Raw genomic sequence first — 72,089 nt, 5'->3', positions numbered from 1 at the left:
GATGAGCACCTTCCAGTCACACAGCCTGACAACCCCAACCATCTTGGTCGCCTCTTACGACAGCTATAGTTTACAGGGTACCAATCTAACAAGTTATGGTTTGATTTTACGAACCCATTTTAGAAAATATTTTAGAAAATGTACTCCTTGTAATGAGAAGACATACATCTCTATTGATAAAAACTTCTGGTTTGTTGGGGGCGGTGACGTAGCCTAGTGGTTAAAGCTTTAGCTCGCGACGCCGAAGAACCGGGTTCGATTCCCCCCACATGTGTACAATTTTTAGGCCCATTTCTGGTGCCCCTTGCCGTGCTGGAATATTGCTAAATGCGGCGTAAAACCAAACCCACTCACACTCCCACTCTGGTTTATTGTTTTTAGCGACGTTTCGTTGTAGATTTGTTGCCAAACAAAAATATCTTCGAAATAAATTGTAAATCTTATACCTTTCAATCATAATTGTTTGGTTTGTTAATTTCTTAAATATTTTCTTAAATTTTAGTTTTGTTAATTTGTTATGGAATGGTATATATTGTAAGCTTAGTCTTGAATGATCCAGAATGTAATAATTTTAACAAAATGTACTGCTGAGGGGGTATCCTTTACTTTATAGTAAAGTCCCCTTGGCAGAGCCCTCTTACCGGTAGATGGCGCCAATATGTTGACAGAGCCAATCAGAGCTTGGGTAGTCTTCCCGAGAAACTGAAGCATCTGGTCTGAAAATCGGCTAAAAGTGTCACAGGAGTGATGGTAGCAGGCTTGCATATACCCTCGGAAGTAGAAATGTAGAAATTGGGCTTAACGTCGCGTTCAAGATTATTTCACTTATATAGCGACGTACATACACGTGTATGTTTGGCTGCTTGCTCTAGTCTGACTTATAGTGCGTATTAATAGTGCTAGCCCACTGAAAAATCTGACTCCGAGCCAACAGTCCTTATTGTATCCCCTTAATGCCGAGTGCCAGACAGGGTAAAACAAGCACCATTTTTAACGTATTTTGGTATGTCAGGGCCAGGGGATCGAACCCCGGACGTTCCGTTCTCCGCCCGAGTAGACATTCTTTCCAGTATATAAAAAACATCAACGCTGGAGACAAATAAGTCTTAGTTATCCGCTGAAACAGATCCCGATGGGCGTGAAAGGAAAAATAGAGGTGAAAATTATATGAATGGACAAATGAAAATAAGTAATGGCACCAAGTGTTCGCGAAAAGGGTAAGCATGTCCTACCCTGCCGGCAGCAGAAACCACGGTTCACCCCGATTATATTTCTAGGCTTGTCAGCACCAAAGTGGTAAACGTCTGAGACCTGCTTCACTTCAGGCTTTTCTCCCACCTTAAGCTGACACGCAGTGATATGACAGAAATACTGTTCATATCGGCGTTAAACCCAAACCAACCCAACACAACCCCAAACCAACCCAACCCAACCCCCAAACCCAAACCCAAAACCCCCAACCCGACCCAACACCCAACACCCAACCCCAAACCAACCCAACCCAACCCCAAACCCCAAACCCAAAACCCCAAACCCCGAACCAACCCAACCCAAAACCCCCAACCCCCAACCACCAACACAACCCAAAACCCCAAACCCAACCCAACCCAACCCAACCCAAACCCCAAACCCCAAATCAACCCAACCCAACCCCCAACCCCAAACCCAACCCCAAACCAACCCAACCCCCAACCCCAACCCCAAACCCAACCCCAAACCCACCCACCCCAACCCAACCCAACCCAAAACCCCCAACCCCCAACCCAACCCCAAACCCAAACCCAACCCAACCCAACCCAACCCAACCCAAACCAACCCAATCCAAAAACCCCAACCCAACCCAAAAACCCCAACCCAACCCAACACCCAACATCAAACACCCACCCCACCATACCCCACCCCACCCCACCCCACCCCACCCCACCCCACCCCACCCCACCCCACCCCACCCCACTCCACCCCACCCACCCACTCACTCACTCACTCAGCTGACAAAGATATGTTCATGATATGTGTCAGAATAATAAGCTCTGTCCCAGAAATCACAGTACCAGCTCACACACTTCATTCATTACAAGGGATAACGCACTCACAAAACAGCATCTGGTTAGGATTCAGTTTCGACAGGATAATAAATGAAAGCGACAAGACCTTCAATATTCATAACATAAACACATTAAATTAAACTAATGTTTAAACTAACTTCTTTTATGTTTCATGATGAATTATCTATACCTAGTTTAATACCCGAACAATAAAAATATATAAATGAACGAATAGAGACATTCACTGGAAAGCAATGTTTCCAAATACAGCCAACCACGGGTCTCTGTTTCAAATGGCTCGGACGCAGTTAATTCATTATCATTTGTACATATATATGCAATACAATCAACATCTAATATCAACACATTCTTTCAATTTTAATCTATCTAATTATTTTACAAACACTCCTTTGCAAATAATTACTCCTCAACCCAAAACGTTACCTGTGTCCGTTAGGAAGATTGCCCTCAAACCATTTAATCAGAAAGAATAATGATCACTCCTCATTAGTTCATGGAAGATCATGAATTGCTGCTGTGTAACTGTCGGGCCACTGAGAACGGTGATGTTTACCTTCTCAATCTCGAACTCAGGCAGACCCAAGGCGGTGTAAGAAGTGACGAAGGCTTCAAGGACGTCAGAGTCGTAGGGCCGACCAATCGCTGCGATGAAATCTCCCTTTTTGCCGTTAGAGTTATAGCCGCTCACACTACCCGGGACCATCTGGAGACAGATGCGGATTTGGCTTTATGGCACGTTAGAGCTCACCACAGGATAAACATTGTATTTGAGTAATGTTTCAAATTATTACTTTTTATACTTTATGTTGGCTTGTACAGTTAAGGTTATATGAGACGATATTTGCATGTTATCGTTAAAGAATCGCGATTGTACTTGCCCTTAGAGCACCATGCTTGTCACAAGAACTGACTAAAGCGGGGCCCGCTTGTATATAGCTGACGGTGTTTAATACAAGAAGCGTTATAATTTGAGAATACTACCAGCCCCACTTCACTACACTACACTAGACTACACTAGACTACACTACACTACACTACACCATGCTTGGGGAAGGGGTAAGACAGACAGACAGACAGACAGACAGACAGTTTATTCAATAAGAAGGCCATAGGCCCATAATACAGACAATGGTTGATTGCATGAACTACGCATCAAAATTTTCTGATGAAATAATTTCAGTAAAAGATTTTACAGTTTGAAACTTGATATACTGTTTAAGATACATATTTCTTAGGGCTGAATAACGCTCACATACAAGTAAAACATGAAATTCATCTTCAATAAAAGATATACCATTTTATATACAATATTTACATAATCGTTCAGTGTATGGGACATTTGTGTATCTCCCCAAGTCAATTGCAAGTTTAAACTTGCTACATCTGAAACGAGTCATACATATTCTCAGATGTACTGGTATGGGGAGTGTAAGATATTTTTCTACATTTAACAGGGATTTAAAAGGTATCAGATATACTATTGATAGAACTACACCATGATTGTTGAAGGTTATCAAATAATCTTTGCTTAAAAAGATGAATAAATATCTTCACATTGCCAACATCTTGTGTTAACCATACATATCCAAAACCTAATTTAACCAAAATATTCTAAATGTGAGTAGCCCATGTGGTGCGACCAGAATGGTCCAGTGATTTGAGCATTAAATAACATTGGCGAGGAAGGGGTAAGATGATAGTAGGGTTGCTTTGAAACGGTTGTTAAGATATGATTATGAATACCAATCAAAATTATTCCGACTGTTTTGATCAATGTCACTGAGAAAATTCAAACAATTGATGGTTTGATAAATGTCAGCCTCCACACATTCTCAAACATTATGATTGTTTTCACATAAAATGTTTCTTAATGTATGTGCTACACACAAGTATTCAGGAACTTCAGATCATAAGAGGATTGCAACCACCAATCATTTCTAAACATTACATTTCCTTTAAATAGTTGTACTACACACAGCAACTGCACTTATTTCTGAATTGTTTGATAGGCATTACTTAGAAGTTGACGGATGACAAAGTAGACAAAATATTATGGATAACAACTTCTTTGATATATAAAGGCGACGTTTCCATATAGATCCTTATACCGTTGTCAAACAAGGCGTTTTGATATAGATCCTTATACTTTGTGTCTTGCTTGACAACGGTATAACGATCTATACCGAAACGCCGCCTATGCAGTATTAAACAAGTTTTTATCCATAAAAATGTGTCTACTTTGTACTTATTCCTGTTTCCATCATGATTGCATTTTGGCCATCTTGTGACATTGGACTATCACAAAGGTTACCAACAGCCAATTCAACTTTTAATCATATGTATTCTATCATAAAGTCTCTAATTTGTTCTGTCATAAGCAGTTTGCAAGCTGCTACCATAAGTAGTATTAAGTTGTATTTTCCATTGAAACGCGATCGGCATTTTGAACATTTTAAAATGAAAACTCCATAGCTACTTTGACGTAAAGAACGTCATCTGTTCAGCATAGATGTTTTTCAGTACTTCAGATCACATTGACAAGGTAACAATATACGAACAAACAAACAAATCAAACGATTTGTCAATCGGAAAAGAATTTGCTGATTTTTTATATTTCACATAGATGTTGAAATAGGAATAGAAAAACCAAAGAAATTATTATCAAGACAACACTTTGCTGAAGGTTTTGAAGTTCCATGAGTATGCTTAGCATTTTCAAACGTATTGTCTCTCAATAATCGGAATGATATGTGTAAACTTAACCTACTTTCCTCCCATTCTTCAAAATCAAAGGCGACGAAGATCACGATGAAGTCTCTCACGAACCTTGCTAGATGTTTGGCAGTTTGCAGCATGGCAACGACAGCATCACCATTGTCATCAACGCCTGCATGAAGTGAATGTTTGTGCAAAGTTAGAGCTGCAGTCTGATCATTTAAAGACATTTGTGAAGAGTTGGGCACGCCAGAAACCTATGATTGTGGGTTCGAATCCACGTTCGCCCCAATTATGTTTCTAGGTTTGTCAGCACCATACCCGTGCTCGTGGGTTTCACCGAAGTGGTAAACGTCTGAGACCTGCTTCACTTCGGGCTTTCCTCCCACTGACACGCCGTGATATAACTGGAATGCTGTTAAAAGCGGCGTTAAACCCAACTCACCCACTCATTTAAAGACATTTTTTGCTTTCGGAATATTTGCTGCATTTGTACTCCAGCTGACTTTTCTCCTTAGAGATAACTGAAAAACATAGATTCTATACCCCACTTAAATTTGCATTCAATGCGTGCATTAGTCTCACTGGTCTTACCAAACAAGAATATGCAAAATAGATAACATAAGATTTGATACGTCAAAACAGCTATGCCATAGCGAGATGAAGTATGGGGTTAGACACCGAAAAGTGCAGTATCTGTTAAAATGCACATCACATACTTACTGTTTGGCAAAATTCATGTTAAGTGCACAAAAAGCCGAGAAATCGGCATAGCTTACCCTTTTCACTGGAGATGTTTGAACTGGATTGGAATTTTGCGAGCACATTTTCGAGGCACACATATACACATAAGTTCATTTTTTAGAAGTTTTAGATATGTTTACATAAATCCAGTAAAATAGGCATATGATGTTCTTCTGCATATCACATACATGTACGTATTGTAAATTATAGTGCAGGATGATAGCTGAGGTGAGGTGAAATGGGGTTTAACGTCGCGTCCAAGATTATTGCACTTATATAGCGACGTGCATGCACGTGTGTGTGTGTGGCTGCTTGTACTAGTCCGGACTGATGCCGATTTATAGTGCTAGCTCACTGAGATACCATGCCGCAGTTTAGCATGAATACCCCACTCAGACACAGTATACTGACTCCGAGCCGACCAGTCCTTGTTTTAGCCCCTTAATGCCGAGCGCCAGATAGGGTAACAACAAGTACCATCTTTTAACGTCTTTTTGGTATGACGCGGCCGGGGATCGAACTCCGGACCTTACGCTCGCCGGGCGGACGCTCTACCACTAGACCACGGAGGCGGTCATGCAGGATGATAGATGTTAAGTGCAGGGAAAAGGTTAATACGAGCAATGATACTGCAAAATGATACTGCTTTGGCTTGTTAGGCATGTGTGAGTTATTTATAGAAACATTTTTGGTGAGATTATTTTGGTGCGTGTGAAGGTTAAAGGGGAAAAATGTCAAATCAACATATATTATAGATGTATACTACTTATCTGATGTCACCCTTGCTGCATGCATTTTAGAATAACGATATGTGCAAAATGGGTAAATATGACTGCCATGACGACAATGGTTACATTTGGATCGGAATTTCAGAGACATCATAACTGGGATCTCCCACTCATAATGTCAGCATTATGGGTCTTGTGATTTGTCAGGAAATGTCGAAAATGGAAAAGTCTACGACGCAAGGACGACTGGATATCTTGAACATTTGGTTCAGGTGAGGATACATGAAAAGTAAGTGAATGACTGAGTGAGTGAGTGTTGCCGTGGTACCACGACTGTCAACAGTATTTTAACTATTATATCACGAAGGGATGTAAGCATTTGAGCATGGGGCATCATTAGCTGATCGTATTATCGACGTCTCTCAGAGCCCGGGAAATAATAATCTGTTATCGACAATCCTAGAAAACAAATAAATTGTCCGCAAGGTTTACAAAAAAATATGGAATAGTGCACGGGACATACTGGTTGTTCAGAAAAATAATCCCTTGGTTGGCCCAGGGTGACGTGTACCAAGTGCAATAAGATTCCCGTGTCAGTGGTGACCTTTCAATCATAAGCGTAATTTGTCTGAACTGTTATTTGTAGAATCGTGTAATTTTAATAAAAGCAAGCTCTTGCAGCCAATAGGAAAAGGTATATATTAAGAAAGTGAGTGAGTGAGTATGGTTTTACGCCGCTTTTAGCAATATTCCAGCATATATATGAAATTTGGCATTCAGATAATATGTCCCAACACAATTGGATTCAAGACTCGACCCTAACCATATTTGACCTCTGACGACCTTGGCGGCCATTTTGAACACTATTAAGTGAGTTATTGTGGACAAGTAGTTTGTGAGTCATTCACGACGAGAAGGTTCGTGTGAGCTGTGTTCAACTCCCCTCTAAGCAGTAATTAGTTATGTCAAGTCATGCGAGCTTATTGTTGAAGGACGCCCCAACGTCATGCAGGCTTTACACTTCTTGCCTCTTCACAAACCATGAATCACAATAAGGGGGAATATGGGATTCGAACCCACAATCGTTGAAGGGACGCAACAGCTAGAAAACAGAAACTTTACCGATGAGTTCATAAATAATATTGTTACTGGAGAACTGGAATTACATGTAAAAACAATTCCAGAAAAACAAAAGGTTAATACTTATTCTTCTATATATGCTGCAAAACCAATTGATTATAGAAATGGATACTCTTAATGAGGTAGATACTTTTATCTTAGATAAGGATACACTAATAGGAGAGAGAGAGAGAGAGAGAGAGAGAGAGAGAGAGAGAGAATGGTTTTACGCCATTTTCAGCAATATTCCAGCAATATTATAATTTACCCATATTGGGAATTGAACCCAGGGTTTCGGCGGAACGAACCAACGCCTTAGCCACTTGGTTACACCACCGTCCCAGAAATTATAGCAATATAATAGGAGCCCTGGCTCGGATGGTTTTCCTTTGACTTCTAAATGAATCTAGACAACAAAACAGACCAGGATTACTAAAATTATTGATTTTGAAGAACATCTACAACAGCGTGACCCCCGTACAACATCTACAACAGCGTGACCCCCGTACAACATCTACAACAGCGTGGCCCCTGTACAACATCTACAACAGCGTGGCCCCACTACAACATCTACAACAGCGTGACCCTTGTACAACATCTACAACAGCGTGGCCCCACTACAACATCTACAACAGCGTGGCCCCACTACAACATCTACAACAGCGTGGCCCCACTACAACATCTACAACAGCGTGGCCCCTGTACAACATCTACAACAGCGTGACCCCTGTACAACATCTACAACAGCGTGACCCCCGTACAACATCTACAACAGCGTGGCCCCACTACAACATCTACAACAGCGTGACCCCACTACAACATCTAGAACAGCGTGGCCCCACTACAACATCTACAACAGCGTGGCCCCACTACAACATCTACAACAGCGTGGCCCCACTACAACATCTACAACAGCGTGACCCTTGTACAACATCTACAACAGCGTGGCCCCACTACAACATCTACAACAGCGTGGCCCCACTACAACATCTACAACAGCGTGACCCTTGTACAACATCTACAACAGCGTGGCCCCACTACAACATCTACAACAGCGTGGCCCCACTACAACATCTACAACAGCGTGACCCCTGTACAACATCTACAACAGCGTGACCCCCGTACAACATCTACAACAGCGTGGCCCCACTACAACATCTACAACAGCGTGACCCCACTACAACATCTAGAACAGCGTGGCCCCCGTACAACATCTACAACAGCGTGGCCCCACTACAACATCTACAACAGCGTGGCCCCACTACAACATCTACAACAGCGTGACCCCACTACAACATCTACAACAGCGTGGCCCCACTACAACATCTACAACAGCGTGACCCCACTACAACATCTACAACAGCGTGGCCCCTGTACAACATCTACAACAGCGTGACCCCCGTACAACATCTACAACAGCGTGACCCTTGTACAACATCTACAACAACGTGGCCCCACTACAACATCTACAACAGCGTGACCCTTGTACAACATCTACAACAGCGTGGCCCCACTACAACATCTACAACAGCGTGGCCCCACTACAACATCTACAACAGCGTGACCCCTGTACAACATCTACAACAGCGTGACCCCACTACAACATCTACAACAGCGTGGCCCCACTACAACATCTACAACAGCGTGACCCCACTACAACATCTAGAACAGCGTGGCCCCCGTACAACATCTACAACAGCGTGGCCCCACTACAACATCTACAACAGCGTGGCCCCACTACAACATCTACAACAGCGTGACCCCACTACAACATCTACAACAGCGTGGCCCCACTACAACATCTACAACAGCGTGACCCCACTACAACATCTACAACAGCGTGGCCCCTGTACAACATCTACAACAGCGTGACCCCCGTACAACATCTACAACAGCGTGGCCCCTGTACAACATCTACAACAACGTGGCCCCACTACAACATCTACAACAGCGTGGCCCCACTACAACATCTACAACAGCGTGGCCCCACTACAACAACTACAACAGCGTGACCCCCGTACAACATCTACAACAGCGTGGCCCCTGTACAACATCTACAACAGCGTGGCCCCACTACAACATCTACAACAGCGTGGCCCCACTACAACATCTACAACAGCGTGGCCCCACTACAACATCTAGAACAGCGTGACCCCCGTACAACATCTACAACAGCGTGGCCCCTGTACAACATCTACAACAGCGTGGCCCCACTACAACATCTACAACAGCGTGGCCCCACTACAACATCTACAACAGCGTGGCCCCACTACAACATCTACATAAACGTGACCCCCGTACATCTACAACTGCGTGCCACCTGTACAACATCTACAACAGCGTGGCCCCTGTACAACATCTACAACTGCGTGACCCCTGTCAAACATCTACAACAGCGTGGCTCCTCTTAAAATGACTTCGAATGCCATTACAGTCCCTATTGTGATCCATAATCTGTTGCGACCTATGTATACATGTGTTCGACGAAATGGTGAACGCCGATGGGTTGCTACGAATAGACTTAGACAATGTCATATGACTGAAATATTGTCCATAACGGCGTCAAAATAAAAAAAATGCCACATTTTTCAAATTATACAATTAATGGTATCACATTTCAACACAGATAAAACAATTGTTTGATTGTATAATCCTGTAAAATAACACAAACAGTTGACCTATTTACTGGTAATTGTGACGTTTGGCTATTAGAAAAAAGATTAACACGTTTTTCAGCGATATCACTATGTGCAGCTGATGTTTATATAGGAGAAACCATGTCTCCGAGGGATTACTAGAGATTGTAAACCCTCACATGAGGGACGTTTCCGAATGTGAGGGTTTAAAATCTCTAGTAATCTCGAGACTTATGAACCGACTCATCGCATAGACAAGTTTTTAATTAAATAACTGTAATAAAAACTCTCCAGTGCATAACCTGTATCGGAGATGAAATATCGCCTGCAGTCGTGAACTCGGTTCAATGAAACCGGTGACCTCAGCACGTGGGTTTCGCAACGGTGCGAAATATGCACGTGCGTCTCGCAATGGCACGAAATCTGCACGTGCGTCTCGTCGGCTGTTCGTAGTTTTTGTTCTATCAAGGGTTTACAGTGATTGTAAGCCCTCCTGCGAGGTGTTACCACAATTTCAAAAACTCCATGGAATTACACAAACAGCCAGTAGGTTTATAACTAAATATAAACCCCGCTGACAGATGTTTGAAGACTAAAGCACCCCCAGTGGACGGTATACACGCTGTAGACTGACACTCGGCGTCACATTCTTGGGGAGACTCATCCCGTCATCTGCACAGTCGAGGGGTGACATTTATTAGATTAAGCCATCCCCGGCGTACAGTCATATTGCAGCCGTGATTGAGGACGTCAACAACCCAGATGCAATGTTTCCCCAATGCGTGTTGAAAACAGTCCATTGCCATTTCGTTTAACTCAGTTGTTTAAAACCTTTCCCTTTGAATTTGATATTTCCGATGTTTCGGTTCGACAAGTTTGACATTAATCCTGAATTTGCAGACCATTGTGAAGCCATCGGTTACCATGACATCACTAATCTCTCTGCCACTGATGTTGGTTTGTTTTAATGGTTACATCCAAGACACTGGTTATCACAACAAACTGAAAAAGTCGATACAAGTTGAAAACTCCTCGGCAAGCTTTGAACTGGTATCGACTCGTGTTCACACAGTTGATGTAAAAGACACTGAGGTGAGATTCTCAATCACGCAACTATGTTGCACAAGGCGGTTTCCCATGACTATCTGTACTCTCCGGTTAAAGAATGACTGTGCATATACATGAAACGGTTTCCGGTTGTGACTTCTGCGGGCCATTCGTTACCACTCGCTCCTTTCCGTAACCTGCAAGAAGACTCGTCCACCTATCGATGAATGTTATGTGCGAAAATACGACAAACCAATGAGAATGCGCGTATGATTTCAAGTTCTTCGTCAAAGAATCCCCCAGAAACAATTTCTAATTTTACATACGTCTTGCATCTAAAAATATACCCAAGACACAGTTAAATGTGTTCAATCATACTGTATAATTCCGCATGTTCCGATGTGCTTTAAATTGCATCTGAAATATATATAATATATGTGGAAATATATGTGAACATTACGCAAAGAGTTGACAATTGTTTTAGGTATGCCCGTTTGCGCTAAGACGGAACCCGGTCACAAAAATGGCCACGAGAGGGGCACGAGTCGCTATTCGGCTTGTCCCGGAATAACACGAGTTGGTCACAAATGTTCTGCGGGCCAATATTGACTTTCGTTTCGTGAGAGGCATCCTTAACTTCTGTTCTGGATTTCTTTGACGCGGTTTTGCGACAGCAGATCCACATGATCGAGGCGCCACCTGGAGGACAAAGTCACAATGAGTTCACATATATACTCGCTGAAATAACAGGATCCTGAACTCGTCATACTCCTGACTCCACCAATCCTGTCCTAATCTTCTCGTTCATGGAACCAGCTCCGGGGACGGCAGATTAGTGTTATTCTGATCTCAAAAGGTGGACAGCCGGTCTATAAATGGCAGACAGGAAAACTTAGGATCACAGCAATGTCTCATGTGTACGCCCATGCATGTCACGATACCTAACGACACGGTGTCATGAGACAGCTGTACCTCACCACGCGGTGTCATGAGACAGCTGTACCTCACCACGCGGTGTCATGATACAGTTGTACCTCACCACACGGTGTCATGATACAGCTGTACCTCACCACACGGTGTCATGAGACAGCTGTACCTCACAACACGGTGTCATGATACAGCTGTACCTCACCACACGGTGTCATGAGACAATTGTACCTCACCACACGGTGTCATGATACAATTGTACCTCACCACACGGTGTCATGATACAGCTGTACCTCACCACACGATGTCATGAGACAGCTGTACCTCACCACACGGTGTCATGAGACAATTGTACCTCACCACACGGTGTCATGATACAGTTGTACCTCACCACACGGTGTCATGATACAGTTGTACCTCACAAAACGGTGTCATGATACAGTTGTACCTCACCACACGGTGTCATGAGACAATTGTACCTCACCACACGGTGTCATGATACAGCTGTACCTCACCACACGGTGTCATGAGATAATTGTACCTCACCACACGATGTCATGATACAGTTGTACCTCACCACACGGTGTCATGATACAGTTGTACCTCACCACACGGTGTCATGAGACAATTGTACCTCACCACACGGTGTCATGAGACAATTGTACCTCACAACACGGTGTCATAATACAGCTGTACCTCACCACACGGTGTCATGAGACAATTGTACCTCACCACACGGTGTCATTATACAGCTGTACCTCACCACGCGGTGTCATGATACAGTTGTACCTCACCACACGGTGTCATGAGACAGCTGTACCTCACCACACGGTGTCATGAGACAGCTGTACCTCACCACTCGGTGTCATGAGACAGCTGTACCTCACCACACGGTGTCATGAGACAATTGTACCTCACCACACGGTGTCATGATACAGCTGTACCTCACCACACGGTGTCAAATGACACAGCTGTACCTCAAGCCATGGTGTTATATCATACTGTTACATGATACAGCTGTACCTCACCACGCGAAGCGCATAATACAGCTGTATCTCACTACACGGCGTCATGATGCAGCTGAACCTCACCACACGGTGTCATGATACAGCTGTGCCTCATCACACGGCGTCATAATACAGCTGTACCTCACTACACGGCGTCATGATACAGCTGAACCTCACCACACGGTGTCATTATACAGCTGTACCTCACTACACGGCGTCATGATACAGCTGAACCTCACCACACGGTGTCATTATACAGCTGTGCCTCATCACACGGCGTCATAATACAGCTGTACCTCACTACACGGCGTCATGATACAGCTGAACCTCACCACACGGTGTCATAATACAGCTGTATCTCACTACACGGCGTCATGATACAGCTGAACCTCATCACACGGTGTCATTATACAGCTGTACCTCACCACACGGTGTCATGATACAGCTGTACCTCACCACACGGTATTGTATGATACAACTGTACCTCATCACACGGTGTTATATAATACAGTTGTACCTCACTACATGGTGTAATATGATACCGCTGTACCTCACAACACGGTGCTATGTGATACAATTTTACCTCACTACACGGTGTTATATAATACAGTTGTACCTCACTACATGATGTAATATGATACTGCTGTACCTCACAACACGGTGGTATGTGATACAGTTGCACCTCACTACACGGGGTTATATGACACAGTTGTACCTCATAACACGGTGATATGTGATACCGCTGTACCTCACTACACGGAGTTATATGACATAGTTGCACCTCACTACACGGTGTTATATGATACAGTTGCACCTCACTACACGGGGTTATATGACACAGTTGTACCTCATAACACGGTGGTATGTGATACCGCTGTACCTCACTACACTGTGTTATATGATACAGTTGTCCCTCACTACACGGTGTTATATGATACAGTTGCACCTCACTACACGGTGTTATATGATACAGTTGTACCTCACTACATGGTGTAATATGATACAGTTGTCCCTCACTACACGGTGTTATATGATACAGTTGTCCCTCACTACACGGTGTTATATGATACAGTTGTCCCTCACTACACGGTGTTATATGATACAGTTGTACCTCACTACACGGTGTTATATGATACAGTTGCACCTCACTACACGGTGTTATATGATACAGTTGTCCCTCACTACACGGTGTTATATGATACAGTTGTCCCTCACTACACGGTGTTATGTGATACAGTTGTCCCTCACTACACGGTGTTATATGATACAGTTGTCCCTCACTACACGGTGTTATATGATACAGTTGTCCCTCACTACACGGTGTTATGTGATACAGTAGTACCTCACTACACGGTGTTATATGATACAGTTGTACCTCACTACACGGTGTTATATGGTACAGTTGTCCCTCACTAAATGGTGTTATATGATACAGTTGTACCTCACTACACGGTGTTATATGATACAGTTGTACCTCACTACATGGTGTTATAAGGTACAGGGTATCACGTATATATACATGTACTATTTGATCTGCCCTTCCAGTGTTTGCATGCATGATTACGTTTTTTACAAAGTTTTTTTCAAATGTTAGCACTTAGTGTTCATACGACACTGTGATATCAGTTGCCCTTAACTCATGTGATAACGAGAAGCTGTTGTCATGGGAACACTATCCGCTTAGTCTCAAAGAACAGGTAAAGATGCTGGTGGTGATTTCCTGTGGCGGGATTTACAGATAAACTCCTCCTTACTGTAGATACTGTCGAGACCTGCGTCCCAATTGTCCGTGCATACACTTTGTGGAATATAGGTCATCTTTGGTTTATGTGGCATCATCGGTATGTGTCTGGTGTATATGGTATCATTGGTATATGTGTGGAATATGTTGTATTATTGCTATATGTGGTATCATTGGTATATGTGCGGTATATGTGGTATCATTGATATGTGTGTGGTGTATATGGTATCATTGGTATATGTGCGGTATATGTGGTATCATTGGTATATGTGCGGTATATGTGGTATCATTGGTATGTGTGTGGTGTACATGGTATCATTGGTATATGTGCGGTATATGTGGTATCATTGGTATGTGTGTGGTGTACATGGTATCATTGGCATATGTCTGGTATATGTTGTATTATTGCTATATGTGCGGTATATGTGGTGTCATTGGTATATGTGTGGTATATGTTGTATTATTGCTATATGTGCGGTATATGTGGTATCATTGGTATATGTGTGGTGTATATGGTATCATTGGTATATGTGTGGTATAGGTTGTATTATTGCTACATGTATATGTGCGGTATATGTGGTATCGCTGATATAGGTGTGGTATATATGGTATCATTGGTATATGTGTGGTATATGTTGTATTATTGCTATAATATCATTAGTATATGTGGCATCATTGCTATGTGTGTGGTATCGATGGTATTATTGGTATATGTGTTGTGTATATGGTACCATTTGTATATGTGTGGTATATGTGGTATCATTGGTATATGTGGTATCATAGGTATATGTGTGGTATATGTGGTATCATTGGTAAGTGTGTGGTATATGTGATATCATTGGTATATGTGTGGTATATGTGTGGTATATCTGATATCGTTGGTATATGTGTCACAAAAGAAGTCTCCCTATACACGCCCAGACACCAGCGACACTTTGCGTCGTGTTTAGAACCCAATGAGAATTACACGTATGGCGTACATGTGTGTGGGTTAAAGGCCTCTGTTGTAGTTACTGTAGACTGTCTCTATATACATAACGCCGGAAGTGGGCAAGATACAACTCACAAGGGTTTCAACAAACAGTCTCTGCTGGCAATGTAAACAGGATATTCAATAATGTACCATCAGAATAACCAGAAATACGAAAAAAAGATCAAAATGTCATACAATCTGTTCACTGAGCTACTTCGAGCCTTAACCTCGGGGCACATGTTTGCTGTAAGGTACCGTTAGTCACTAAAAGCGAACGGGGTTCAATATTAATGATAGAATAATGAATGTAAGTTCGATGCACATAATGAGATTCATGATCAGCAGATGAAGCCGCAGGCAATATGTACATGTATTGTTTTACATTCTTGTTCCGCTTGTAGCAACAAGGTGGTAGTAGTATTGCGTGGGTGCCATGAATATACTTTACAAATTGTATCGATCTCGAAGCCATGATGAAACCGAGATACCATTGTTTCATGGGCGTATTGCCAAGCATTGTATTCGGAGAGTTCCGTCAGTGTCCGGGAATATGCTGGCATACTGTTTGACAAGTTCTGAACAATCGACCCATGAAGAGTCGGGTTAAAAAAGGCCTTCAGCAGCTCATGCTTGCCGTAAAATTTGCTTGTCGTAGGAAGCGACTAACTTGATCGGGTGGTCAGGCTTGCTGACTTGTTTGATGCATGTCATCGTATCCCACTTGTGTAGATCAATGTTCATGATGTCAGTCACTGGATTGCCTGGTCCAGACTCGATTATTTTCAGACCGCCGTCACATAGCCGGAATATTGTTGAGTGCGGCATAAAACAACAAACAAACAAATCTGTACAATCGATGTCCCGTATGACAAGTCTTATTGTTTCCTATATTGATAATATGCCTACTTAGGTTTGTCACAGTGGCGTATCAGTATTTTCGATATGATCTGGGTAGCGTTTGAATGACAGCATGATCAACAACAAACACAAAGTATACATGATGAATCATATGAGTCTGTTTGTATATTGTTTTACATATGGTCCAATTGACACGCTTTGCTTTAAAATTAGTGAAATGCGCTGGTGGGTTGAAATTTGAATTATCTTGACTCATGTGACAACATGTGACGTGACAACACGTCCCGCCTTTTCATCAGAAAATACTCTATATCAGGAAACATGGTGCTCGTCTGTCTATATCAGGAAACATGGCCCCGCCTCTTTATATCAGGAAACATGGTCCTGGTCTCTCTATATCAGGAAACATGGCCCCGCCTCTTTATATCAGGGAACACATCACCGGTCTCTGCGTATCAGGAAACTTGGACCCGCCTCTCTATATCAGGAATCATGTCCCCGCCTCTTTATATCAGGAAACATATCCCCTATCTCTCTATATCAGGAAACATGCTGCTCGCCCCTCTATATCAGGAAACATGGCACCGGTCTCTCAATATCAGGGAACATGGTCCCCGCCTCTCTGTATCATGTAACATGGTCCCCGCCTCTCTATAACAGGAAACATGGTCCCCGTCTGTCTGTATCAGGAAACATGGTCTCCGCACCTCTATCAGAAAACATAAACCCGGTGTCTCTATATCAGGAAACAACCTTGTCCTTCATTGCTTTTAAACTGCCTAGAATATATATTTAGCAGTTTCATAACCTGGCATCTATCATTGCCATAATATTCAGCTAAATTTGTTTTCATAAAATTATAATATCGACTAAATTAGTATCAACAGTTTTTTCGGCAAGGCCTGTTGTTTTGTAAACTGGAAACGCCTAATGCTAGTATATACATATTGTTTGTAACGTCGGCTTGTCAGATACATCCTACACAGGTAGAATGACGTGTAGACACATGAAGTGTCCAATCAATACCACCCAGAACCAGGCGCTGTAGCACTGCCAGGGGAGTACCGACTGTCACCATCATCAGCTGGATGGCCCTCATCTTCCTCGTTAACATAACAGTAGAACCATCATGTGTGCTCACTTACCATAAACCCAAGCATATAACTGTCTCATTACATGCCGTAGTGACATTACATGGGAGGCATTGACACCTCACCCCAGGGTCACATGTCACTCACCCCCGGCCGAGCTGTGTCTGCAGCCATCTGGAACTCATCTATGCATAAGCTGAATCTTGACTCACACTCACGTGAACTTCTTGTTCAACTTTGTATCCAATTGTATCCTTGTCCAATTGTGGCGTAGTACATAGTGACGTCATACGGCGACTAGGTTCGCCAAGAAAAGAACGCTAATTACCCTCGAAGGAACAATACGTCAAATGAATGTATTTGCTGACGTGTTTCGTTACTTCGACTATTTAGACTGACTGACTGAGTATGGTTTTACGCCGCTTTTAGCAATATTCCAGCAATATCACGGCGGGGGACACCAGAAATGGGCTTCAAACATTGTACCCATGTCGGGAATCGAACCCGGGTCTTCGGCGTCACGAGCGAACGCTTTAACCACTAGGCTACCCGATCGCCCCACGACTATTTAGAATACTGATTCCAATTGACCACCCAAGCCACCACCACACACATACGCATGCGCTCCAATACACACACACACACACACACACACACACACACACACACGCGCACGCACGCACGCACACACACAAAACACACGCACGCACGCACGCACACACACAAGCATACACTCTAATACACACACACACGCACAAACACATAGACACACACATAAACACACAAACACACATACAAGCATACACTCCAATACACATAGACACACATACACACACAAACACACATATATACTCAAACAAAAACACACACAAACACATAAAAGCACACAGACACGCCTAAAGACAAACATGCACAAACACACATAAACATACAGACAGACATCAACACACACACACGCACAAACACAGAAAAATACACAGGCACACCTAAACACGCACAAACACGGATAAACGCACAAACACACACACGCGCACACAAAATTTACTTACCAACGTACACGCACGGGCGCGCAGGCACACACACGCGCACACGCACACACACACACACAAGTTGTTTGACGCGCCTTAACATCAGCTGTTGTTAAGTCAAAAGTTTCTACCTCTGTATACAGCCGACATGTCTACCACATGACTTCTCCGTGACACGGTACTGACGTTCACAGAATCGAAACTTGTCACGCCCATTTGTTCCTCAGTGTTTTATTTTATTCATTATTCCCTCGACTCCGACGTCAAACGTCTCCCTGCCACGCCCACTGGCGGCACCGTTTCATATATCCAGCACCTAGCCTTCAAGTCACCTCACTGGTACACCCAATCGATCCCGACCCCCGCACTGTCTGCCCCGCCCCCCTCGGCCTCTCTGTCCACTCGTGTCGGGAAGTCCGCATTGATTACTCACACACAGCCAGCTCGCGCCCAGTGCACGCGCCACGCGCTCCATGCTGGTATAAAACCTGGACTTGTCAACTGGTCACGAGACTGACACACAGACAGATTTACCTGGTGGACGCTCGCACACTCAGGTAAGTCCAGCCTTGATTAATCTACATACATCATCAACTGTACCTATACCATTCCATACTTAATAATTGTGAGAAGCTTTCGAATCTGCAGTAGTAGTAGTAGTAGTAGTAGTAGTAGTAGTAGTAGTAGTGAACACTCAGTGTCACTTTCATTTTCGATGAGGCATTGAATTCGGTGACTTTTGAGCTACTTTTATTATATTTGACCAAATCAGAACGATGAAATAAATATCCCGACGACATCAGAATTTAGATTAACTAAATGTGCCGATCTGAAATTGCTCTCAAGTTCTTTTTCTAACTTACATTTAGTGGTATTATTTTGGAAGAAAGTTAAGCTATATTATTTTGATTGCCGAGACATGACAAAGGTATATTTTGGTGTTATTCTGGGTCAGAAAAGGTCCCCAGCAACCTATGCTGGTAAAGTGAGCTGAGTGAATATGGTTTTACGCCGCTTTTAGCAATATTCCAGCAATATCACGGCGGGGGACACCAGAAATGGGCTTCACACATCGTACCCATGCCGGGAATCGAACCGTCTTTGGTGTGACGAGCGAACGCTTTTACCACCAGGCTAACCGACCGCCCCCTATGCTGGTATAAAAAAAGGACTTCATGTATCGGGTGGCCAGGTTGGGTGACATGTTTCATTGCATAGCATCGTACTCCGACGGCATGATTCGATGTTCATGATATCAACCATTGGATTGCCTAGTCCAGACTCGAGTATTTATAGTACACTGTCACATTGCTGGATTGTCTTCAAGTTACTTGACTCGAGTTCTTGCTTTTATCGGTTCCTCTAGGCTGTTTTTGTTTCTTTCTTTGTTGTTTAACGCCGCACTCAGGAATAGTCCACGTATATGATGACGGTCTGCAAAATAATCGAGTCTGGACCAGGCAATCCAGTGATTGATGTCATGAGCATCGATCTACGCAATTGCGATACGAATACATGCATGAACCAAGTCAGTGAGACTGACAGCCCGATCCCGTTAGTCGCCTCTTACGACAAGCATTGGTTGATGAAGTCCAGTTTATATGTGTAAATATAAAAAAAGACAAACACATCGATGTAAAACAAAACAGTCGTATCAAAGTTCCATGTAAGTTTAGAGATGTTATTTCAGCTTTGACAACTAAAGCTGGGCACCGGACAACTATTTTTGTCATTTTTCATCAAACCTAACATACTATTGATCAAACGTTTTTTACACCATCATTATACAGTTCCATGTTAGCACTTTCTCATCTAAAGGTGACATCATCATTCATCATCTCATGCAGAAGAAGTGGATATAATACGTTTGATGATGTATGTGTGTCGCGTTCATATGAAATTTGTTGTCTCTATGCATCATCATATATTCTCGTCAACCAGCCTTGTTCTTTTTAACCAGTTTAAAACTATATTTCTCAATATAGTCGTATCATCTGTCACTTCTTGCAAATGCGTTTCGTCCATCTGGCGGTTGCTGACATCAATAGTTCCCGAAGTTAATGGGCCTATGATGACTGATCAGTTAACGCTCGTCGCCGCTAGGGTGCGCCCCTGTCACAGACAACGTATCGAATTTTTGGCATGTCGCTTTGATAGAAACTGTTTTAATTGGAAAAAATATAGACAGATGTAGGAATTTAATAACAGATTGCGATTTTCTCTTTTCGTGGAACTGAAAAAAAATGGTTTCACAATGTGCGCATGTGTCGTCATTAATTTTGTCGTGTTTATTTGATTGGAATGAGGACAGTGTGGACTGGTGTGAGAGACAAGCTGGCTGTTTGATCTTTGAATAACTGATGTCGAAGCAATTATGAAAACGTGCAGCAAACGTGTATTGGTATAACAATGTGCTTACATGTTCGCCATGATCTCAAAACGAGATTGTCTGAGTAAGGGAGAAGTTCAAAAGTTGTATGATTGAAAATGATATTTCCTACAGTTTCAATGAAGGTCAAGGTCGTGGTCAGGCAAACCTCATCGACTGCTCCGAGCTCATGGTGCCTATATGGCGGTTATGGCAGTTATTAATTAAAGATTAAAATAAAAAGATGCAGCAAAGAAGGTTTGAGTGATCCTGGCACAGTCGGTATGGTGAGGCTCATCATCAGCTCAGGACCTTTTCAGAGAATGTGAAGACTCCCCAACACTGCATCTTCCCGAGGCAAAAGAGTTAACTGACTTTAAAAGTCCAGTTTCCACCCTTGTCGAACTAGGCTGGAATTACTGGGCTCGATCGTAGCGCCACCAGTGGCTATAACGAGTTATGTCCTTTCTATGCCTCTCCTATTGACCAATCAGATTCAACCTCTCGTGTCACTTGCATTTGCTTCAAACAAAACGGTGGCGCCCAGTCAAGACAATCTGATTGATAATCAAGATCTATATTGTGATCAAACGAGTCTTACTTCGCGAAGTGCATAAAATCACGTGAGCACCTTGATTTAAAGCATGAAAAGATTTAGAAAATATCTGTTGACAACGAGTTAGCGGTGCACATGCTTCGCAAATCCTGCAGTCGATCGAAATCTGCATGACACTTTACGTACAGGATTTCGATTTCGGTGCGCGATTTTGATTGGATTATGCATAGACTCGTTAGTAATGTTAGTAATGTAACTCCATAATACCAGCCTAGTTCGGCAAGGGTGGATACTTGACTTTTATTAGTCAGTTAACTCACTTGCCTTGGGAAGATGCAAACACTGCAGTCTTCTGCATTACCCTGATTGTCAGAAGGGCTGTGTTCCTGGTAGCAAACCCGGGTACTTTCCCAATGTCAGTCAACAGATTTGGAGGTACCAAACCTAAGGCACCAAGAACAATGGGGAGTCGGACAACTTGGTACATTTTGAAAGCGAGGTCTGCATATTTGCCATGTTCTTCCTGAATCTTTTGATTTTGGAATACAGATTTCGACTTAACGCAGCCAAAAGTAATTATAACATTGTGAAAATATCTTTCTTTGTCCCATCGCTTGAAATTTGATCGATTAGAAAAAATATCAAGATACAAACTAAAAAAGGTCTGTGAACGATCGATAATATTGAAACAAAATTAATGCATTCTATAGGTGCACATGTATATGGACTTTTGCCTCTGCCGACACCCAAAGCCTTACGTGAAATAAATACATGCACCTGTTACTGTAAACAAACTTTTGAAAAACTGCATTTTAAAGATAACAAAATCAGTAATTAATTGAACCAACCCAAGCATATTCATTATTAAATATTCATTCATCTATAAACGTTAATTGGGGAACACCGCCGCAAAAAGCAACATATTAAAAAATTGAAACACGAACTGCAGACATATTTCCCTAAACGAAACATGGAAAAAATACCACATAATACCATTTAGATGTACAGGGCACGCTCCACTACAGTGGTTTTAATACTAAATCTTACACAACATCCTACCGACTAACAATTTGTTTTAAAAAAAAGGGTTATGTCAAGATGTGACTATTGTAAATTTGAATTACAAACTTTACCACATGTGTTTGGGAAATCCAGAACAATTCATCCACTTTGGACATACTTTGAAAGTTGGTTTCTTGAGAAAACAGGATTGAAAATCGTTCTTAACAAGAAGAATGTATTTCTTGCTTTCCCGAAAAGAAATAATTACCCTTTAAATATAATAGTTATATTTGTTAAAGAACTCATTTTCGAAAAATAAACAACAGACTGCCAACTTTCCAAAATATTCAACTTAAACTGTCAGAATACTATGTGCAGCTGCTATGACAAGAAATATCGATAATTTTACAAGTTTTGGTCAGCATGTCATAAGCTTTTCATGTAATTGTGATAAGGATCTACATGCAATAAAAATGTAAACGAAAAAATAAATAAATAACTTATAAACTTATGGCCCAGCTGCGTGGAATAAGGTGGAGTAATTGTTCTTCAGCTTCCATTGGGTAAGGGTGTAAGAATTCACAGAAAGAACGGTGCCTCGCTGTACTTTGTCGGATAAGGATAACACCGGTAGGTTAGGTATCGATACACAACGATGCAGTAAAGTAGAGTGTTTGTTCCTATCAATTGCTTGGATTTTTCCTACAAATAAGGGGGCGTGGGTGGCCCAGTCGTCCAAGGCGCCGCAATTCGTTTCACAGAGTTGCGTCCCTTGGGCACGCCAGAAACCTAGGATTGTGGGTTCGAATCCCGGTTCGCCCCAATTATGTTTTAGGTTTGTCAGCACCATACCTGCTCGTGGGTTTCACCGAAGTGGTAAACGTCTGAGACATGCATCACTTCGGGCTTTCCTCCCACATTAAGCTGACACGCCGTGGTATAACTGGAATACTGTTAAAAGCGGTGTTAAACCCAACTCACTCACTCACTCCGACACATAATAAACTTTCATTTCAAGCTGAACCTATGTCATACATCTAAATCCACAAGCAAGTTGCCTTATGATATTGGGATTCCAGTTTAGAACTAGTCCCCAGCAACCTTTGTTTGTCGTTAGAGGAGACTTAATGGTGGTGCAGTAGGCACGCTATAAGGACATCAAGTACAGGAATGGGTTTGTATGGTTTACGCCACTTTATGCACAATTCCAGCAATATTACGGCGGAAATGGGTTGCACATGTGAGGAATCGAACCCTGGCCTTCAGCGTGACGAGCGAACGCATTAACTATTAGGCTCCTCCACCTCCCAAGAGATTTTCCGAATGTGGGTTTGGTGTGACCTAAAACCTTAAGACATGTCCATTCCTCTTTTACACAGTTTTCCAAAGCACCATAAAAATCAGTACAAAGAGCGATGCATCTCATGTCTCAAAGATTAGCCATAATCTGAGTACAAACACAGGACTGTCTTCATATTCACAGAAAGTAGCTGACGAAAGTGGAATTAATATCACGAGTATTCTCAAAACCTCAAAGGATTTGCTTGAACTTTGTAGAAAAAAAACGATGTTTAATTCCGTCAAAACATCAAAACATTTGCTTTTTCAACTGTGTTCACCACTGTCTCACACGAAAAACTGCAGAAAATCCTTTATTCCTTGATCCATGGGACATGTGTCACTTAACTTGGTGACCATAGATATAGTTAGATTTCTATCGGAAAATGTTAAGGACAATTTGTCAGAACAGACAGCTAACGTCATCTGAGGTATACTGAGAGAACAATATGGGAAATGCTGCAATTCCTCACAGATCATATCTGTGTGAAATTTGCTAAATAGGTACTTTTTTTACTGCGACTAGGGGGCATCCCCATGGGCACCAATCGTGCTCCCCTTCTGATCTGTTTCTTTATGTATATTAATGGGACTATCTGCTCGGGTTGGCAAAATTAAAGCAAGGGAATTTGGCCAGGAAGTCTAACTCCTTCTCCAGGTGAGTGAGTGAGTTGGGTTTAACGCCGCTTTTAACATTATTCCAGTTATATCGCGGCGTGTCAGCTTAATGTGGGAGGAAAGCCCGAAGTGATGCAGGTATCAGACCTTTACCACTTCGGTGAAACCCACGAGCACGGGTATGGTGCTGACAAACCTAGAAACATAATTTGGGCGAACTGGAATTCGAACCCAAAATCATAGGTTTCTGGCGTGCCCAAGGGACGCAACTCTGCACAGCGAATCGCGGCGCCTTAGACGATTGGGCCTCCTGTGCCCCTCCCCCTCCTCCCCAACAGCCAACTTTCTCTATATGTCGAGATTTCAAAGGCGTCATGCAACTCTTGCTTAGTTGTATCACAATGCTTACAGGTGAGGTGAGGTGAAATGGGGTTTAACGTCGCGTCCAAGATTATTGCACTTATATAGCGACATGCATGTACATGTGTGTGTTTGTGTGGCTGCTTGATCGAACCCCGGACCTTCCGCTCTCCGGGCGGACGCTCTACCACTAGACCACAGAGGCGGTCACCATGCTTACAACGTTCAAAGCCTCATTAAAGCTTTCAAAGAATTTATGGTAGACATTACGACATTTCCAAATTTGACCAAAATGGGACCAGTGACCAAACTAATATCCTGTGCAATACCCTATTTCGACTTCGCATCAAAATATTCGGGGGGTAGGATACAGTCACCTTTTTGCGAACACCTGGTATCATCATTATTTGATTGATAGTAATTCGTCGTTGTGATACACATGCTTGTGATATAGTAATTAAACAAACAAAAAAAACGGTATGGTACGATAGCAGGAACTCTGGTTATGATTTATGGAAATGGTGTTTTACTGCATATATTTTCAAAAAAGCCATTTGATTTGTTTAGTCTGGTGAAGGGAAACCCTCTTGACGTGAACTTGGATCATTGGACATTCAGCTTGATAAACCGTCTCAACTACTTGATGCTGTGTCAGTGTGTACATGCGGTCCTTCGGCATTCGTTGTCGTTGTTTAACCTTGGTTTACTCAAAAGAGGATGCTACCCGTGAAGATCCGGGGTAGGATAGGTCTTCAGCAACCCATTCTTGCCATAAAAGGCGACAATGCTTGTCGTAAAAGGCGACAATGCTTGTCGTAAGAGGCGACTAACGGGAACGGGTGGTCAGGCTCGCTGACCTTGTTGATACATGTCACCGTATCCTAATTGCGTAAATCGATGCTCATGATGTCAATCACTTGATTGCGTGGCCCAGGCTCGATTATTTACAGACCGGCGTCATATAGCTGGAATATTGCTGAGTGCGGCGTTAAACAACAAACAGATAAACAAACAAATCTAAAGAGGATGTACCAATTGACTCAAGTTAAACGCGAGTCGGCACTCGACGCAGAGCCCTTTATTAGCATGACGAGTTTGATACGGCAACATAAGAAAGAGGCATTCCAGCCCCTGGTGTGAAAAGGACCCCTACGCATGGCGTATTTGCTTTGTTCATTTGTTTTCTTGTTGTTGCAAGCCTCAGCAATATTCCAACTACACCACGCCAATCTGTTAGTAATCGATTCGGGCAAACAAACCTGTGAGTGATATTATGAGCAACGTCTCACGCAGTCGTCTCCTGCAACAAACACAAATCGTTTTTAAGACCAGACACTATATTCATGTTTTGTGTTCTGGTACATTCATATAACCCCTGTCGTTCACCATGATCAGATGTTCAATGCCAGTTCCGTTCTTGTTCTAAGAGTGCTGAAGCCTCCTGGTACCACACTCACAGAGACGTTAGTAATCCGCTAGAGGAGAATCACACAACCGTTCAGGAAATAGTAGACATATAATAGAAGTTCGTGACTGAACATAACGTGGAAGTTGATATGTGCATCTGATTTGGCATAAACTGGAAGATTAATAGGGGTTTCAGCGACTGCTCGGGGACCAGCGTTACCTTACTCCCAGACTGCGGGGAAACAATGGGACACTTACTTCAGATAAGGACATAGAATACCGGAGCTTCATCTCATTTTGAGATGTTGTTTTATTGTCCAGTAATCCCAACACAATGCGCAATAGTTAAATAGTCGGTTGTTAAGATATCGAATGATGATCCCTTAGTTGGAATCAAGCATCCTTTGTTTTCTTTGACGTCAGAAAATGACGTTAAACTGGCATTTATTCCGGTTGAGAGAAATTCAAGAGTTTTGTATAATCTAGACGCCCTCATTTCTCACAGGTACATGATCCATAGTCGTGAAAGAAAGAGGGGTGTTGTGTAGCCCAATGGGTAAAGGGTTCGTTCGTCATGCCGATGACCCAGGTTCTTTTCCCGACATTGGTACAATGCACGTGGCCCATCCTTGCCTTCTTCGTTGTATTGGTGGAGTTTTGCTGACATCTCAATAAAACCTTGCTCACTCACTCCACAATAAACTGCTGGAGGCTTGCCTGTTAATAACATACAAACATTTTGAATAAACGTAAAACATAACGATGTTTTTCATGATGTCATGTAAAAATAATCTACAAAATAATAGTTCAACCAATAAATAAAGGCAACAAATCCCTTTCCTTAATCATAAGAAGTCTCTCAACTTTAGTGTATCTTATGCCTTAGCAACTATCCGCAAATCATAAAAATGCTTATTTACAACATCCAACATAAGTCCACCTAAGGGGAGATCGGGTAGCCTGGTGGTTAAAGCGTTCTCTTGTTAAGCCGAAGACCCGAGTTCAATTCCCGACATGGGTACAATGTGTAAAGCTCATTTCTGGTGTCCCCCACCATGATATTTCTGGAATATTGCTAAAAAACCGGCGTAAAACCATACTCACTCACTCACTCACTCCACCTATATGACAGTAGCCTACATAATCATGGTCGGACAAGTCAGCAAGTGACAGAAACGCAACAATCATCAAACAGACCCCCCATTACAACCCCATCCAATCCCCTTACGGCTAGAATGAGATACGGAGGGGTAGGGGTAGGGGGAGTGTGTGTTGGGGGGTCGAGGGGAAACAATATCGACACAGGTAAAGGCCTTCTCGAGGACTCACTGGTACAGCTTACATCAAGGCCTCCTCACACATGGTCTTGTGGTTAATTTGGTCGTGATACTTACATCATCAATTGTCTTTAAACCGTTCTGAAAGAGATTAAAACACAATAACATATCATCTGCCAGGCTCCGTCTGGTTAAGATGTCTGCTGCTTTTCCCACGAGACGTGTCTAGACCTGGTGTTATACTGATTTCATGGCGCCGTTTCGTCATCGCCTAAGGACACGGACAGTCCCTATTTAATTCAACGCGATTTTTTACATTGTCCTTGGATTTAATTGTGTGCCTCACTGTGAGTTTGTTTAAAGGTAACACGACCAACGTCTGTAGAAATAGCTGTGATGATTTCAAAGGTTGGAAATGGCATCGAATGAACGTTCATTACACACAAGAAGGGGTTGGCAATGTCGACTCAAGGGCACAACTTACTGCAAGTCAGAGTCCTTTAGGTGTGTATTAAGTCATGATTGTAGGTTCGAATCCCGGATCGCCTTGGTTGTGTTTCAAGGTTTGTCAACACCATACCTGTGCTCGTGGGTTTCACCAAAGTGGTAAATGTCAAAGACCTGCATCACTTTGGGCTTTCCTCCGACATCAAGGTGACACGCTGTGATGAAGCTGAAATATGGGTCACTGTGAAACCAATCTATTTCTGGAGTGACATCTAGTTCATAACAACGAATGACTTTCCAAAGTTTCAAGGTATATTTCGGGATGTGGATTGCGCCGGATTGCGTTGTGTCTTTTGGGAATGGTTTGGAATGTGCCTTGTGGATAATCCGTGTGATGTCTGGATCCTGTAATACCAAACTCTTGAGACAAGGTATTCTTGTTTAGAAAAAAATATTTAGGAAATATTCAAGCTTTATATATTTTGAAATATTTGGAATAAAAGCTATTTTTTGGGGCCGAATTCGAGTTTGGAAACAACGCTTGAAAATCAATCACTTTCGATGAATGTCAATGGAAAATGATTTTTTTCGCTGCAGGTTTTTGGTGAAAAACTATATTCAAATAAATTTCGTATTTGAAAAGACAGTCAGTGGGTCTACGCAGCCTCGTTCCATAGGTATGCTGCGCTGGCTTTATTTATCCCATAACTCTGTGTAGAAGCGGAACTCGGCATTTAGTCATTAGTACCTAAACGACCTGCTAATAGCCAAATAACCCAATGTTTTTTCGAGAAATTATCGCAATCACCTGCCAGTCATCAACAGTGTTTTAGTGAATCAATCATGTGGGTGTTTCCTGTATGGAACGCTGTAATCGACATTTCGCCTTCTCGCCAGCTTGTTCTTTAGAAACAAACACACGAAAACGCAAGCAAGAATCTCGAGCATGTTGCACACTTTCTTTGTTTCCAAACGTCGAGATCGCGAGAATGTCGCTTAGAGTATACCATACTTTTCCCAGCATGCATCAATCGCCATTATACACTAACGGTCAGCACCTAAATGTGCTTGTTTGCTGCGTGATCAGAATCGTAGCACAGAAGCACTTTATAGAATACCCAAACTGTGCCGTTGTTGGGAGGTGGTGGGGATGATCATGAAGTCGTTTTAAAAAAAAAATGAAAAATTTCAAATTTTAAAAATGCTATGCTGTCTTTGTGTGTGTGTGTGTGTGTATGTGTGTGTGTGTGTGTGTGTGTGTGGGGGGGGGGGGGGGGGGGGGGGGGGGGGGGGGGGGGGGTTATTACATCCATGAAACTCGTCAAAACCTCATCAATGCCAGATGCAACTGTCCGCCAGTGCTTCCCGTAACTAAAGGGCCCTGACCAAAGTAAGATTGTCCCGTTAAATGTTACCTTCATGGAGATTTCGAGGCCCCAAATTCCACGGTTAACAGTGAAGATATGATTACTTCAATGTGCGATTATACATTATTGTTCACTGATGGCGTCCGGCCTTGTTCATGCTATCGTCCACTGGATTGTCTGGTCCCGAATCGATAGGTTTCTGGTAGCTGTGATGTGGATGGAAAATTGTTGTCTAAAACAACCGTAATTAGCCCAACCCTGTCATAAAACGCTGTAATAAAACTGAAATACTTCCAGGGAGTGAGGATGGTTTTACGCCGCTTTTAGCAATATTCCAGCAATATCACGGCGGGGGACACCAGAAATGGGCTCTACACATTTTACCCATGTGGGGAACCGAACCCGGGCCTCCAACGTGACGAGCGAACACTTTAACCACTAGGTTTCCCTACTGCCCCTTAAGCTTAAATACTTCCATATGAAGCTGACACTCTATTTCTTCACTCTTCTTTCAAACCGCCCTACTTTTGAGGTGTGCGAGTAGTACTCACTCTCCGTCAGTTTTTCGAAAACAATTCATCATTCAATATGCATTGAGAGTTTGTAACGTTCTTATAACTCCGAGAACAGGCAACCTACGACTTTGATACCATTTATACATTAACTGATTTAAATAAAAGACACAAAAAACATTTCCATGACCATAAGAAATGTTAGTCCTTAGTACGATTCCGACTATATTATGAGATTGTGTTAAGGAATCACTATAAAATAGAGTGAGTGAGTGAGAGTTTTTATTTGACTGGTACAGTTACTGAAGATGCTTGGGGGGATGATAACTCCTTCAAAATAGTACTAAGAAAATAAAATTTAGAGTACTGATATTGTTCGAACAGTAAACCATTATTAGGACACTTATGACATATGACCTTTCAGCATTAGAAATGGACTTATCGTTAATGCCTGAAGTGAAATGGAGAGAGGTGGCGTGAAGCTTTTGCTTATTCGTGATGTTGTACGTACACGCGGAACATTATACCGTGCTACGGCTAATGGACTATATCACGCGGAGAGACTTAGTGATGTAATATCTGTGATGAGGACTTCGCATCACTGAATTCAATAATACTTCAGCTCAAATCGATGTATCGTTATAAGGCAGATCTCCTTGGCGGCTTCGCAGTAGAATCAGCCAACAGATTGCGGGCATGGAGAGCTCAGGAGAGTACCGTTTCAGCCAATGAACAATGGGATTGAGTTCCGCGCTCACAAGCCGCGGGACAATATGGTTTAACAATTTCCGAAGTGAATTTGAGAGGTGGATTTCTATATGGCGATGTGACATCAATTATCAGTGGTTTGGAACGCAGAATGAGAAAGCGGTGGAACCTGCTCAGTGAGTTGTGTTTGGGTAGGTGAGTGAGTGAGTGGGTGAGTTTTGAGTGGGTGAGTGAGTTTGGGTGACGGAGTGAGCGAGTGAGTGGTTGGGTGAGTGGCGGAGTGAGTGAGTGAGTGAGTGAGTGAGTGAGTGTTGTAAACTGGGATATAGTGATGTGACACCCCGGTCCATTCAGTCATCTCTTACAAGCATAGGTTACTGGGAACCTATATTCACACCCGGATACCCCGCGAGGGAATGGTAGAATGAATCGGACTATGTGCTGCAATCATTTTGGTTGAAAAACGTTGCTAAAAGACATTGAATCATAGCTATGTTTCGGACCTTTTAGGGTTTGCTAACGTCTTAAATTTCAAGTGAAACTTCCAGGTGTTCAAGTGTGTGTTCATTGTCATTCCTGCATTCTGATTAGCTGAAATGGTCACGTGTTATTAGATTCATTTGACAACAAAGCGGACTACTTTCATGACAACGGAATGTCGGGGAATCCCAATTACAGTCACCGGAATTCCCTTTCTGCTCTCCTGTATCATCATGAAGTGATCGGGCCTAGTAACATTTCGGTATATTTTTTGGTATCAAACATATCAACAACAAAACAATACCGCCGTCTTCCCCACTCACTGCACAAACAACGGCATCGTACAATCTCAATTTCACAAATTTCATGCTTTCAAGTTTCATAAGTAACTCGTATTTTTGCAACAATGTCTTCCCTTGAATGTTTGAATATGACGGTTAGTTCTCTTGTCATTTGAAACCAACCTGATCTATTTGTTCTGATTCGTTCAAGTTCTACTTCTCGTCCCTTGTCTTGAATGACAGGTCTTATGAACTTTGTTTGATGTTACTCTCCACTGATTGGCTACTGACTTTGTGGGCGTGTCAAGTTGTGTGCATAAATTGATCACTTGATTCTTGTCCCGCTACAGCATGTATTCAAACATCTGGAATCAATCTCGTCGAATTTGTCTGCTTTGATTTATAAATTGGTTTTGTTAAAATTATTGTTGACAACACTTGTTTTCATTATTGAATTTAATTATACGGATTTTGACAGTGTATTTTGTCCGGTTAAATGAGGTATGATTCAACAAATCGATGTGCAAACTTTTGTAAGAGGTTTTTGCAAAGCATTTCACAACCTCTAACGAACAATCGAGCATTCTCTTACTACGAAGATTTCAAAGAGCATCACGAGACTCTTGCTCAGAATCTGTTTGATCAAGGTTACAGCATTCAAGGCCTGAGTTTAACTTGCAAAACGTTTTATGTTAGACACGTGGAGGACAGTGGTAAACCTATTTTCAAGTACCATATGTTTCCATGTTTTTTTTCAGGTGAACAATTGACTTGTCTTTGCATGTGTTTGTGACGGTTGACACCAGTGGAGCAGGATACGTTCTCTTTTTTAACACTTGCTATATATAACAACTATTTAATAGTGATTCATAAACACATGGATTATTCACAATGGACTATTATGTTTATAGAAATATTTTCGTCGCTTTTATCCCCATGCAATCTGTTATAATTTTCTTTATGATCGCGTTGTCTTCCGTCGAAAAACAATACACATAACCCTCACCTGTTATAAACGGAAGAGATACATTTTATTCCTCAGCCTGTCAATAAGAGTGATATTACAGAAGCTCCAACCTTTGGTGTCTACATTTCAGAACGTTTGACGTACAGGGTTACAATATTCAAGGCCTCATTAAAGCTTTTAAAAAGTGTTTGTGGTAGATATGTGGAAGCCATTTCGAAATTTGAAGCGGCAGTGACAAAAATGATGTCCGAAGCAATTCATTTTTTTTACTTGTACCATATGTTCCTGATTTTTTTAGGTGAACAATTGACCTGCCTTTCCATGTGTTTGTAATGGGTTCCACCGGTGGAGCAGGATACGCTCACCTTTTCGCGAACACCTTTTGTTATCACCATCTGATAGTGATTCATAAACACGTGCTTATGAAATAGTCGGAATCGTAAATGGATTCTGTCCTCAGCAACGATTTCTTATGATCATGGTAAGGGTTTTGTTGCTTTTATCTTTTTGAGCACGACTAAAAACTGTGTGACACACATCTTATAGGTGCTTGTTTCTCGGGTTTCTCGGTAGTCTTGATGTGTCTTGATATGTGGTGTGCGTAATGGTAGCCTCCATCCTCGGCGATACAGGTTATAATACCGCAATTCAAGTATGATAAACACCTGGGCCCCGTTCCACAAAGCGATCTTAGGGCTAAACTGATTGTAACTCACTCAGTATGCGATCTTAATTTTTTGTTACGATCCACAAAGCAATCTTAACTAAGAGAGTTGTAAGTTAAGATCAAAATGCTAAGTTGCTCCGGACCAACTTAGGATTGCTAAAATCCTTCTTTAATATAGTACCATAACAACAAAGATGGCGACTGTTTTTATGGTGTGCAAGGAAATGCGTCGTCTGCTAAACATGACCAAGGGAGTCCACTCTAAGGAAAACTTTCGTATCTTCATGGCTGAAGACTCCGATCTTTGTTAAGATCGGCTACTTAAGAACTTGTAAAGTTACAATCGCCCTAAGATCGCTTTGTAGAACGGTTGTAACCTTTAGCTAAGACAATTTTAAAATCGACGTAAGTCCCTAAGATTGATTGTAGTTCCGATCGCTTTTCGGAACGCGGCCCTGTGCCCACTTGCACAAAGCGATCTTAGAGCTACGACTATTGTAAGTCAATGTTAAAGTATGGTAGTTACGATCATCTTAGCGCTAAGATCGCTTTGTGCAAGGGGGCCCAGGACCCATTCACCACCATAGCTTTACTTCAGAAGTGACGTCACTGTCTCCATCTGGCTTATCATTCACCTAGCACGGAGGGATAGGGGTAGCCAAGTGGTTAAAAGGTTCGCTCGTCAAGTCGGGTTCGATTCCCTACATGGCTGCAATCATTTTCCCGAGGCAATCGTGTCCACTAGCCGATATCAAAGCCTAGTTTCTACCCTTGCCACATCAAGGCCACTTTTCCTGGCTCGACTCTAGCGCCGCCTCGCGTAGATCAAGAGTTGTGCCCCTTGTGATGAAAACGCGATATCCAATCAAATCGCTGTTCGTATCTCGTACAGCTTCACAAAGATGTCGACGACCATAGGAGAGGACCTAGTCGATCAGATAACGTACACATTCGCGATTTCATCCCTGACACAAAAACATAGGCAATCGTTTGGAGGGGTTTAAAGATGACATATTCGTGTCAACAAAGACAGGCAGCGGTAAATCACTTTCAGACGAAGGTGTACTAGTCGTGGATATTGATTTTGTGAAACGTTCTCTGATTGGACTATCGATATGTGTGATAGTCCAATCATCTTAGCTCAGGAAAGTGGGCTTGAAGTGGCAAGGGTGGACACAAGACTTTGATGAAATGCTTGTGGACGCTCTTGCCTCAGGAAGATGGGAAACAATGGGGGAGGTCCCTTTCTGGTGTCCCTCGGTGTGATGTTGGTGAAATATTGTTGAACTTTTAGTAACCATTCTCACATACTCACCTATCACAGCATTACTCTCCCGATGAACGTAATTTGACTGGATGATTATATTTGGCCTCGCAACATTCGAAACAGACTTAGCATGAAGGTATGGTAGCGTATCTATCACAGTTCATCAGTTCAAAACTAACAGAGCTACAGATAAGAAGCGTATTTGCGTAAAATACCCCCCAAATATTCCAAACCAAATAACTTTCAATTAAATTGTGTACAGAAAAGCATGCATTAAATGAAAAACTCAAAAGTATAAAAACAGCACGCGTACATACCCAATGAAGATTTTTCAGCATGCGTACAAAGAAGCTAATTTCCGAAACACAATTACGAGCTAATTTACTTTCCGAGACAAGCCTATATTGTTAGAACAGTTATGATGGTTATATGCATCTAAAACATTATTTCATTTTTTAAATCTTAAAATGTTCACTCTTTTGGGAAAAAAGATGAGCGCAAACATATTGGTTACCATATGAAAAATGTAATAACCCAATTAAAATAGAAACCCTAGAGTAAAAACTCAATTGCTCAAAATGTTATCTGGAATTCTTAAATTACTTGGTGAGCTTTGAAACATGCACAAACGTAATCACGACAGATCTTCCCAAGTCGTCACGGGGAAGTAAGACGGAGTCTGTAGTGACGCAGAAAGCAGTCGCGGACGTCGATTCTGCAGTCTTCTTCCAGGTGAGGGTCTATTTGAGACATCTGGTCTAGTCACGTGGTCCCAGGAGAAGTGTTTCTCCGGCCTCTCTCCTCGCCGACGCCGGAAGACTATGTCAAGGCGTACAGATGGTTCAGTGTTGTCATACGACCTCTCAACATACATCAGATACTCCTTGTCCCCAAGACCGCCTCCGTCGCCTAGTGGTAGAGCGTCCGCCCGGAGAGCGGAAGGTCCGGGGTTCGATCCCTGGCCGCGTCATACCAAAAGACGTTAAAAGATTTTACTTGTTGTTACCCTGTCTAGCGCTCGGCATTAAGGGGCTAAAACAAGGACTGGTCGGCTCGGAGTCAGTATACTGTGTCCGAGTGGGGTATTCATGTTAAACTGCGGCATGGTATCTCAGTGAGCTAGTACTATAAATCGACATCAGTCCGGACTAGTACAAGCAGCCACACAAACGCACACACGTACATGCACGTCGCTATATAAGTGCAATAATCTTGGACGCGACGTTATACCCAATTTCACCTCACCACCTTGTCCCCCACAAGCCGATTGTAGCCTGGTATTTAGGTTTGAATATAGGATCAGGTATTAGTAGCAGGCGAAACACGACTCTGGTAGTATTGATGATGGTGGAAGTGGTAGTAGTTGTCGGAATAGGAGTGGTAGTAGTAGCAGTAGTAGTGGTAGGAGTAATAGTAGAACTAGAAGTATTAGAGTAGTAGTAGCAGTAGCAGCAGCAGAAGTAGTAGTAGTAGTAGTGGTAGTAGTGGTAGTAGTAGTAGTAGTAGTAGAAGTAGTAGTAGTAGTAGTAGTAGTTATAGTAAAATTAATAGTAGCAGTACATGTAGTAGTAGTAATAATACATTATTCTTTTGTGAAGCCTTCGAATCTGCAGTAGTAGTAGTAGTAGTAGCAGCAGCAGTAGTAGTAGTAGTAGTAGTAGTAGTAGTAGTAGTAGTAGTAGTAGACACAGTATACTGACTCCGAGCCGACCAATCCTTGTTTTAGCCCCTTAATGCCGAGCGCCAGACAGGGTAACAACAAGTACCATCTTTTAACGTCTTTTGGTATGACGCGGTCGGGGATCGAACCCCGGACCTTACGCTCTCCGGGCGGACTCTCTATCACTAGACCACGGAGGCTGTCCAGTAGTAGTAGTAGTAGTAGTAGTAGTAGTAGTAGTAGTAGTAGTAGTAGTAGTAGTAGTAGTTATAGTTATATGCTTGTTTGTCTGGCTTCGACTCCACCTCACAGCAAGCAAAACCACTGCTATATATCACAGACAGATGTAATGACTCAAAGTTCTTGCGCTCAACAATCCACATCATTCTTACACAAAGTTTATAAACCAAGATGACACAACGCCACCCATCCTACAGGATTACACATAACTGCTAGATACGTACATGTCCCGACGCCTGATCCCATGCCGTTCTCAGATATTTATGTCCCCCATTCCGCTGTGAGCTAATTACAAAGATGATTTTATTATTCTCGCAAGACAAATTATTCCCTATGCCTATCGAAGATAAAAGAGTTTTGTCTTGGGATATATTAAGACGAAATGATTAGTTTTGTAAGCTGTATATATTCGTTCGTTAATATGTGAATAGGAATTTAGAATTATCATAGAAATGGGTTATTGAGAAGTGGGACGCCTAGACTAACTGATCCAGCTATATTTTGGAACTGATATGAGGATGACTAGATTCCATTTTGTGTAGACGATCTCCTTATTTGGAGCCAACAATCTCATTAATAAGAAGGCGGTGGGTAGCTTAGTGGTAAAATCGTTCGCTCGTCATGCTGAAAGCCCGGGTTCGAGTCCCAAATGGGAACTACTTGAAGCTCAGTTGCTCTGAATCCCCCAAACATTTTGCTAAAAGCGGCGTAAACCCCAAATCAGTAGACAGTATGATTCCACAGGTTCAAAACTGCAGCTACTGTAGGACATCGAGCAGGGAGTGAAACTACAGCTACTGTAGGACATCGAGCAAGAAGTGAAACTACAGCTACTGTAAGACATCGAACAGGGAGTGAAACTGCAGCTACTGTAGGACATCGAGCAGGAGGTGAAACTGCACCTACTGTAGGACATCGAGCAGGGAGTGAAACTGCAGGTACTGTAGGACATCGAGCAAGAGGTGAAACTGCAGCTACTGTAGGACATCGAGCAGGGAGCGAAACTGCAGCTACTGTAGGACATCGAGCAGGAGGTGAAACTACAGCTACTGTGGGACATCGAGCAGGAGGTGAAACTGCTGCTATTGTAGGACATCGAGCAGGGAGCGAAACTACAGCTACTGAAGGACATCGAGCAGGAAGTGAACTACAGCTACTGTAGGACATCGAGCAGGGAGTGAAACTACAGCTACTGTAGAAAACGAGCAAGAGGTGAAACTGCACCTACTGTAGGACATCGAGCAGGGAGTGAAACTGCAGCTACTGTAGGACATCGAGCAGGAAGTGAAACTACAGCTACTGTAGGACATCGAGCAGGAGGTGAAACTGCAGCTACTGTAGGACATCGAGCAGGGAGTGAAACTGCAGCTACTGTAGGACATCGAGCAGGAGGTGAAACTACAGCTACTGTAGGACATCGAGCAGGAGGTGAAACTGCACCTACTGTAGGACATCGAGCAGGAAGTGAAACTACAGCTACTGTAGGACATCGAGCATGAGGTGAAACTGCAGCTACTGTAGGACATCGAGCAGCAAGTGAAACTGCAGCTACTGTAGGACATCGAGCAGGAAGTGAAACTACAGCTACTGTAGGACATCGAGCAGGAAGTGAAACTACAGTTACTCTAGGACATCGAGCAGCAAGTGAAACTGCAGCTTCTGTAGGACACCGAGCAGGAAGTGAAACTACAGTTCATGCGGGGCATAGTATCGAGCAGGAGACAAAAGGTCACCGACCGGTCAATACTCTGGGTGAAGCACATTTTTCTGTCACTGCTCTCTTTGAAAGGAGACACCCATTGTATTTATTTTCCCACATCAACTGAGCGGGATTAGTAAGATCTGTAGCACATGGCTGTGACACTTTTGTGGACTGCACTACCACAAGCTTCTAAGTCAAGCCAAGAGCTTCTGACATGTAGTTTTGAGTGTGGAAGAGGCTACAGAGCAAGGTGCAAATGAGGAAGAGAATTTATGGATGTCAACTTCTTTATATGAGAACCACAACGTTTCGGAGTATGTACTTACTCCTTCATCACTTCTAAATGCCTTTCAAAGACTTGCAAAAGGCACAGTTGAGTTATACACAACTCTGCAAATGTGGTGGCGACTGTGATCGTATTTAATTTTCACCAACCCCAAAAACATCAAACATGTACAGCATATTTCAAAACTGATATTATTAATACCATACTATAAATAATAATAAATGCTGTTCTTTGAGTATTTTGTTTTTGACCCTATGAGTATAAAATATTGGTAGATATAAGTCATAAGAAAATCCCGAAGAATAAAAAAATGTATATTTTGTTACAATCATATTCTATACAGATGCGCCGTTGAGTAAATACATGTTCATTTTTCTTAATATGTTTAGGTGTCATTCCTCCATGGCGGCCATATTGGTGGTGGCCATATGGGATGTTTTTGAGTGGCCCCAAATCTTAATTACCCACATCATAATCCGTAACTATGGCAAGTTTAACGGGGTTTTTTTACAGATGAGGCCATTACACTAGTCTCTTTTATTTCTTGTTCAGGCGGGTAAATTGGTTAATTGACTATTATTGAACGATATCAGATCATCAAATTCTTTTGCTTTGATGTTGCTAATCCGAGAAGAAATTCCGATTCATAAAGAAACAGATCAGCAAGAAGATGCGCACAATTCGTCCCCAAGGGGATGTCAAGCAACTTCGTTTCTGTGAAATATGTTTGAGTCACAATATTGCCTTACGACCGCCATGCATAGAATCTGAAAATGTGAACGCGATCCATTGTGACGTGACGAGAAGATGACGTCATATGAAGCATTATGACGTCATGATGTCCTTACGGGCCGACGAACTTATATCTGTATTTGCAAAACAACGACTGGCCATTCAGATAGTTAGATTTAATTACGAGAAATGATATAAAGTATGACTCGGCTGAATATGTCATCGAACTTTGCTCATGCTATCAACCAGTGGTTCGTCTGACTCCTTATTTATTTATTGACAGTGGTATAGGCTGCCGTGATATAGTTAGAATATTCCAGATTGTAACGGAAATGAACACTAAACAATCACTCAGAATCAATATGCTGGCGTTATTATCATATATAGAAAGTAAATACACAAACACATTATTGTATTCAAGGTGAGGTGAGGTGAAATGGGGTGTAACGTCGCGTCCAAGATTATTGCACTTATATAGCGACGTGCATGTACGTGTGTGTGTTTGTGTGGCTGCTTGTACTAGTCCGGACTGATGCCGATTTATAGTGCTAGCTCACTGAGATACCATGCCGCAGAGAATACCCCACTCAGACACAGTATACTGACTCCGAGCCGACCAGTCCTTGTTTTAGCCCCTTAATGCCGAGCGCGAGACAGGGTAACAACAAGTACCATCTTTTAACGTCTTTTGGTATGACGCGGCCAGGGATCGAACCCCAGACCTTCCGCTCTCCGGGCGGACGCTCTACCACTAGACCACGGAGGCGGTCTATTGTATTCAAGAAACAAACACGATAAAGCATAGCTAACTGAGCCGTCGATATGACGATTGATGCAGTGTGCATGTATGCAGCAAGCACAATCCTTACGTGGCTTCAGAGACGCGTCACCAATCAGCATTGTACGCGGTTTTCCCTGTTGATACATTTGAGCTTTAAGTCGTCTTCTGAGGTCTGATTTGATCTGCATATATACGGCTGTTCGTGTCATGTTGAAATTGTCGATACTCAGACTCGGACAAGTCCCTAACACAATATATCCAGCTAATAGGCTCACTAAACAGGACCCCAGAGACCATCAGATGGTGGCAAGTAGACGACTTACCCAGGGGTAAATATGTGCAATAATGAACAAGGGTGTATTAATCTGCTGTGTAGTGGGTGGGTCTGTCTCAGTGGTATGCCCGTCGGAGGTAATGCACTTTCGAATTTAGCACTGGGGGCGTGTAGTTAGGAGGTCAGTTTGTGTGATGCGGGCGTGTTGATGTGTTGAGAAGATGGCGGTCAATAGGATGACAGGAATAAAGCGAGAGGATCAGCTACGTGGGATGATAGAGTGGTTGGTGGATGTGTAGATGATAGCGAGCAGACAGCCAAAAACGCCAGTCTAGCAAGCACCAGGTGCTGAGATCGAATCCCACTAGTGACCGGGTTGTTATTCAGCCTTGGGACCAACAATGTTTACAGGTCTTTACAGTGTTGTCACTACCTTTAATGTATAGTAAATACATCCTGTGCACTCAAAAGATCCACGGGTCTGGGAACCGCATTTGAGAAGATACTAGAACCTGGATACCTCCGATATAAAAATGTTTAAATAATATAATAAATTATAAATGATATAGGTATGTAGAGAAGATCAGATGTGTACGTTGGTAGGTGGATGTCTGGATGATATAGGTATGTTGAGAAGATCAGATGTGAAGGGTGGTAGGTGGAAGTCTAGATGATATAGGTATGTTGAGAAGATCAGATATGAAGGGTGGTAGGTGGATGTCTAGATGATTTTGGTATGTTGAGAAGATCAGATGTGAAGGGTGGTAGGTGGATGTCTAGATGATATAGGTATGTTGAAAGGATCAGATATGAAGGGTGGTAGGTGGAAGTCTAGATGATTTTGGTATGTTGAGAGGATGCGAAATGTTAAATGAATAAACTGATAGCAATATAGAGAAAGTATGGGATGGATAGAGTGGCAGGTGGTCAGGTTGAGAGGTTGTGATGAATGGTCGATAGAGTAGTAGATGGGCGTGTTGATAAAGTTTGGGAAGATGAGATGTATGGTCGATAGAGTAGTAGTTGGGCGTGTTGATAAAGGTTGGGAAGATGAGATGAATGGTCGATAGAGTAGTAGTTGGGCGTGTTGATAAAGGTTGGGAAGATTAGATGTATGGTCGATAGAGTAGTAGTTGGGCGTGTTGATAAAGGTTGGGAAGATGAGATGAATGGTCGATAGAGTAGTAGATGGGCGTGTTGATAAAGGTTAAGAAGATGAGATGCATGGTCGATAGAGTAGTAAGTGGGCGTGTTGATAAAGGTTGGGAAGATTAGATGAATGGTCGATAGAGTAGTAGTTGGGCGTGTTGATAAAGGTTAAGAAGATTAGATGTATGGTCGATAGAGTAGTAGTTGGGCGTGTTGATGAAGTTGTCATGAAGATGAGATGAATGGTCGATAGAGTAGTAGTTGGGCGTGTTGATAAAGGTTGGGAAGATGAGATGTATGGTCGATAGAGCAGTAGGTGGGCGTGTTGATAAAGGTTTAGAAGATGAGATGTATGGTCGATAGAGTAGTAGATGGGCGTGTTGATAAAGGTTGGGAAGATGAGATGTATGGTCGATAGAGCAGTAGGTGTGCGTGTTGATAAAGGTTTAGAAGATGAGATGTATGGTCGATAGAGTAGTAGATGGGCGTGTTGATAAAGGTTGGGAAGATGAGATGTATGGTCGATAGAGTAGTAGGTGTGCGTGTTGATAAAGTTGTCATGAAGATGAGATGAATGGTCGATAGAGTAGTAGTTGGGCGTGTTGATAAAGGTTGGGAAGATGAGATGAATGGTCGATAGAGTAGTAAGTGGGCGTGTTGATAAAGGTTGGGAAGATGAGATGAATGGTCGATAGAGTAGTAGTTGGGCATGTTGATAAAGGTTAAGAAGATTAGATGTATGGTCGATAGAGTAGTAGGTGGGCGTGTTGATAAAGGTTTAGAAGATGAGATGTATGGTCGATAGAGTAGTAGATGGGCGTGTTGATAAAGGTTGGGAAGATGAGATGTATGGTCGATAGAGTAGTAGGTGTGCGTGTTGATAAAGTTGTCATGAAGATGAGATGAATGGTCGATAGAGTAGTAGATGGGCGTGTTGATAAAGGTTGGGAAGATTAGATGTATGGTCGATAGAGTAGTAAGTGGGCGTGTTGATAAAGGTTGGGAAGATGAGATGAATGGTCGATAGAGTAGTAGTTGGGCGTGTTGATAAAGGTTAAGAAGATTAGATGTATGGTCGATAGAGTAGTAGGTGGGCGTGTTGATAAAGGTTTAGAAGATGAGATGTATGGTCGATAGAGTAGTAGATGGGCGTTTTGATAAAGGTTGGGAAGATGAGATGTATGGTCGATAGAGTAGTAAGTGTGCGTGTTGATAAAGTTGTCATGAAGATGAGATGAATGGTCGATAGAGTAGTAGATGGGCGTGTTGATAAAGGTTGGGAAGATGAGATGAATGGTCGATAGAGTAGTGGGTGTGCGTGTTGATAAAGTTGTCATGAAGATGAGATGAATGGTCGATAGAGTAGTAGATGGGCGTGTTGATAAAGTTGTCATGAAGATGAGATGAATGGTCGATAGAGTAGTAGATGGGCGTGTTGATAAAGGTTAGGAAGATGAGATGTATGGTCGATAGAATAGTAGATGGGCGTGTTGATAAAGGTTGGGAAGATGAGATGTATGGTCGATAGAGTAGTAGGTGTGCGTGTTGATAAAGTTGTCATGAAGATGAGATGAATGGTCGATAGAGTAGTAGATGGGCGTGTTGATAAAGTTGTCATGAAGATGAGATGAATGGTCGATAGAGTAGTAGGTGGGCGTGTTGATAAAGGTTGGGTAGATGAGATGAATGATCGATAGAGTAGTAGATGGGCGTGTTGATGAAGATGAGATGAATGCAAAAGTTGATTATGACATTACTTTTGCTCGACCAGTACTTCTAATGTTTCAGGACCATTTCAATCCACATGTCTTCTGAGCGATATTCTGTGAACGGTGTTAAGACATTCGACTCAGAATATCAGCATCATCACCCTACATCAGTTCTGGTTCCACCTGTCTAATCATCTCGTCGCATAAACCGGTGTCCAGGTAATATCCAATTCGCGAACACCTGGTGTTAATTTTCATGAGAGAGGGATTTATCGCCGCTTATTTGTAATAACCCAACAATACCGCGAGAGGGGGACAACAGAAATTGGCATCTCACATTGTGCCCATGGGGATTCAAAAGCAAATTCCGGCATGGCAAGCCAACACTTTAACCACAAGGTCAACCCTCCGTGGACCTGAGTAATTGATCCATGTCTTCCTTGGCGTATGTAATTTACGCCGCTATTAGCTGTATACGGACAGAAGGCAAAATGTTACAGCACAAGCCGATACTTGATAATTTCAGAAGTATACGCACTTCTCGTACTGTTAGTATCATTAAGTAAAGTCGATAAACTGTTATCCTTCATTTATCATGTTCATTACATTCAAGAATTATTCCCAAATGCCGACCTGCAATATACTACGCATTCATCTAAAGCTGTTATACTCGATAAATCCCCAAGGTCTTCGACCGATGGCGGTTTCTGCCCATTTGAAAAAGAGATGGACTTCCACGGCTAATGACCATGATTATAAAGAGGTCGTTAAACGCGTTGTGTCAACAGGGGCGGTAGAGTTATGTACCAACGTGGATTCGTAACCTCTGTAATTAGGCTTCGTCTTCGTGCGACACCATTGTGTCATGTAATGTAAGTAACAGTTACTGCGCCACACCAAGCGACATCGTGATGGCAGGCACAAAGTTATTAATGGATATAGACACCTATGTCATACTTAAAAGTCTGACACTCTCGCATATAATGTTTATTGATTTTTTTTATTAATACATTTGGAACTCATATTTATAAGTCATTTTGAAATTAGCATCGTAATACCCCTGTGTATGGCAACATTAGTGACAATTTACATTCTGATAAACATATACAGTCATGATTAACTTAACTATTGGAGTGTGTGGGAGCGAAAATGTGAACAGTAGCAGTATTACACATAACTACACTATTGATATGTGTAGAAACATGCACAAGTAGCATCATTCTATATAAACTTTTACCCTATTGGTGTTTGTGGAAACGTGCACAAGTAGCAGTATTACACATAACTAATCTATTGATATGTGTAGAAACATGCACAAGTAGCATCATTCTGTATAAACTTTTACCCTATTGGTGTTTGTGGAAACGTGCACAAGTAGCAGTATTACACATAAACTATCATATTAATGTGTGTAGAAATGTGTATAAATAGCAGTATTACACATAGGCTACCCTACTGGTGTGTGTAGAAACGTGTGCAAGTAGCAGTATTACACATAAACTACCCTATTGGTGTGTGTGGAAACGTGTGCAAGTAGCAGTATTACACATAAACTACCCTACTGGTGTGTGGAAACGTGTGCAAGTAGCGGTATTACACATAAACTACCCTATTGGTGTGTGTGGAAACGTGTGCAAGTAGCAGTATTACACATAAACTACCCTATTGGTGTGTGGAAACGTGTGCAAGTAGCAGTATTACACATAAACTACCCTACTGGTGTGTGGAAACGTGTGCAAGTAGCGGTATTTCACTTAAGCTACTCTATGGATATGCGTTGAAACGTGCTCATGTAGCAGTATTGCACATAAACTACCCTATTGGTGTGTGGAAACGTGTGCAAGTAGCGGTATTTCACATAAGCTGCTCTATTGATATGCGTGGAAACATGCTCATGTAGCAGTATTGCACATAAACTACTCTATTTATGTGTGTGGAAACGTTCACAAGTAGCGGCATTACATAAATACTACTCTATTGATGTGTTTAAAAACGTCCACAAGTAGCAGTATTACATATATAATTTACTACCCCATTTATGTGTTTTGAAACCTGCGCGATTGCCAGTATTACATATAAACCACCATATTGAATATGTGTGCAAACGTGCACAAGTAGCAGCATTGTACATTCACTACCCTATTGATGAGTGTAAAAACGTTCACTGATAGCATTATTTTGTATAAACTACTCTTTTGATGTGTGTGGAAACGTATACAAGTAGCAGTAGTACACATAAACTATTATATTGATGTGTGTAGAAATATGCACAAGTAGCGGAATTGCGCATAAGCTACTCTATTGATATGCGTAGTAACGTGCAAAAGTAGCAGTATTGCACATGAACTACTCTATTTATGTGTGTGGAAACGTTCACAAGTAGCGGTATTACATATAAACTACTACCCCATTATGTGTTTTGAAACGTGCGCAATTCCCAGTATTACATATAAACCACCATCTCGATGTGTGTGGAAACGTGTACAAGAAGCAGTATTACACATAAACTATTATATTGATGTGTGAGGAAATGTGTATAAATAGCAGTATTTCACATAGGCTACTATTATGATGTGTGTGGAAACGTGCACAAATAGCAGGAGTCCCCGTTACAGAAGGAATTACCTGCATCACATGAGCTACAGCTTGCTACAAAGGAGCAGGTTCAGTTCCACTACATCTGAGAGCCATCACTCTCGACTGTAGCCTAACATCTTCTTACGTTGATAATTGGAACTTTATGTTCGTTGTGGGAGATTTCAGGGTCGTGGAACACAATACGATCTCAACGTTAAGACTGCCTTTTGTTTAATAAGAAGGAGCAAAACACATTTCCATAATCATAAGAAATCACTAATAAAAGCAGATTCCATTGTACAATTCCGACTTTATCATAAGTATGTGTTTACGAACCATTATCAGATAGTGATCTTCCCCATCGGGGGCACCCGTCACAAACACATGCAAAGGTAAGTCAACGGTTCACCTAAGAAAAAACGTGAACATATGGTACAAGTCAAAATATGGAATTGTATCAGACATCATGTTGTCAACAATGCCTGGACAAAAATTTAAATGTCCTACACAGGTCTAAAATAAAACCTTTGAATGTTGTAGCCTGAGACATATACGAACAGCTGCTGCTGTTGCCTGACAATAACATAGCAAGTCAGAAACCTATTATCTAGGGTCGAATCTCACTTCAGCCCCGATAATGTGTCTAGTTTTTCAGCACCATACCCGTGCTAGAGGGCTTCACCGAAGTGGTAAACGTCTGAGACCTGCATCACGTCGGGCTTTCCTCCAACATTAATCTGATACATCGTGATATAACTGGAATACTGTCACAGACCGACTTAACAGCACTCTGGACAACCCAATGTTAAAGAATTGTAGCTTCTGAACAACATCCCTTTTGTACAGTGTTGAGAACATATCGTTTAGGAAAGCTGGACTATTTAACATGATGTTATCCATCAGCCGTCAGTTGTACCATTGTCTTAACACAGCATTTCACATTATGACATTCATAGCCTTAATCCATTTTGCCCGGGACCGTGTCTGTAATCACATCCATAAGTCCAATGTCCAGGGCAACGCCATTGTCTCTTTGTCTGTCTATTGTTGTCCAATAGTGTATATATATGTTTACATCTTTACTGTTAGCTAGCTGGTATTCCGACAGCACCTGTATGTACAGCCGCGAGTAGGATACGCCTGCTTGCTGGACTTCACTTGTAGTTGTTGAGTTGGAATCTCCGCTCGACATATTTCTATCAGTAATTGTATTTTGTTTTATTGCCGACTAAAGAAGTTTGGACTCAACGTATTCTTCGTCTTCAATCTGAGCTAATTTCCCCGTCAACATACGCGTTGACAATACTGTTAAAAGCGGTGTTGAAACCAACTAACTCACTGTTTTAGTTAAGTTCTGGAGAGACGAATTTTCGATGGCGTCTAGATTCTGGAGTTGCGTCCTTTAGCTGTCATATCCTCGTGCGCTCGGATCCCAGATTCTCCCCCATAATGACCTTCGCTGCGTCAACTCAAACCATGACCTTTGGTATCATTCGTGCGACACGCATGTGTTCCCGAGGACCTGTTCTGTCCCGACATCCACTTGAAGGCGTTCGAGAAAAGGTCCTGCTGACCGCAAATCACGGTGTTCGTGTATTAAAGCGGACCTGACAGGACTACCGCGACTCCGGAAGCAGTAACTACCATCGCTTCCGGGTCATGTTGTGTTATAATTGATGTCGTTCGGGTATCGTGTTGGTAATTCACTTGACATGATCACTGGCACTACAGTGTACAAACACTTCTGTTTCATGACCTTTACAAACTGACTTTGACACATATTCTGAGAATGTCACTGAGATCAAAGCAGATTCATGGCACTACAACAACGTCGCACCGGCACTGCCGCCCATGATACCCTCACTCATCTCAGTCGCAATCTCAGCGCGCTGACAGCTTAAACACCCATTACACTACCTGTTAATTCAGCCGTGTGGAAAGGCAATACAGTCTAGTGAACGATCTCGGATGATCTCTACGAGGTAAGTGCCTGACAATAACGCTTAGTCAGATTGCCACCGGCATCCACCAGCCTGTTTTTTTCTGACCTGTGATCCGGTACAGAGTAATGTTTTGTGAGAAAATAATGCATTTATCCCATTGTCGAGACCCGATATGTTTCCACAGAGACACGTGTCTTGAACAGAGTGGGTTACCATGAAACCAGTAACGCCATCATGGATCACTTTAACTGGTTCTTTTAACATGCGTATAGGCTACTATAGCGTGTATTGTCTACAGGGAGCTACTTTCATGTCCTGGACAAAAAGCCCTGGCAGTAAAGTAAACGCAGGGATCACAAGAGGAATATTGAAATCAATGTGCTTCTTTTGATTCATAACACTGAGCTCTGGCATCACTGGTAAACTGGAATCCATACTGTCTACTAAACTGCCGGCCAAAAGAAAGTTTACACTTGACAATTGGACTTTAAAACATAATTTAAAAAATAAAAACGTCAGGGACGGACCATGTTGATATGTATAAAAAATAATTATACTTCAGACTGTTGAAAAAAGAATTGTCTGCAACAAAAATTACATTATTATAATGTTTTCTCTCCAAAAAATATATATTTAGGCTCTTAGTCTCAATTAAAAAAATATCTGGCTATGAAGTTGTAGCTGTACAATTTCCTAAAAAATCACAGGCCGCCCCCCCCCCCCCCAAAAAAAAACCCCAAAAAAACAAAACAAAACAACAACAACAACAACAAACAAACAAAACAACAACCCAAAAAACAACAACAACAACAACAACAAACAAAAAAACAAACAAAACCAAAAAAACAATACAATAACAAAATAACAAACAAACAAAATATATCAAATGATCGGTCTCTTTCTTGCCTGAAAACAGTCACATATTGTGAGATACTCATTAGTTTGCTGCATGTAATATCGCCTGTCACGCCCGTATCAAATACATCACCATCGAATAACAATTTCTTGGACCAGTCTGGACCAGACAATCCAGTTATTGATATTACGAGCATCGATCTACGCAATTGGGATTCGATGAGAACCAAGTCAGCAAATCTGACCACCCGATCCCGTTAGTCGCCTCTTACGACAAGCATAAATAACTGTACTTGTGGGTATTCAACCAAGGAGGCTATTGTCTTTATAACTATATAACTGACATTGAGGTCGTAAACACATACTGCCCGTGAGAGAATTGCTCTTGACAGACACTTAGTGCCATTTAGTGAGTGAGTTGGGTTTAACGCCGCTTTAAACATTATTCCAGTTATATCACGGCGTGTCAGCTTAATGTGGGAGGAAAGCCCAAAGTGATGCAGGTCTCAGACGTTTACCACTTCGGTGAAACACACGAGCACGGGTATGGTACTGACAAACCTAGAAACATAATCGGGGCGAACCAGGATTCGAACCCACAATCCTAGGTTTCTGGCATGCCCAAGGGACACAACTCTGCATAGCGAATCGTGGCGCCTTAGACGACTGGGCCATCTGTCCCCTGTCAGATCGTCTTGACTGGGCGCCACCGTTTTGTTTGAAGCAAATGCAAGTGATACGAGGAGTTGAATCTGATTGGTCAATAGGAGAGGCATAGAAAGGACATAACTGGTAATAGCCACTGGTGGCGCTACGATCGAGCCCAGGGATTCCAGCCTAGTTCGGCAAGGGTGGAAACTGGACTTTTAAAGTCAGTTAACTCTCTTGCCTCGGGAAGATGGGGCCACCCGTGCCCCCTAATGTCATTTTAAGATGATATAACATGCATGGTGCTTCCTGCAGCTAATGTCACTTTATCACCACTAGTAACTGTCTGTAGCTCGTGTGTCATTAGGCAGGCAATACTAGTAGATAAATCAAACATCGCAAACTGCTACTTCATTGCTGACACGTTGTTGAAACAGCAGGAAGCCAATTACTGTACATGGCAATCACGGTTAATTATCGCCTCAAATTATCAACTTTCATAATTGCAGATAATCGAACATACTGCTAAGTGATGGTTAAAGATGGGAAGAATATAAATTTAGACATTTGCCATCGCAATGGTTACCGGTCAAGGTCGTACTTGGTTAATGGGGCTAAGTAGAATTATGTTACAGGTAATCGTGGTACTCTCAGAGTGAGTGAGTGAGTGAATGAGTGAATAAGTGAGTGAGTGATCGAGTGAGTGAGTGAGTGAGTGAGTGATCGAGTGAGTGATCGAGTGAGTGAGTGAGTGAGTGAGTGATCGAGTGAGTGATCGAGTGAGTGATCGAGTGAGTGAGTAAGTGAGTGAGTGAGTGAGTGGATTTTAGAAATATCTCAATGCAGGCGTCGCAAATTATACCCTGTTCGGAATCGAACCCTGGTGTTTGGCGTGGCGAGCAACTGCATTCAACACTATGATGAAAGTCAATCTTGGATTCGAACCGCCAGTCAGCGGATCCTGGCAGTCCGCTAAAAGAGAGAAGCGCTTGGCCTCGGAGTCGTCAGTTCGATGCTGAAAAGCGTCGTTAAACTCAACTCACTCACGTATTTTTCCATGGAAGGCACTCTTTCTGCACTCTAACACAACGTCTTACTTTCATCAGGTACAGCATTCCTAACATCCTATGATTGACGAAAAACGAATTAAACTAAGGATCGTGTGGTCCCCATATGTGAGCTTGGTCATCGGGTCCACATTGCAAGGGGCGTTGATCAACCATTGTGTGCCTTGACCAGACTCGTCAAACACACACACACACTCAAAATTCGCTGTTTCAGTTTTCTCGAACAGCCAAACATGCCTCGATCTGCACGTTAAGACGACTGGCATTAAGAAAAGCAATTAGGAAGGTGTTCTATGTGTCTACAACGATTCCCACACTGACAGACGGAAGTCTAATTTACTGATAAAAAGTGTTTGTCCAGGTGAAGAGTTTGTTGTCCAGCCTTTCTTCAACTGATCAAATCTGATCTGACCGCTTCCTCCGACCCATACCCTATACAATCGCAATAAAGTCAGAATTATATTTTTCCGCCATTATAATTACTTCCTTGTTCAAGCAGGTCCCCTTTTCCTCAAACATTCAAATTTGATCGACTTATTGTTTATTTTTATCCACATCTCTCATTATCCACAGCATTATCCATTAGTATGCACCACTGTTATGACGGCTCTCACAATTTCCTTTTACGCCCAAAGGAATCTGTTTCGTCGGGTTATCGAGACTGGTCACCCTCTGGCGTTGACGGTCTATATTTTCATGATAATAAAAATCGAACATGGTGTGGAGCCATGACGTTTGTTAGTTTCTTTTTTGTCAAAGCCAGACAGAAAATAATTAGTCTCCATTATCTCCCAAAACAGATTCCATTTGTGTTAAAGGCCAAATAGCGATGAAAATTATATGAATATGTCAGTGAAAATCGGTGATGTCACCAGGTGTTCGCGAACAGGGTGAGTCTGTCCTGCTCTGTCGGTATTGTTTGACATATTGTTTCACTGACATATTGTTTCTCGAACAGTAAAAACTTTATTAATAAGCGCATCGTTTGTGACATTTCCCAGTCTCCAGACTGATACAGTTTGTAACGACTTTTATGAATATTTCTGTTTCTTGAGGAAATTTAGCACTGATTGGTCTGAGACATAACGATCCTGTTGATAGCGCGTCCGTGATGGGTGTTTTGTCGAATCGGTACTGACGCGTGGGTCTTGGAGACAAGGACACTGAGACTGATAAAGTTAGCACAAAAAACTAAAAAGTGAAAAAGGATTCACAATTTAAATTCATTTTTGAACGATTTCCTGTTGAACGATAATACATTTATTGTTGCTTGTTTTTTTCCAATAGTGAGGTTATGACGGACGAATTTATGTGGAGTTTATCTCCTATTTTTAGTTTGGTTTTAATTTGTTGTTGTCGTCGTTGTTTGTTGTTGTTGTTGCTGTTCTTATTGTTGTTTGCTGATGACATTGTTCTTTTTGTTCTTCTTTGTTCATATTACTGTTCGTGGTTTGCAAAAACAATTAGATGTGTATGTATTGGAATCCTTCGCTTCTCTCACTGTTTATTTATATATTTTAGTCCAACATTATTGCTTTTATAGTGACGATGGCATTACATAAAAAAAAACTGGGTATTGTTTTAAACCACATGAAAAAATGTAACTTATTGTAACTAATTGGCATGTAAAACACTTGGAACAGAAGCATCTAATGCAATAATGTCCATTTATTAACATTTAAAAGAAATAGGTACATTACGTTTTCAGCAGACTGTTTTCTTGTAAAATTGCAACTGTTTAATTTTTCCATCCTCCCGAGAGTGAGTGAGTTGGGTTTAAAGCCGCTTTTAACAGTATTCCAGTTAAATCACGGCGTGTCAGTTTAATGTGGGAGGAAAGCCCGAAGTGATTCAGGTCTCAGACGTTTACCACTTCGGTGAAACCCACGAGCACAACCAAGAAACATAATCGGGGCGAACCGGGATTCGAACCCACAATCATAGGTTTCTGGCGTGTCCAAGGGACGCATCTCTGCACAGCGAATCGCGGCGCCTTAGACGACTGGGCCACCATGTTAATCCTATCACTGCTACTAGTGTCCATTGCACGTCTTTTAACATTATTCCAGTTATATCACGGCGTGTCAGCTTAATGTGGGAGGAAAGACCGAAGTGATGCAGGTCTCAGACGTTTACCACTTCGGTGAAACCCACGAGCACGGGTATGGTACTGATACACCTAGAAACATAATCGGGGCGAACCGGAATTCGAACCCACAATCCTAGGGGCGTGCCCAAGGGACACAACTCCGCACAGCGAATCGCGGCGCCTTAGACGACTGGGCCACCTGTGCCCCCTGTTCAAGTTGGAGAATGAAACCCAACTATTCTGTATTGTCAATGCGTTTAACTGGAAATAGCTAATGGTAACAATGGTACATTCTGATGATATTGACAATGATCGCTCTAGCCAAATTTCCACATCACATGTTCCGATTGTCGTACAGTTACCCTATATGTCTGTTAACATCTCGTGACAGAGCTTACCATATAAATCAAATGTACTTCCGGGCATCGTGACAATCATGACCTGGATACAATAATCTATTCAAAATATATCCCATAAAATGAATTGTCTTTTCTGCTGGTTTTGGAAAAGATATTTTCCGAAGAACGAATAATTATTGTGTTGTGACCTGCTAGTTGACACGTGTTAAGACGTTACGCGGGAATCTGTTGATTATTACACAACAAGGGCACTGGATCTATAACCTAGAAGATAGTTATAACATTTATACCCACGCCTAATCAACTTAAGCAGCCGCGCGCGTCATACATCCGTGCAGCACGTGGGGCTGACATCATCCAATTACGCTGCGCAGATATCCGTGCAGGATCTGCCCTGCGAGCAACGTCGCTTGATGGGACAGACATAATTCAATTAGGAAAAGAAAGCCGATTTAATTATATCACCAGTCCAATATGGAAGTGTTCCATAGCCCAAGTATAAGTAATCAAGAAAGCAGATATCACGTAATAATATTTCTAAACTAAGCTCTCGACATGATCAGGCATGCTAAAGCTCTGGACGCCACAACGACAACATGAGATGATATTTTTGATACTTTGAACTCATAATGGTGGGGATGCAAAATAATCCGCCTTATTATTTTGGTAAAACTGATTTATCACATTGATGTCCATAGATATGTGTACGAAACGATATGATCTCGAGTGTCTGTTGGTTGCTAAACGCTCACTCGGCAATATTCCACCTAGATGACGACGGTATGTAAATAATCGAGTCTGAACCAGACAAACCGATGATTGATATTCAGAGGAACGCTCTACGCCGATAACAGGCAACCAGCCAATGCAAGATACTGAGCCTCGCCATCTGTATCGTCGCCTCCTCAACCGCCTTAGGTTGCTGGGGACCTGGGCCCCGTTCCACAAAGTGATCTTAGCGCTAAGTTGATCGTAACTCCCATTCTGTAACGCTGACTTAGGACAATCGTAGCGCTAAGATCGCTTTGTGGAACGAGGCCCTGGGTGCCGTTGTACATAGCTATCTTAGTGCTTGGTGATCGTAACTCCCAGTTCTGATACGGATTCCTCACAGAACCGTCCACTCATAGGCCTGTTATAGGGTCATATATTCTTTGTCAAGTAACACGTTTGTGTCATCGAGTGACCTTAAAAAATCAATGTGTGTCAGTCTTTCCAGGCAATAAGAGCAGATAGACATAGCACTGGAGCAAAAAAGCACAATGTTCATATTTGTATTTTTTGTTTATTTTCTTACTGATCCTAGCCTTAAAACCACATTGTTAACGAGGCAGATTTAAATCATCGATTTTATATTTTGAGATAAAAATATTATTTCATCATTAAATCATACAATGTCCAGGCCCAATCTCATTAAAGTCAGACCTTAGCGCTCGCTACCTCAACACAATGGTCTGAGGACATCCCACTACAGGCCACGTCAGAACCACGTTTCGCAAACCAATGAAATGAAGTAGATATAATTTATAGATAACAACTTCGTTATTGTACTGTAAATGGCAATTACAGTGAAATAAAGAAGTTGTTGTCCACAAATTGTGTCTACTTTATCATTCGTCGTCAACTTCTAAAAAGTGCCCATCAAACAATTCGACCAATGAAATGTTTAACAGGAAGTGGCCATCAGCCAATCTGAAAGCAGCATTCTCGGGGATTACGGCACGAGTTTCAAAATGGCTACTTCTTTTCCAGCTTTGAGACACATTTTGCAAAATTCTTGATTAAATCTGGAATGTGAGACCTAGATTGTATGGCAGTGTTACCCACGAGCTTACGGAATATCGCCTCTGTTTCAAATGTGTATCTCATTACCGTAACAGTTGTTCGGATTGCACAGTGTTGAGCTTTTCGAGGTTGCATGATTAAAAAACACATTATGTCTTTCACTTTAGCGATCTCCTCCTCGACGCTTTGATTTGTCGGGGGGCGGTCGGGTAGCCTACTGGTTAAAGCGTTCGCTCGTCACGCCGAAGACCCGGGTTCGATTCCCGACATGGGTACAATGTGTGAAGCCCATTTCTGGTGTCCCCCGCCGTGATATTGCTGGAATTTTGCTAAAAGCGGCGTTAAACCATACTCACTCACTCACTGATTTGTCGGATGAAAGGACATTGACCTGTAATGAGACGTCCTCAGATAGCTGTGTAGTAAGTTCGATGCTCAGTTTTATTGAGATTGAGTAACCGTTATTTATATATAAATACAAGATGATGTGAAAAAAATAAGTGTTATCGACTCGTGAGGACCCGTGAAGATGCGGGTTAGAATTGACTTATGCTTGTCGAAAGAGGCGGTTAACGGGATCGGGTGGTCAGGATCGCTGACCTGGTTGGTGCGGGTCATCGTATCCCAGCTGGGTAGATCGATGCTCATGATGTCAGTCACTGGATTGTCTGGTCCAGAATCGATCTTTACAGACCGCCGTCATATAGTTGAATTATGGCTAAGCGCAAATATATAAAATATAATTTGTTATGAAATTTCAATTTAATTCAGTTTTTTGTCTTTTCATCATGTACTGATATTTCTGCAACACATAACGATAACTGCAGGAACCTCCCTTCCACATTCCAATATGTGACATATTCTCCAGCATGACCATTTAAAACTTGTTTCATGCATAAGAACTCAGAACGTTTCTATTCTCTTTTAACAGACCCTGACAATGCAGAATTCCTGGATGGCGTTCACTGTCCTTGCCGTAGCAACCCTGTGTGTATGTGTCAGCGGAATGGGGATCGGGAAGGGTGCCCAGTCTTTTGGGGATGGTCAAAACAATGACCAGCGGTACCAGAAATGGTACGAGTGGATGGTCAAGCGTCAACTTGGATCCAACGACATGTCGTTTGGTCGTTACCTGCAAGATGGCGGCAAGTTCCTGGACTGGGGCAGCTTGTTTGATGGCGGACGGGGAAAAAGGCAGTTGTCAGGCTTCCCAGACAAATTTGGAAACTACCAACGGTTCTTCACGAACGGGCTGCAAGACTGGAAGAGCACCTTCAATGGCGAGAAGAGAGTTGCCCCTGAAGAATAAACAGTTCTGTGATATGCGCATGCGAGGACTCCGTACACGCTGTAGTTTACCAAAAAAAACCCCACCTCATTCTGTTGTCTCTCTCTCTCTCTCTCTCATCTGTGGTATTTCCCTGCACAAAGACAGAAGCATAATGTTATCACACAGTATGCCCAGACTCCCTTGGCTCACACAGAGCCTGTGCAACTCAATATTCAAAAACAGAACTTAATGATAACTACATTGTCACGTCAGAACAACAGCGGATGTGATTTCAATATGGATCGTAGTTGTTCATGTCGTACTGGCGACGTGAACGACGTGAACGACGTGAACGACGCTACCACGTGCTGTAGAGTATGTTAAATCCGTGCTTTACGATGGAGGGGGCAACTTCAGGAAGATAGTCAAATTACCAATTGTTCAGCCGGATCTCGACCTCGGGAAGATTCAGAATAAAGCACTGTTGTGTTTAAAGAATTTGTTCGTCAAATAATACAGAAAATAAGCGAAATCACACAAGGTACAGGTCATTTTTAGGTAATCTTTAACTGTACATGTCATTCTGTTGGACGTTTTCTTTTTCAATAAAAATGTTTATGTTTAATTCATTGGTCTTCTTTAGCGTTATTCCTACAGTACGAAGGTGTTTAGGGGAGACATTATGTTTCGGTTTGAGATAGGAATCACCAGACTGCCTTGCAGTTTTAGAGGAACATGAAATCAATTGAAATAATTAATTATATAAAGCGGCATGACCCTTTCCATATCCAATAGAAATAAAGCAAAAGTGGTTGTGCGATTCCAACTATATCATGTGCATGTGTTTATGAATCACTATCAAATAGGGATGATACCAGGTGTTCGCGAAAAGGTGAGCCTATCCTGCCCTACAGGTGGCACCCGTCACAAACACATGCAAAGGCAAATCAAGTGTTCATATAGAAAACAAAGTAATTCTTTGATAAATACTACAAATAAGTAAACATTAATACAAGTGGGTGGTTCGTCTGTAATGATGTTTGTTTGTTTATTTGTATGTTTGTTGTTTAACTCCGCACTCAGCAATATTCCCACCATATGACAACCGCCTCTAAATAATCAAATCTGGACCAGACATTCCAGTGATTCACACCGTAAGCAACGATCCACGCCGTCGGGGTACGATGACATGCTTTCAACCAAGTCACCGAACCCGACCACCCTGACCATTTGGTCGCCTCTTACGACAAGCATGAGGGATTCTTCTTCTCCCCAGTCGGGGCGGTCGGGTAGCCTAGTGGTTAAAGCGTTCGCTCGTCACGCCGAAGACCCGGGTTCTATTCCCGACATGGGTACAATGTGTGAAGACCATTTGTGGTGTCCCGCGCCGTGATATTGCTGGAATATTGCTAAAAGCGGCGTAAAACCATACTCACTCACTCTCCAACACAGTGCTCGCTTGTTCCTGTTGTAAGCGGAACGAACATCTCAGTAATACAAATATCTATGTAAATACACATGGTGAATAACCAGTCTTGATTATCTGCCGAAACAGATTCCATTGGGCGTAAAAGGCAACAAAGTGATGCAGATTATATGAAAGAACCCCAAACATTAGTGATGATTCTAGGTGTTCGCGAAGATGGTAAGCATGTCCATTTCTACTAGGAGCTTCCGCCAATTTACAATGAAATGCAAGACCGCCTCCGTGGTCTAGTGGTAGAGCGTCAGCCCGGAGAGGAGAAGATCCGGGGTTCGATCCCCGACCGCGTCATACCAAATGGTAAGATGGTACTTGTTGTTACCCTGTCTCGCGCTCGGTATTAAGGGGCTAAAACAAGGACTGGTCAGCTCGGAGTCAGTACACTGTGTCTGAGTGGGGTATTCATGTTAAACTGCGGCATGGTATCTCAGTGAGCTGGCACTATAAATCGGCATCAGTCCGGACTAGTACAAGCAGCCACACACACACACACCGACCACACACACACACATACATACACGTGCATGCACGTCGCTATATAAGTGCAATAATCTTGGATGCGACGTTAAACCCCATTTCACCTCACCACAATAAAATGCAAGTGTTAGTTTGTTGCCTAACGCTGCACAAAGCAATACTCCTGCCACACTACGGTAGTGATATATACACAATTTCATATAGTCGGAATCGTACAATCGACTCTGCTTTTGGCACATATTTCTTATCAATATGGAACTGCTTTTGTCGCTTTTATTTTAATATATTTGTCAAATTTTGTGACATTATCAAAATGCTCAGAGGAAAGCATATCACAGTCAAGTGAATGTAAAACAAACGCACGTCTACAACTGAATCTATTTTCGTCCTTCAAGAACCAACCTCAGTTTGATAACATGCATTCCCAATTTGTTTAACAATCTCGTATTGCAACAAATATACATTGTTCAAAGTAGTCCAATCCCAACGCGCATTCTGATACCCATTTTGCAAAGACCTCGTTTACAACGGTTCTATTTGCAGGTTTTTAATAATTTCCTCCTCACATTGTATTATTTATTGGGACAGAGATACGGGGATGCATATCCCAAAGGCCTTGACGTTTAATTATCTGGATGTAGGCCTATAACTATGCTCATCCATCTCTTCCAACTGCCGAATCCGCAGTCCTGTGTAATCCTGGGATGGATATGTCGTGTACGGTGAAACAGAATGTCTCCGAAGTAGACGCTGCGGGATGATCCGGTCATCTGTCTGTCCTAATGTGGACCAGGTCTGTTGGAGATGACCCACACTGGACATCAATGTCGCTTACATTCTAATACAACACACAGATTGCATGCCGCAAACACTCAGAGAGAACATCAATGTCGCTTACACTCTAATACAACACAGAGAGTACATACCACAAACACTCAGAGAGAACATCAATGTCGCTTACACTCTAATACAACACACAGAGCACATACCGCAAACACCCAGAGAGAACATCAATGTCGCTTACACTATAATACAACACAGAGAGTACATACCACAAACACTCAGAGAGAACATCAATGTCGCTTACACTCTAATACAACACACAGATTACATACCGCAAACACTCAGAGAGAACATCAATGTCGCTTACACTCTAATACAACACACAAAGTACATACTGCAAACACTCAGAGAGAACATCAATGTCGCTTACACTCTAATACAACACACAGATTACATGCCATAAACACTCAGAGAGAACATCAATGTCGCTTACACTCTAATACAACACACAGAGTACATACTGCAAACACTCAGAGAGAACATCAATGTCGCTTACACTCTAATACAACACACAGAGTATATACCACAAACACTCAGAGAGAACATCAATGTCGCTTACACTCTAATACAACACACAGAGTACAAACCGCAAACACTCAGAGAGAGCATCAATGTCGCTTACACTCTAATACAACACACAGAGTATATACCACAAACACTCAGAGAGAACATCAATGTCGCTTACACTATAATACAACACACAGAGTACAAACCGCAAACACTCAGAGAGAGCATCAATGTCGCTTACACTCTAATACAACACACAGAGTACATGCCGAAATCACTCAGAGAGAACATCAATGTCGCTTACACTCTAACACAACACAGAGTACATTCCATAAACAGTCAGAGAGAACATCAATGTCGCTTACACTCTAATACATCACACAGAGTATATACCACAAACAATCAGAGAGAACATCAATGTCGCTTACACTTTAATACAACACACAGAGCACATACCACAAACACTCAGAGAGAACATCAATGTCGCTCACACTCTAATACAATACAAAGAGTACATACCGCAAACACTCAGAGAGAACATCAATGTCGCTTACACTTTAATACAACACACTGAGTGCATTCCGCAAACACTCAGAGAGAACATGTAATATTGTATTTTACCAAATCATGTGCATGTTAATATGATTGAAATTTCATTTCATTTTTTAATTCAATGTAATTTTTATGATGATTTACTTTTCAATCTATATAATACAACATATGAAAATAATCCTTGGTTTTATAACTTTAATAATGAGGATAAATTTGTATATATGACGGACGAAATTAAAATACAAAGCCTTAAAGTTTTATCCTTAACTTTTTTTAAAATGTTTCGAAGAAGGCAAATGTTGTGATCTTTATTTTATACAACCTACTACTTTTTAAATATTTTTTTGTATTTAAGTGTCTCATAGGTCAATTTGTGGCTCGACGCACTGTATTTTAAATGTATATATCATGTTCAAATGCGTGTAACACTAACATAAACAGTTACTACTACCACTGCTGCTACTACTACTACTAAAACTACTACTACTTCTGCTGCTACTGCTGCTACAACTACTACTACTACTACTATTTCTACTACATCTTCACCTTGGAACATCGTCACCTTGGAGCATCATCACCTTGGAACATCTTCACCTTGGAACACCGTCACCTGAGAGCATGGAACATCGTCACCTTGGAACATCGTCACTTTGGAACATCGTCACTTTGGAGCATCATCACTTGGTAGCATCGTCACCTTGGAGCACCGTCACTTAGGAGCATCTCCACCTTGGAACATCATCACCTTGGAGCATCGTCACTTTGGAACATCGTCACCTGGCAGCATCGTCACCTTTGGGCACAATCACCTGGGATCATCGTCACTTTGGAACATCGTCACCTTGGAGCATCGTCACCTTGGAACATCGTCACCTTGGAGCATCGTCAACTTAGAGCATCGTCACCTTGGAACATCGTCAGCTTAGAGCATCGTCACCTTGGAACATCGTCAGCTTAGAGCATCGTCACCTTGGAACATCGTCAGCTTAGAGCATCGTCACCTTGGAACATCGTCACTTTGGAACATCGTCACCTGGGAGCATCGTCACCTTAGAACATCGTCAGCTTAGAGCATCGTCACCTTGGATCATCGTCACCCATGGAACATCGTCACCTTGGATCATCGTCACCCACGGAACATCGTCACCTGGGACCAAGGTCGCCTTAGAGCATCGTCACTTTGGAGCATCGCCACCTTGGGGCACAGTCACCTGGAAGCATTGCCATCTTGGAACATCATCACCTGGAAGCATGGAACATCATCATCTTGGAACATCGTCACCTTTGAGCATCGTCACCTTGGAACATCGTCACCCAGGAACATCTTCACCTTGAAGCATCGTCACTTTGGCACATCGTCACCTTGGAACATCGTCACTTTGGAGAATCGTCACTTTGGAACATCGTCACCTGGTAGCATCGTCACCTTGGAGCATCGTCACCTTAGAGCATTGTCACTTTGGAGCATCGTCACCTTGGGGCACAGTCACCTGGGAGCATCGCCACCTTGGAACATCGTCACCTTGGAGCATCATCACCTTGGAACATCTTCACCTTGGAGCATCGTCACCTTAGAGCATCGTCACTCTGGAGCATCGTCAGCTTGGGGCACAGTCACCTGGGAGCATCACCACCTTGGAACATCGTCACCTTGGAGCATCATCACCTTGGAACATCTTCACCTTGAACTTCGTCACCTGGGAGCATCGTCAACTTGGAGCATCGTTACCTCGGAACATCGTCACCTGGGAGCATGGCGCATCGTCACCTTGGAGCACCTTTATATCTGAGTAACACTTTAATACAGTTAGATAAAGTATTCATTATTGTTATCGACACTTATGTTCTTGGTTGATGTAGTTTCTGTTCAGCCCAAGCAGATAACCAAAACAAGGTATTTTCTAATTTAGGATGAAAGGTAATGGTGCTGACCTCATTGAAACACCACACTTCGTATAGGGAGAAACAATAGGCATTAGCGACCAGAGACGTGTAGACGGCAAGCTGAAGACACCATCTGCACACATTATTCAGCATACGAGCAACATGGAAGATTATTTCGGTTCTCTGAGATAGACGGTGGCCATCTGTTTTCATTCTGGAACCTGAGATCACAAGCAAACGAAGGGCGCTCGGACCACATCAGAATTGAAGCAATACAATGAAGAGTAACTTTCTCCTCGTTCTGGAATATCGATATTTCAGTTTGTGTGTTGAAGGTCAGATCTTCAGGCCTGGTTACATCAGACATATTAATTTATTGCAACATGAATGGGGGTAAGGTCTATTGGAAATTTGAGTGCTGGAGAATAATGTGGATTCCCAGAAATCCTGTCCGACATTTACCGACAGCTGAAAAAGTCACAATAAGTGTCTTGTCTTTAATCTCACTACATCAGCACGTCAATGATGAAGCACTACACAGCACAACACGTGTTATCTGCAACAGAGTTGGGTCAAATGCAAGCCTATCGAGAGGAAAATGTACGTATTAACTGTGTATTTATTTCTTCAAATGATTTCATGTATAATACATTAAGTTATAAAAATTTGATTTTGTTTAAAAATATGAAATAAAAATCTCCCCCGAGCATTTTAACACTTTATGCCGGAACAACTTTTGGGCCCGGAGGCGGTCCGATAGATAATGGAGACTGATTAATCTGTGGCGTTGACATTGTATTTCATTGTTGGAGGAAACCCCATTGCCGAGCACAGACTTGGTGCTGACAAACCAGTGAGGGAGGGAGATTGTTTTAACGCCGCTTTTAACAGTATTCCAGTTATACCGCGGCGTGTCAGCTTAATGTGGGAGGAAAGCCCGAAGTGATGCAGGTCTCAGACGTTTACCACATCGGTGAAACCCACGAGCACGGGTATGGTGCTGTCAAAACCAGAAACATAATCGGGTCGAACCGGGATTCGAACCCACAATCCTAGGTTTCTGGCGTGCCCAAGGGACGCAACTCTGAACAGATAATCGTAGCGCCTTTGACGACTGGGCCACCTGTGCCCCCACTGACAAACCAACGATCGTAATCAGGTTGAGCCTGGGATTCGAACCCACGATAAGCGGATATTGACAAATCTAAGGGACAGCTAACTCTGCACAGAGGAATATGACACAACATATCAGCAAACTTCTACCCGTCTTTAAGGTCGTGATTCACAATTTGCACGTGCATGTTCATGTACGAAGCACAATTTGGATATTCGCAAGTTTGTTGGATACTCAGACACGTGGTTGTTTGATATGAAAAACTTTAACATTGTTTAGCTATCAGGTCCTCATCTACAGCCGGTCGTCAACGTATGACGTCACATTAACAATACAACCAACCATATTCGGTTGGTGCATCTTCGATGCCAAACTGCCATATTAACAACTCGGACAATTCCCTGGTTGAGACCAATTAGTGGCAGAAACGTACGTAGTTGGTTGTTGAAGTACAACATCCGACCCTGACGTCCAGCGATACACCCAAGTTTGCTTCGACGTCACCTCCAAGCACGCCCAGCCTAGTGTAGACAGCATCTGAGGTTCAGAAGGCAAGACTGAGACAGTACACTGTTCACGCGTGAGTGCCGGTTTCATCTGGACAACTCTGATGGTCGCACAAGGGTCTACAAGCGTCCGGGAGAACGTTTTGGCGACACTTGCATTACTCAACGTCGTCAGTTTGGGGGTGGATGTGTAATGGTATGGGGTGGCATCACATCTCATGGGTGAACACAACTTATCGTTCGAATCATGTTCTTCCCTTTGTACATGCAGCGACGTAACATCACGTTGCTTCAGGATTATGCGCACCCGCCCACATGTTGCACTTGTGAGTGAGTGAGTGAGTAATTTTTGCTTAACGCCGCATCAGCTATCTTGCAGCTATTCGCGGCGAGGAAATGTCTAATCTGAATGCACTTGTGGTAACATACTTTTTGAGGCAGCGTAACATTATTGTACTGCAACACACGGCTGTTTCTTCAAACCGTCCTCCATAAAGCAAGTCTGGGATGTGACGGGTGGACGACTACGACAGGAAATTGCCATTATAACTGACATTAGTCCGGACCAGTACAAGCAGCCAGACACACGCGCACGCACGTCGCTTTGTACGTTTCACAATCTTGAACGTGACGTTCAACCCATTTCACCTTCAGTAACATTTGAACAGGCCACTATATATGAAGTACATTTACTGTATTCCTTTGGTATATATGGGGCGGTCGGGTAGCCTAGTGGTTAAAGCGTTCGCTTGTCACGCGGTAGACCCGGGTTCGATTCCAAACATGGGTACAATGTGTGAAGCCCATTTCTGGTGTCCCCCGCCGTGATATTGCTGGAATATTGCTAAATGCGGCGTAAAAACATACTCACTCACTCCTTTGGTATAGAACCGTCACATGTATTATTTCAGAAACACAATCTTGGGCATCCAGCGCTCCCTTTAAGTGATTAAGTGAACTGCTATCAATCTAAATATCAATGTACGCGAGGGTCATGTCCCTTTGTTTCTGTCGCAAATGAGTGCGCATGCAGACACCGTATTTGCACGTGGGTAATGTCAGTCCTGCCAGGGGATATACATGGCTCAGTGATCATGTTATACTTGTCCTATTTCACCAGCTAGTGGTATGGTCCCCCCATACTATTCAGAAACAACGTGTGTATGTGCCTTGTTTGGTGAGACTGGAAGCATTACAAGGGGTCATCACACTAAGATGTCTCAGTTAGTAAGGGGCGATGAGGTGGTCTAGTGGTTAAAGTGTTCGCTCGTCACGCCGACATGAACCCACTTCCAGGAGTCCCTCGCCGTCATATTGATGGGATATTGCTAAAAGCGGCGTAAAACCATACTCACTCACAGGGACAAATTGGCGACGGATCGGGATGACCCCTTGTCTGAATCCAAACATGACCATTCTACTTCAATAGAACACATTCTGAACTTGGCTGCATGGCTAACAATTGGTGATACGATAGGTGAGGTGAATTAAATGGGGTTCAACGTAGCGTTCAAGATGTTTGCACGTTTAGCCACGTGTATGCATGTGCGTGCGTGCGTGTGTGTGTGTGTCAGTGTGTGTGTGTGTGTGTGTGAGAGAGAGAGAGAGAGAGAGCGTGTGCGTGTGTGCGTGCGTGTGTATCTGTGTGTGTGAGCATATGCGTGCGTCTGCCTTTATGTTTGTATGCATGTGTATCGCTGTGCACTAATGCCGGTATTATAGATCTAATCCCACTGAGACACGATGCCGCACTTTAATATGGAGACCCCACTCAGAGACATTACATGTATACTGGCCAGGCCTTAATTCCCTTAGTGCCGAACCTCGTGCAGAGTTACAACAGGTTCCATCTTTTAACGTAGGGCACGGCGAGGAATGGAGCACCGACCTTCCGCTCTCAGGGCAGATATAACATACAAGGCCTACACCCAGGTAACACAATATAGACGCGGTGGACATGGCGAGGACCAAGACCTCGTGATCATTTAATGAGTGCATTTGATATTTAATCTTCAGTACCCAGGTGATTATACCTATACGTTTATAGCGATAAAGGAACGTTTTCACTATGGTTCCCAAAACAATATAAATCATATTCCGCATATATATCGCCAAACTTTTTAGAGTTAACTGAATACATTACCGCAGTAAATGGGGTTTTACGAAATTGTGGACTGTTTATTCCAGGTCCGGTCGCTGCATTCGTTTAAGTAAGTCGTCGAGCACTACACAAATCACTGTATGCCTGAACAGATCAAGGCACTTTGTATTTAACATGGTGAGATTTAGGGAGTAGAAAGTGTAGAAGCGTCGAGGACTCGGGGTTTTTCGAACGGGTTCATAACATGGCAATGTGTGAATATACATGTCGCAGGCTCCACTGACGGTCTGAAGTCTCACTACCGTAGCATCATCACAGTCTTCAAGAAAATGACCGCCTCCGTGGTCTAGTGGTAGAGCATCCGCCAGGAGAGCGGAAGGTCCGGATTTCCGTCCCCGTCATACCAAAAGACGTTAAAAGATGGTACTTGTTGTTATCCTGTCTGGAGCTCGGCATATAGGGGCTAAAACAAGGACTGGTCGGCTCGGAGTCAGTATACTGTGTCTGAGTGGGGTATTCATGTTAAACTGCGGCATGGTATCTTAGTGAGTTAGCGCTATAAATCGGCATCAGTCCGCACTAGTACAAGCAGCCACACACACACACGTGCATGCACGTCGGTATATAAGTGCGATAATCTTGGACGCGACGTTAAACCCCATTTCACCTCACCCACTTTCAGAAAAAGACAGACATGTCATTGTCGTGTGTGGCTTGGATGAGCCGTTATTAGTGTTACAAGTACAGTAACGGAATTTCTGTGGTTACGCATGAACGTGGTGAACAATGATAAGTTTATTAGCCATACAACGTGTCAGGAACACTACAGTTACGTGTTTGTAATTTGAGAAAATTACTAAATTTTCCTGTTAACGTGCCTGTGAAGTTGTGTGATATAAGCACACCGTACATAAACCTCATGAACGCAGCTGTGTCGACATAACGAGGTACACATGAACGTTGAATAAAAGCACGGATTTCACTCAGAACATAAAACGGGCAGCAATTCAGCGGCAGACAGAAAAACACCAACGTCTATTTTAACATTATCTTTTTTATCGAAAAAGGTAATCGTGTTATATCGGCGTTTGACAAAGGAGAATGGGATGGGACGCTCTAGAAAGGATCTGTTACGAATGTGTTTATCGTCAATCGCGCGATGAATACTCTCTCGGAAGGAGTTATTGCTTGTGTCGTAATGCTGTAACAGTAAGTCGGGGGCGAGATATTAGAGAGGGAAGTGTGGCTATAGCTTGCAAACATACGAATATCCACATACAGCGGTAATGGACATGACTCCTTGCAATGCGAGATTGAAGATATATGTTCAAAGGATCCGTCCACACTGAATGACAGATTGAGATATCGTGTAATTAAGCATGAAGAGTGGACTACTGACTGACTTAATAGGGAGTAAAGTAGTTGAGTGAAATGTGATTTTGTGTGACTTCTATGTACCCGTCAGTGAGGTGAGTGCGGGTGAGTGTGTCGGTGTGTGTGCGGGTATGTGGGTGAGGGTATGATGGAGGTCGTGTGTGGGGTGTGGTGGGTGAGGGTGAGGTGGGTGCGGGTGAGGGTATGGGTGTGGTATGATGTACCCGTCTGCCAGTTTATACCTCTCTGAGATGCCATGCCGCGGTTTTTCTGTATATTCTCCATGCCGAGTCCCAGGCTGGGTTACAACGCGAACCATTTAACATCCTCTGCTAAAACGCGGCGGGGGATCGAACCATCGACATTCCGTTATCTGGGTCGACGCTTTATCCACTACACCACGGTAGCGGTCTATGTTTTTGTCAGTGGGGGTATAAGAAGCACGATGAATTACGTGTACAGGTATGGGTGGGGTGTGGTGGGTGTTGGTGCGGGTGTGAGTGTGGTGTGGGTTTGAGTATGAGTATGAGTATGAGTGTGAGTGTGGTGTGGTGGGTGTGGGTTAGGATGAGGGTGATGTGGTGGGTGATGGTGTGGGTGTGGTGTGGTTGGTGATGGTTTGGGTGTGGTGTGGTGGATGTGGGTTAGGATGAGGGTGATGTGGTGGGTGATGGTGTGGGTGTGGTGTGGTTGGTGAGGGTGTGGTAGATGAGGGTGTCGGTGTGGGTGTGGGTGTGTGGGTGAGGATATGGTTGAGGTCGTGGGTGTGGGTGTAGGTGTGGTGTGGTGGGTGAGGGTGAGGGTGTGGGTGTGGGTGTGGGTGTGGGTGTGTGGGTGAGGATATGGTTGAGGTCGTGGGTGTGGGTGTAGGTGTAGGTGTGGTGTGGTGGGTGAGGGTGAGGGTGAGGTGGGTGCGGGTGAGGGCGTGGGTGTGGGTGTAGGTGTAGTGTTGTGGGTGAGGGTGAGGTGGGTGCGGGTGAGGGTGTGGGTGTGTGTGCGGGTATGTGGGTGAGGGTATGGTTGAGGGCGTGGGTGTGGCTGTGGTGGGTGAGGGTGAGGTGGGTGCGGGTGAGTGTGTCGGTGTGTGTGCGGGTATGTGGGTGAGGGTATGATGGAGGTCGTGTGTGGGTGTGGTGGGTGAGGGTGAGGTGGGTGCGGGTGAGGGTGTAAGTGTTGTTGCGGGGGTGTGGGTGAGGGTATGGTTGAGGGCGTGGGTGTGGGTGTAGGTGTGGTGTTGTGGGTGAGGGTGAGGTGGGTGCGGGTGAGGGTGTGGGTGTGTGTGCGAGTATGTGGGTGAGGGTATGGTTGAGGGCGTGGGTGTGGCTGTGGTGGGTGAGGGTGAGGTGGGTGCGGGTGAGGGGGTCGGTGTGTGCGGGTATGTGGGTGAGGGTATGGTTGAGGGCATGGGTGTGGCTGTGGTGGGTGAGGGTGAGGTGGGTGCGGGTGAGGGGGTCGGTGTGTGCGAGTATGTGGGTGAGGGTATGGTTGAGGGCGTGGGTGTGGCTGTGGTGGGTGAGGGTGAGGTGGGTGCGGGTGAGGGGGTCGGTGTGTGCGGGTATGTGGGTGAGGGTATGATGGAGGTCGTGTGTGGGTGTGGTGGGTGAGGGTGAGGTGGATGCGGGTGAGGGTATGGGTGTGTGGTTGGATGCGCATCGATCTACGCAACTGGGATACAATGACAAGCATCAACCAAGTCATCGAGCCTGACCACCTGATCCAGTTAGTCGCCTCTCCCGACAAGCATGGGTTGCTGAAGACCAAGTCTAACCCGGATCTCCACAGGTCCACTCATGTATACGTAGGACATATTGTTAAAACTTGTAACTGACAAATGGAATGACGCGTAATTTCAAGTAAAACATGTGCGTGGATGTATGAAGTATGAGACAAAATTGATGGAAATGATGAACGAATTAATGAATACATTGATTAATCAATATGTGCCACACATAGTCACTGTTCAAAAAGATAACATTTGAAGATGGTAACTATGATTCAAAGGAAGAAATTATTAACATTAAATTTGATGTCATGACATCAGAAGGTGACGTCTTGTCATTTTGGCATGTGATCTGATCCAACACCGACGTGAGTGGACCCGTGAAGATTCCGGGGTAGAATAGGTCTTCAGCAACCCATGCTTGCCGTAAAAGCAGACTATGCTTGCCGTAAAAGCCGACTATGCTTGTCGTAAAAGGGGACTAACGGGATCGGATGGTCAGGTTCGCTGACTTGGTTGATGCATGTCATCGATCCGAAATGCGTGGATCGATGCTCATGATATCAATCACTGGATTCCCTGGTCCAGACTCGATTATTTACAGACCACCGTCATATAGCTGGAATATTGCTGAGTGCGGCGTTGAACAACAAACCAACCAACCGACGTGAATGAGATCGGATTTATATTCATGCGGATTCAGATGTGTTAACGTAATTTGAAACCTCTGCCTGACTGATCAGAATTGTACAGTCTTCAAAGTCATAATAACATAAATAATATACTCTGATAAGAATCCATCACACGCATAGATATGTTTTCCATAAAACAAAGTATTTACATGACTTTTATGATAGAAATATTTTAGATGTAAACCGTGTTTGTTCTGTCGGGTCACAAACAAAGGAAAATGTCCATTGTTGGTTTACTGGAGACACATTGTTGACTTCCTGATTGACCTAGGAAAGGAAAACAGAACATAGTCGACAGAGCTTTTAATGTTTAATGGCACTTTTCCAGTTCAAACATATTTTTAAATATTATATTCTTTTTCAACATCAAAGATACAGTTTTAAAATAGTTACCAACGAATTACTTGTTTATTTGTTGTTTCCAAACGTTGTCACGCCGAGTCTTTTAATTTCGTTCATTGCTAAAAAGAACTTTCTTGATGTCCCTTGTATTTCATCTTGATTCTCTTTCCGATGCATAAGATCTTAATAACTGAATATGAAATATTGTATTTTAATATACGATTATGAATGTGAATGCAGATTATAATGCGCAAATTGCATCTCAAAGTAGACACAAATTATGAATGACAACTTCTTTATGTACTGTTATGCATACATTGTGTCTACTTTGTCACCCGTCAACATCTAGGTAATGCTTATCAGACAAATTTATTTGTACATTGCACCAATTATAGTCCCAGCTGTGATATTGCTGAAGGATTGCTTAAAGGGTCGGAAAAGGCTTTGTGATGATATAAGGACCTGTCGTCCAACGTACACGTTGTTCGTGATGTCACTGGATTGTCTGGTCCGGACTCGTTTGATTTCAGGGCGACGTGATGTGGCAGGAGCATTGCTTGGTGTGGCATTGGGCAATATACAAATACTTATGTTTTATGCGGGGCGGTCGGGTAGCCTAGTGGTTAAAGCGTTCGCTCGTCACGCCGAAGACCCGGGTTCGATTCCCGACATGGGTACAATGTGTGAAGCCCATTTCTGGTGTCCCCCGCCGTGATATTGCTGGAATAATGCTAAAAGCGGCGTAAAATCAAACTCACTCACTCACTCACTTATGTTTTATGCACAATGTGTGAGTGTTACTAGACCAGGACATAATTTTCCGTTTCGCGAACAACTGTGTGTCATCACTGATTTTCAGTGATCGATTCATCACAATTCTTGCCCCTCAAGCCCACTGAAATCTGTTTCGACGGATAATCGAGACTGGTTGTTCTCTGGCGTTGACGTTTCATATCTTATAATATGTGTAACCAATGTTGGTTTTAAGCCAGATATATAGGGGTACTTCCCAAGGAGCTGAGAAAGCAAATATTATTGAACAGATAAAAATAATAACAATACAAAATCATGTACCTTTATGGCCATAATGCGCCAACATTTCAGAATCTGTGATAAAGTGGTGCGCATGTCTGACAGGTGAATCTCTGAACGTCAAACAAAATATACACAGTCAAGCAAATATAACAAATACACCCTTGGAATACAGTCACTGTTCTCCCCGCTCTGTCACGTACTACTGGTTGCACCCTTCACGGTCAGTGAGTCACTGTTCTGCCCGCTCTGTCACATCCTACTGGTTACAGCCGTCACGGGTCAGTGAGCCACTGTTCTGCCCGCTCTGTCAAATACCACTGGTTGCAACCGTCACGGGTCAGTGAGTCACTGTTCTGCCCGCTCTGTCACGTCCTACTGGTTGCACCCGTCACGGGTCATTGAGTCACTGTTCTGCCCGCTCTGTCACGTCCTACTGGTTACAGCTGTCACGGGTCAGTGAGCCACTGTTCTGCCCGCTCTGTCACGTACCACTTGTTGCAGCCGTCACAGGTCAGTGGATCACTGTTCTGTCCGCTCTTTCACGTACCACTTGTTGCAGCCGTCACAGGTCAGTGGGTCACTGTTCTGCCCGCTCTGTCACGTTCCAACACCTTCTGATTCCATCTTACCTCATCAATCTCACTACTATGACGGAGTCACGGGTGGCCCAGTCGTCTAAGGCGCCGCGATTCGCTGGGCAGAGTTGCGTCCTTTGGGCAAGCCAGAAACCTATGATTGTGGGTTCGAATCCCGGTTCACCCCGATTATGTTTCTAGGTTTGTCAACACCATACCCTTGCTCGTGTTTTTCGCCGAAGTGGTAAACGTTTGAGACCTCAATCACTTCGGGCTTTCCTCCCACATTAAGCTGACATGCCAGGATATAACTGGAATACTGTTTAAAGCGGCGTTGAACCCAACTAAGTCACTCACTACTATAACAGGTGCGTCTTGCTGCAACCATAGAGAGCGCAATGTGGGATGAGCGATCATTTAACCTACTGTTGAAGCCTGTCGCCTCGCCACGCATACCCTAACCGCCATTGAATTAGTAGGAAGGCTCCTTAAATAGAGGGATTTCCAGGACCAAATGCATTTTCAGAAAACAAAATGGTTCCTTTCCCCCACAAAGCGACTAAAGGGATGAAAACAAAGTGTTCAACCTACGGTACGAAATATAATGAAATGTAAATGTGATGTCACAGTTCAGTGTACACATGGGGCGAGAATAACAGGGTTACATATGGCTGGCTAGATTTCCAGTTCATTAAGTCACTTAAAGCCTCTTCAGATCGTGAAGTGGTGGCACCGAACATGCGTGCATTCCGGTTCTGCTTATAACTGTTTCAATTTCGGTTATGAAATGAAGTTAGTGACACTAGGACAGGGGAGTGACACCAGGACAGGGGAGTGACACCAGGACAGGGGAGTGACACCAGGAGAGGGGAGTGACAGGGGAGTGACACCAGGACAGGGGAGTGACACCAGGACAGGGGAATGACAGGGGAGTGACACCAGGACAGGGGAATGACAGGGGAGTGACACCAGGACAGGGGAATGACAGGGGAGTGACACCAGGACAGGGGAATGACAGGGGAGTGACACCAGGACAGGGGAGTGACAGGGGAGTGACACCAGGACAGGGGAGTGACACCAGGACAGGGGAGTGACACCAGGGCAGGGGAGTGGCACCAGGGCAGGGGAGTGGTACCAGGACAGGGGAGTGACACCAGGGCAGGGGAGCGGCTCAGGACAGGGGAGTGACACCAGGTCAGGGGAGTGACACCAGGACAGGGGAGTGACACCAGGACAGGGGAAGGCAACAGGTCAGGGGAGGGGCACCAGGACAGGGGAGCGGCTCAGGACAGGGGAGTGACACCAGGTCAGGGGAGTGACACCAGGGCAGGGGAGTGACACCAGGACAGGGGAGTGACAGGGGAGTGGCACCAGGGCAGGCGAGAGGCACCAGGACAAGGGAGTGGTACCAGGACAGGGGAGTGACACCAGGACAGGGGAGTGACACCAGGGCAGG

General features: G+C 43.1%; 1 protein-coding gene and 1 pseudogene across 1 annotated transcript; one reads left to right on the top strand and one right to left on the bottom strand.

The window, feature by feature from the left end:
- Window positions 1-7,108, bottom strand: part of LOC139464717 (uncharacterized) — a 7,580-nt pseudogene extending 472 nt beyond the window's left edge.
- An 11,996-nt stretch (window positions 7,109-19,104) lies between these two features.
- On the top strand, window positions 19,105-56,042 carry LOC139464550 (uncharacterized). Its single transcript, XM_071246071.1, has 2 exons — window positions 19,105-19,237; window positions 55,090-56,042. The coding sequence occupies exon 2, from the start codon at window positions 55,099-55,101 to the stop codon at window positions 55,465-55,467; it is 369 nt and encodes a 122-aa protein (XP_071102172.1). The 5' UTR covers window positions 19,105-19,237; window positions 55,090-55,098; the 3' UTR covers window positions 55,468-56,042.
- Window positions 56,043-72,089: the final 16,047 nt, after the last annotated feature.

This window comes from Haliotis cracherodii, unplaced genomic scaffold (assembly GCF_022045235.1).
Source record: "Haliotis cracherodii isolate W230 unplaced genomic scaffold, xgHalCrac1.p SCAF_17, whole genome shotgun sequence".
Classification (NCBI taxonomy): Eukaryota; Metazoa; Mollusca; class Gastropoda; order Lepetellida; family Haliotidae; genus Haliotis; species Haliotis cracherodii.
The sequence above is the reverse complement of the archived record's forward strand: the minus strand, read 5'-3'. Positions and strand labels throughout refer to the sequence as shown.

Coding starts and splice junctions, on each gene's coding strand:
- LOC139464550 (XM_071246071.1), top strand. CDS start 55,099: ATGCAGAATTCCTGGATGGCGTTCACTGTCCTTGCCGTAGCAACCCTG.